Raw genomic sequence first — 62068 nt, forward strand, 5'->3', positions numbered from 1 at the left:
TATAAAACTCTTAGAAAGAAATACAAGCATGAATTTTTGTGGTCTTGGATTAAGCAATGGTTTCTTAGGAAACCAAATGCACAAGCAACTAAAGGGGGAAAAAAATCAATAAATAGGACTTTACTGAAATTAACAACTTTTGTGCTTCCAAGGAAACCATCAAAAAAAGTGAAAAGAACCCACAGAATGAGAGAAATTATTTGCAAATCATCTGTCTGATAAGGTTGCAGTTTTGGGAATGTTTATAAAGAACATGTAAAATTCAATAAAAAGACGACCCAATTTTAAAATGGCCAAATTATATGAAGAGATATTTCCCCAAAGAAGATATACTTTGGAGCATCAATAGGAACATGAAAAGATGCTCAACGTCATTAGTCACCAGGGAAATGCAAATCAAAACCATAATAAGATACCTCTTCATACCCACTGGGATGGCTATAATCAAGAAGACAGATAATAACAAGTATTGGCAAAGATGTGGAGAAATTGGAACCTTTATACATCGTTGGTGGGAATGTGAAATGGTACAGCCACTCTGGAAAACAGCCTGGCAGTTCCCCAGATGGTTACATCTAGAGTTACAATATGAGCCTGCAATTCCATTCCTGGGTGTACACCCAAGAGAATTGAAAACACATACTCACACGAAACTTGCACACAAATGTTCATAGCAGTGTGATCCTAACAGCCCCCAAATCGAAACAAACTAAATTTCCATCAACTCATGAATGGATAAACAAAATGTGGTAGGTATATCCATGCAACGGAACAGTATCAGTCATTAAAAAGAACAAAGTACTGGGGCACCTGGAAGGCTCAGTCGGTTGAGCATCCAACTTCGGCTCAGGTCATGATCTCAGGGTTCATGAGTTCAATCCCCGCATCAGGCTCATTGCTGTTAGTGCAGAGCCCACTTTAAATCCTCTGTTCCCCTCTCTGCCTCTCCCCTTCTTGCCACTCTCTCAAAAATAAATAAACATTTTAAAAAAAAGAGTCTAAAAAAAGAAGGAACAAAGTACTGATATATGCTACCCAAAGTTGAACTTTAAAAACATGCTAAAGGGGCACCTGGGTGGCTCAGTCGGTTGAGCGTCCGACTTCGGCTCAGGTCACCATCTCGCGGTCTGTGAGTTCAAGCCCCACGTCGGGCTCTGTGCTGAGGGCTCCGAGCCTGGAGCCTGCTTCGGATTCTGTGTCTCCCTCGCTCTCTGCCCCTCCCCCGCTCATGCTCCTTCTCTTTCTCTCTCTGTCAAAAACAAATAAACATTGACAACAAATTTTTTTTTCAAACACGCTAAATGGAAGAAACCAGTTGCAAAAGGCTACATGATCTCTGATTTCAGTTATACGAAATGTCCCAATAGGGAAACCTAGTAGTGATACCGTAGTGATTGCCTAGGGCTGAGGAGGTTGGAGGTAAATATGAGCGACCGCTAATGCATCCTGGATATCTTTTTGGGGTGAAAAAATGTTCCGACGTTAGACAGTGGTGATGATAGGTGAATGATTTTGTGACTATACTAAAAACCACTGAATCAGCTTTAAAGGGCTGAATTTTATGGTAAACTATTATATCTCAATAAAGCTGTTACACACAAAAAAGAGCAAGTTTTTCGAAAGGGTGTGAAAAAATTAGTTGAGGGTTTGTGTGTGTGTGTGTTTTTTTAGGGTATTCTAGAGGTGATAATTATCTAGCCATTCATGCGCACACACAACCACGTGCACACACACACACGTTTCATTTCAAAAGCCCCACGAAAGCAGTTTTGTGGGGTTTCTGAAATCAGGACAGGTGGCTATGATACCTTCCATGTGGGGAACGAAGACACGAAGACTCGGGAGCTCCCAAGAGGAAAATAATAAACCTCCATTAATTTCAATACGACCTTCCTAGGAGACAATTATTTGTTAAACACCTTATATGCTTCGCTCACAGGACTACTCAGTGAGGTAAAGGTGTTAATATGAATGAGGCCCAGAGAGTGTGACTACCTTGCCTGGGGTCACACAGTTGTTAATGGAAGAGCTCCTTCCTGCACTCCAGGCTGCCTGTCAAGATGAATTAAAAAACAGATGATACTTCCCTGTCTCTGCAATTTCAAAATTGAACCCTGGTGTCAACCTTATTTACTTCATTTCATTCCATATTCCAACCCAACCTTTGGCCAGAAAGATCTCCCTGTTCATCTCAGAACATCCCAGTATCTATCATCAAAAGCGAGATCAAGGAGGGATGCACGCTGTAATCACACACTTCGTTTTATACAGATGTAAACGAGTATCCCACCTTTTCTTTCCCCTGGAAAGTGCCTCCTTCCTTGACATAGGCAAAGCCATAGAACTTTCAAGGTTGAGCTCAGTCCCCTCCAACCCTGGGGACCGTCAAAGGTTCTTCTTCCTGAATTCTTGGACACTCACCACAAAATTGGTTCCATGTCATGCTCTGGCCCAACCTGACCACCAATCACAGTATTTGCTCCACTATGTAAGTTTGTTTGTTTCCATCTTTACTAAGCAACCGTTTGGCTCTCTCAGTAGTGAGGTGGTAGCTGTTTTCCTCTGGCTAAACACTTAATATCTTGTAGCTTCAATTTCCTTATTCGCAAAATGGGAATGATGGTAGGATATTTGGTGGTAGTCATGATTCTCTTTTCAATTCCATCTTGGATATGTTGCGGGTAGAGACAATGCTGCCTAGAGCAACAGTCCTCAAAGAGTGGTCCGGAATTTCGGGGGTCCCTGAGACCCCTTCCAAGGTTCTGTGAAGTTTCCTCTTTTTAAGTACATACTTGTAGGAGTCTGGGTTTCCTTCACAGACTTGAATCAAAATAATACATCACAACAGTTTGAGTACAGAAACAGATGTGAGGCTCCAGCTGACTTCTATGGAACACACATTAAAATGTTTGCCAAAAAGTAAAACAATGCCACGCTTCTCAGTGATGTCTTTTTGTTTCAGAAAATAGAATTTTTTAAATAAACATGTCATGTTAACATGTAATGACATTATTTTATAAACTAATGAACATTTAAAAAATTCTCAGTTTTAATTTCTAATATAGCAATTATAAACAGATATAATCCACACACACAAAAGCTCTTCAGGATCCTCAATAATTCTTAGGAATGTAAACTTTGAGACTGAAAAGTTTGAGAACCCCTAGAGGAAAGAATGGCGTCCCAAATCTAGATTTTTCAGGTACCTCGTGTTCTCAACCTTTCTCTGTGCTTCGGTTCCTTTCTCTCTAACATAATAATAATCCTTGCGACACGGAGAATTATTAATTTTTCTTTTGTTAATGTTTATATGTTGCATTATGTGTGTGTGTAAGGACTGTCTCTGGAAGGATTCACAAGTACACAGCTGGTACCAATGGTTTACCCGGGAAAGGGAAATTGGGAAACTGGGAGACAGTACTTAACCTTCCAGCTCTGATTTTTTTCCTAATACATAGTGCGGGCATTGCCTATATTTAATACGAAGCAATTAAAAGTAAACTTACACTTTTGTTTACGTGGCTAGAAAACAGAAGTTGGCTCAAGTAAAGTAGTGTTGACTGGCAATTTGAAACAAAACAAAACAACAACAACAACAAACAACACCTAAGTTTTCCGGGCCGACCTTCGAGCTGCTGCCAAACACTTCGCGCAGATTCCCACCCACTTGCGTCCGGCTCGCCTGTCTTCGGTCTCTCCTCGCCCTCGCCCCGCCCCCTCGCCCGCCCCGCCCCTCGCCGCCTCGCCCCGCCCCCCGCGACGTCACCTCCGCCGATCCGCTTCCCCGAACTCCCTCTGGCTCCCGCCTTCGCCCGCTTCCGGTCGTCGTCGTCGCCGCTGCTGCCGCTGCTGCTGCTGCTGAGGCTGCTGGCGGAGGCCGGAGGATCGGGCGGCGGCGGCGGCGGCGGCTGAGAGGGCGGCGGCGGGAGCGGAGCGGGACGAGGGAGCGAGAGGAAGCGAGCGAGGAGCTAGCGGAGCGCGCCCAGCCCCGCCCGCCCTTCCGCTCGCCGGAGCAGCCCGAGCAGCCCCGGCCCCCAGCCGCCGCCGCCGCCGCAGCCGCCTGCCCGCCCGCCCGCCGGACAAAGCCCGAGAGCCCGCGCCCAGAGCCATGTCCTCGTCCTCCGGCAGCGGCCACCAGCCCAGCCAGAGCCGCGCCATCCCCACCCGCACCGTGCCCATCAGCGACGCCGCGCAGCTACCTCATGACTATTGCACCACGCCCGGGGGACGCTCTTCTCCACCACGCCGGGAGGTGAGCGCCGGCCGCCCAGCCGCGGCCCCGAGCCTGCAGCCGGTTTCTTCCGCCGCTCTCCCGCCGCGGGCCTTTAACTCAGGGCGTGTCCACGCTGGGCCACCTCGGCCACCGCAGCTCTACCGGAGTCCCCCAACCCCCCCTCCCCCCGCCCCAGCTCCGCGGAAGCCCCCGGGAGACTGCTTTCGGGAACCTTAACTTCGCATTATCTCTTGGCTGCAACTCGATTCAGCGCCGCCGACTCTGAGAACGTGGCTCTCCCGTCGCTGGGGGCGGGGGGGGGGCGGTGAAAAAAGCCCTTGTTCCCGCTTCGTGGCAGCTTTACGCGCTCGACCCAGTTTTCTCCCCCCTCTCTGCCTCCTCCTGGGCAAACTCGTGTATAGTTGGCCTTGCTCTCACCCTGCATTGCCTCTGCTTCTTGCATATTGTGCATTTGTGCACACCAGGGCTTGGTTTTGGAGCTCTCTCCCGGGCTTTTTTAGAAAGGAAGTTGGGCAGAGTAATTCGCTCCTGGGACCCTGAGATGACTTGTTTTGCTGCTTTTAGAACAGCGGGAGGAGGCTGGAATGTAGTGTTTGGACGCCTCGCCCAGCGTTATCCTGCTTTGACAGCATTGTTTACTTGCTGGACGAGGCCCCGCGGAGGGGGGTGGGAGGGGAGTCCCCAGGCTAGGGGGGGAGAATGAGAGAATGCTAAAGAATAACTCAAGTAATAGCCAAGGGGGTAGTGGAGCACTGGCAGCCCTAACGGTAGGGTTTTGGCGGTGACGCTTTTGGGGGTAGACGAAGAGGGCATTGTCAGGAAGGGCATTCGGATCGATGGGATTGCTTGACCCTGGGCAAGGGCAGTGCAGGTAGAGTTTCCTGAGCATTGCTTTTCGAAGTATGACCAGGAACTGTTTACAAGGAAGAACACTGGGGTAGAGGTGAAGCATGTTGAATTGGTCACGGGAAAAGGGAGCTCAAAGGTTGTCTGTACCCTGACTGGGCTGTTCTCCAGAGGGAGGAGGAGACTAGAGAGCGATCTCGTGGGACCTTATTGAAGGGAATGGCGCTTCAGTTTAACTTCGGAACTTTGCCTTCTTTTGGTGATGGCGTGGCCTCTCGAGAGGGTTGAACTTTGCTGCAGCCCCTGCCCTAGGAGATTGCTAGCTTCGTTCCCGTGGGCCGGCTCACCAGCTGTACTACAACCAACCCGGTGCAGTTAGGCCTGGGCGATCCTTGGATTGGTTGCACAATAGCAAGGCCCATAGAGTAGGAAGACCTTCTTGCCAACAACAAGGGATAAAAATCTAGGAAGAGCGCTCTACTGAGGAATCCATCCAGGCCACTGTGGGGGGAGAGGGGGGCATGGAAGACTTTAAAATGACCCAAACAGGAGGAGTTCCTCAATATGTGTGGAGTAAAGAAGTCTTAACTTTGCAGGCCAGTCAGCTGACTTGGCGAGGCCACTTGCCTCATTGGAGAACCCTCTCTCCTGACCCGATGTGTTCAAGGCCAGCCCCTGGGCGTGCTGAGGTCTTGCTTTTTTGATCCTGAAAGATTTTTGCAGACCAGTTTCTGCTCCAGATAGAGTTGTCCTGAACTTGAACTGACAGCTTTTAAGAAATGGGTATTGTTTTCCAAGGTGATAGAGATATATGGCTTCTTGCAGAATTCTTTGTGCTATTTGTCAGTAAATGCCTGTGCCTTCAGCAGTTGAGAACATATGTCATGGTAACAACTGCACTCAGCTATTAGTTATGTGGGAGAGAAACTAAACTTTTAGCTATATATTAATCATTTTTCCCCTGAAGGAAGACTTACAGAGGGGGCACCCTTTGGGCGTATTTCAACCAACCAAGCTACCATGTTTTTAAAAATAAGGGCATAGTCCTTAAGAATTGCTTTAAAGATAGAAGCCTGTCTCATAGTCTGGATTAGTTCCTAAAATGCTTGGAAAGAGTCCGCCAGAAATACTGATTCATTTACCCTTCCTCCCAACTTACACAGCCACTACTGTTTTCTCGAATATCGCTTAGCCTGTCTCCAGATAGTTTCGATACCCACAGTTTTTTTTTTTTGTCTCATTTAAATACTTGTCATCTTGGCTTATTTATCATATTGAACTTGTATTCGTTGGTAGAGCAGGTTGTAATCTTTGGATGTTTGTTGTTTGTTTGTTTGTTTGTTTTTAATTTTTTTTTTAACGTTTATTTATTTTTGGGACAGAGAGAGACAGAGCATGAACGGGGGAGGGGCAGAGAGAGAGGGAGACACAGAATCGGAAGCAGGGTCCAGGTTCCAAGCCATCAGCCCAGAGCCTGACGCAGGGCTCGAACTCACGGACCGTGAGATCGTGACCTGAGCTGAAGTCGGATGCTTAACCGACTGAGCCACCCAGGCGCCCCTGTTGTTTGTTTTTTGAAGAGAACGCGTCTATAGGGGCAGAGGGAGAGAGAGAGAATCGTAAGCAGGCTTCTTGCCCAGCGAGGAGCCTGACTCGGGGGCTCAATCTGATGCCGTGAGATCATGACCTGAGACGAAATCAAGAGTCGGACACTTAACTGACTCAGCCATCCAGGCGCCCCTTCTTTGGATTTTTAACACAAAGACTTACATAATGTGTTTATAGGATATAGCACTGTTGGGATTGGATTTAATCACCTATTAACTCAGTGCTGTTTAGATGTACAGTACTTACTAATTAAATTTCCCCCCTTTGGAAATTTTCCCATCCTCTGAAGGTTTGTTCACCTCTCTTGTTACATTCCTCTCTCTCCCACCATGTAATTGAACCAGGGTAAGATAGTTGTTTATTTGGTCTCTTCCAGGCACCTGAATTAATGTGGTTAGGTATCTTAAATGAGTTTTGTGGGCTTAGTGCAGTGCTTTGCACAAAAGAGGACCACAGACAAAAGTAGGAAATGCAGTCCTTGCTCTGAATGATCATAAAATCTTGAAGGGGGTTGGGGAGTGATAAGATTTTTCGTTCTAGAACAAAAGATGTATAGAATCAAGTGCTAACATGTGAAAACATTGAGAAAAATGATAGTAGGTTTGTATTGGCGATCTCTATTTAGTGGGAAGGAAGGGGATTAGCCTGTCCTGTCTCAAACTTCTGGAGACCTTCTGGAGTGTCGTACACATGTTGGAGCATTCCAGGATAACAGTTGATGTGCTGAATGCCCTCAAAGATCAGACTGGGCAGGGACATTCACAACACGGTGAACTTACAATTTCTCCTTCTTTGAGAGTCCTTTATTCATTGGGAATCAGAGGATACAGCTTATCCTTGAAAAGGTTTCTCACAATTGCCTTCCTGTGGTTTGGGAAATGAGAGGTGGGTGGAAACACAACTTGCTCTGTGACCTTTGGGTTTCTCAAATTGCTGGAAGAGTACCTTTTCTCATTGTTAAGGAGGACAATTTTTAAGTAAATTCAAGGCCAAAACAAAAATGCCCTTGGATTTTATTTTGTTTTATCTGCCTGTGGAGGAGTGAGAATGATATTTGGTTCTTCCTTTGAGACACTACATCTAGCCCCAATGGAAGGGAAAGTTACCGTAGTTGTCTTCACTTTTATAACACTTTGCTTAGCTGGAAGGGAGCTAATGCTTTCGTAAGTTCTGAAATTTCTCCCTCTGGGAGTGTTGTGCTCTGGGAAATGAGCAGAAACATAGAGAACTCTTTTTAGCCTTTCTTTCTGCCTTTCTTTTCCTGCATAACATCCTCATCAGCTGTGGAAAAGTGCTGTTGCCATAACAAGAGCACCAGAGGGGAACTAACTGATGGTCTAAAATCTTGTTCGTGCTGCTGGGCTTCCTCTCTGCCAGCTGGAGAGTTGCTGTGATTGGTTCATTGAGGCAGAATTACCTGAAGGCCATTGGAAGGTCTGGAAATACAGGAGAAGGTAGGAAGAAGGGAAAATAATCCACTTGGCGTGAGCTATAATAAAATAAGAGTATTGGGTGGGAGTCCTAAGTTTTCATCTGGTTTGTTTCTTGGGAGACGAATGGAGTTGTGTGTAGATTTGGGGAAGGAAGGCCAGTATCTGACTGTCTGTGACCTTGGCTTGGGTTTATTCTAGGCCAAAAACTTCTAAACCAACAACTGTACTTACTTGGCTCTCTAGCTTCATTATTAACCAAAGAACTTCATTCTTACACTTGAGAAGCACATGAAAAACATAATGAAAGGCGTTCAGTCTCTCTGCCTTGTGTTTGAGGAAGATGGCATTTACTCATCTCAGAATAATGCTAATTATTAACATATTTGTCATTCTGTGGGCGATTCAGCTGTAGTCTCGTATTCATCAGCTGCCAAACCATATACTAAGGAAGATGTACTTCAGTTTTTATGTTGTGCATTTCGGCTCCCGCAGGACTGAATTCTGAGCCTGTGGGGGAGGCAGCAGTCTGCATCCTGAAGGCCTATAGCAATGTCTGTCCTAAGCCAGAAGCGGTCTGACCAGGGAGGATAGCTCTTAACAAGTTAATAGGGTAGCATGCACGAAGGCGCTGTGCACAGCTCCTTCAGTTCCGCTGAGGCCTGTTGTGGGCAGTAGGAAGAGGGCCAAGTGACGAATCTGTAAACCGGCACTAGCGGGGTTACTACAAAAGACTTGTAGGACTAGAGTCCTAAAGACAATTTTATAAGAGGGGTCTTGCATGGTTTGGCCACAGCGTTGGCTTGATCACGTGTCTGTGTGTGTGTGTGTGTGTGTGTGTGTGTGTGTGTGTGTGTGTGTAGATTTGCGGGTCAGACGTGGTACAGTTAACGTGCAGTAGGCTAGCCCATCTGGTTGGAGAGGAAGACAGCCTGAGCAGGAGAATAGTTTGTTGGTGAGTGGCAGACGTTTTTCTTGGCTTCCAAGTATTTGGATGAAAACACTAACATTTAAAAGATTTTCGCTACTTCAGTAATTTATAATAAAAGGCAGTTGAGAATTGCGGCCATTCAGCTTACTGAATAGGTAAGGCCTAGACTTCCATTTTCAGATTTGTTCATCATGGAACTTTGTTTTGTGAAGGTCCCTTAGAACCTGAGTTTTAACACCCGACAGCTGTCCATCCCAAGGGTGACTAGTATTTGAAGGGCCCCTTCACCTGTTCTCAGGCTGTAGCTTGAAGCCAAAAGCTCAGATATCTGAGTGTTTACATCTAAGTAAATAATCTTTCGTATCTTTAGGATGAATGCCCCGACAAACAGAAGCTCTTCATTTCATCGAGTAGTTTAAGAAAGTAAAAACCTTAGCGAGCAAGGACAGATTGACTGGAAAATACAATTCAGTTCTTGTAGATTACATGGGATTCTCTATAGACAAGCTCATGTCATCTGTAAATACTGATTCCTTGTCTATCTGGATGCCTTTTATTTTTTTCTTGCCTAATTGCTCTGGCTAGAACTTTCAGTACAATGTTGAACAGAAGTGGCAAGATAGTGCGGACACCCTTGACTTGTTCTCAGTGTTAGAAAACATCTAGTCTTTCACCATTAGATAAGAGGTTAGCTGTGGAGTTTCGTAGATACCCTTCATCAGATTGAGGAAGTTCCCTTTTATGCCTAGTCTGTTGACTATTCCTGTCACGAAAGGGGGTTGAATTTTGTCAAATGCATATTTTTTTTCACCTTTTGAGTTGATTGTGTGATTTTGTTTTTTATTCTGTTGACATGATGTATTATGTCAATTTTTGGATGTTAAACCAGCCTCGTATTCCTGGGATAAATCCCACTTGGTCATGGTATATAGCCCTTTCCGTATGTAGCTAAATTTATTGTGCTAATATGTGATTGAGGATTTTTGCATACTTGATGTACTTTATTTTGACCCGGATTTTCTGATGGTCAAGGCTAGACAGACTTAAAATCATTTGGCACTTATTTAAGATTAGCTTGTGGTTCGTATACCGTTTTGGACCTGTTACTAGCTAAAAAGATCATCTTTCCAACTCATGTTGCAGCTGAGACTCAAGAACACCAGAGTTGCTTAGCACGCTAGCTTATTTGTGTTGGTCTCCTGAGCCCTGTGTCACTGTGTGTCCTTTCACAAATACTTTTAACTTCTCTGGATATTAGTTGCTTCATGTCGAAAATGACAGGCTTTTGCCAGATGATCTCTAAGGCCTCTTGTAACACGAGGCCTTCAGGATAGGAGCATAGTCATTATCAACTTTCAGCCTTGGGCGTGTGTTCTGTGATGACCATGTCCTAAGTGATTGGGCCGGGAGCCATCCTTTGACAATATCTTGAAAATCTTTGCTCCCACTTATTGAGACTTGGAGTTAAAGGATAGTAGGATTGGCTTTTCACACATCTTAGATGCGTCCCATTAGCCATAATACTTTGGTCATACTAAGTTACAAGATCCTGAGGCTCCAGTTGTGCCTTCTGTTGATGTAAAAAATTGTCCCTCTCTTGATTTTATTATCCCTTTAGGGACTTGTTTGCACACACTGAATGTGGTTTGGCCATCATCAGCATACCTGGAGGATGCTGGCTTGAGCAGCTTTTAGTTTCCTCTGGGTTATCTGGCATAGAGCGTTTTAGGAGTCTGTCTTTTCATCCAGAGCCTCCCTGAAGAACAGAGGTTTAAACAGACATTTTTTTTTTTTTATAGAGTGGCAGTGTGCCAAGCCCCAGGACATGCACCATGGCTACCAGTCATGGCTTCCCCCAGTGTCTCGTCTGGTATGCATCTGACCCAGTTCTGGCCAAATGAGATGTAGGGGCAAATCTGCTAAGGGTTTGCTGAGAAAGATTTTCTCTTGGATGTAGAAAAAAATCCCCCGAGGGACACCCTGTTTGAGTCCTTGTCCCTTCCTCCTTGAGACACTGTTGTATGGAGGTGTATGTCCATCTCAGCCTTTGGAAGATTTTGTCACCAGCTTAGTCAAGCTATGCGATTTGGGCAAGTTACTTGATGTTTCTTGTTCTGAGTTGTCATTTTGCATGAGTGGATGCTTAATTCTAATACAGCAAGCAGCCTTAGTTGAACAGAATTTTATGATGGGGACTCTGTGAAAGTACAGTAACTACTACTCTGTCAGTTAATCGCATTACAATGGGCCTTCTCTAGGTGGTTTAATTTGAAGTTAATACAATTTCATGGATGTTTATAGCATAATGCCTGGATTAATTACTTAAACTAAGTTACTTGGTCTTGAAAGAGACCCTTAGACTTGAATGACCTTGTTTATGTACCTAACCATCTTGGCAAGTGTAATTTTGGGTCTCTTTCTTTGGCTTTCTTGTTCCTTGCCCCTTGAAAATCACTAGTTTTTAGATCAAAGGGTAGAAGTGCCCCCCCCCCCCCCCCGCCGCCTTTCTGTTCTCCGCCAAAGGAACTCTGCCGTTTTACTCTCATGTTTTCCTAGTAATGTCAGCATCTAGAAAGTAATGGGTCAAGGTATCAGATTTATCCTAGTAACTGGTCATCAAGGGATGAAGAAAATTTATAAATATCTAATGTTAACCTAGATCGAGAAGTTCCTGTTTGTTCTGAAGTACAAACATGAAGAACGAAGTATTATATGCATAGTTAAAAGATAAAACAGAAAAATAAAAATTAAAACAGAACCACCTAAAATCCAAAGTAAAATGCCAGTAGAAAACTACTTTCAACAGTTTCTGTGTATAGTGCTTCTGTTGGTTATCACTGTTGCCATACATATGTGTGCCAGTTTCTTGGTTAACCTTCGATAATACCTCTGACTCCCTGTTACGAAAGACGAACATTTTCATTACTTTCTACCTCTCATTTCCCCTCCTCTCCATCTACCAACTTTTGTAAATTGTATTATTGGTTCTGGTTCTTCTGGTAGCTGCCTTTATTTAAAGTGCAAAACAATGGAGTCCAAACTTCCGTGTCTCTATCTGTCAATTTAGCTCTCCACTATATGAAATTATACCATCCGTCCTGCCTCTCCTTCCCCTGATAGGTCAACTTTTCCATAATTTTTGCAATATCAGGGCCTGTAACATTTATATACTCTCCTGTGTTTATTTTGCTTCGCTTTTATTATAGTTTGATTATAATCATTGAAAGCTGTGTATACCGTATATGATATTTTGGTTCTTAAGTTTTCCATATAAAACCGAGGGGTGTGATTATTTTCATAGAAAAGGAAACGGAGAAAACTCACCAGAAGGAAAAACGTCCATGGTCAAGGTGAAATAGATACTTTTTTTTTTTTTTTTAACACTCCCATCAGTTGATCAGAATCATGCCCCATTTTAAAATGGTATATCCAAGGGGGATCTGGGTGGCTCCATCGGTTAGGCATCTAACTGGATTTTGGGCTCGGGTCGTGATCTTGCAGTTATGAGTTTGAGCCCTGCATCAGGCTCTGTGTTACAGTGTGGAGCCTGCTTGGAATTCTCTCTCTGCTCCTCCTTGCTCGTGCTCCCTGTCTTTCTCTCTCTTAAAAATAAACATTAAAAAAATGGTATACTCAAGGTCTGAATTTCTTGTGTGGTCTTTTGTTTTCCTTCTTCAGGAATTCAGGATTAACTCATTTCTAGTCACTTGTGGCCAGACTGGTTGACATTAAATTGGCCTGACATAAATGTGGCAGGTAGTTTGGGTGAAATGTGAATTACCAGGAATTTCTTGCTTCAGAAAACTGTATGCCTCTGCATGGGACACGTATGAGAGACCTTGAGTATTTTAGGTTTTTTAGTTTGTTTCTTGGGAAAAAAACGTGGTAAACACAATATGTGACAAAGGAAACAAAGGGGTTTTTTTTCTTGCCATTTTATTCATAATTGAGTCTTAATGTTTTTCTTTGAATAGTTTTGGTTTTTTGAATGATCAGGTGCTTTTAAATCACACCATAGATCCTTAGCTACCCACTGACAGCCTGATTCCTCATTTTTGCTCTATATCTGCTACAATTAAACTAGCCGCGATCTAAAATTCAAGCACTTAAAATTCTTTGCTTCTGTACTTCTATTTTCCCTGGTCATATTTGAGAATATTAATGGCATCACTTAAGACTCCTGTTCTTCAGGGTGTCGTCTCTTCTGAATTAATTTGCTTTGTTTGCATTCAAAATCAAATGCATTTTAGGAATCCACTAAACAACTAGATCCACTTAGAACTCATTGAGTTTAACAAGGTTACAGGCTATAAGATTGGTATACAGAAACCAGTGTATTTCCGTACCCTTTTGATGGACAATACAAAAATGAAAACAATTCCGTTTCTAACAACATAAAAATAAAATGTGTAGGATTTTAATTTAATGAAAAGACCACAACACTGACACTGTGGAAACTACAAAACATTCTTGAAAGAAATTAAAGAAGCCCTAAATAGATGGAAGGCCGTTTTACCTTCATGGATCAGAAGACAACATTGTTAAGATGACTGTGCTTCCCAAATTGATCTACACGTTCAGCACAATCCCATCACAATCCCAGCTGGCTTCTTCGCATAAGTTGACAAGCTGACCCAAAAGTTAATAGTTAAGAGACCTAAAATAGCCCAATTTCAAAAAAAGAAAAAGTTGGAAGACTCACATTTTGAAATTACTACAGATCAAGACAGTGTGACACTGCCATAGGGATAAACATAGATCAGTGGAATAGAATTGGGAGTCCAGAAATGAACTGTCACAATTAATGACCAATTGGTCTTTGACAAGGATGCCAAAACAATTAAATGGGGGAAAAATCGTCTTTTCAACAAATGTTACTGGGTACAATTGGATATCCACACACAAAAACTTGATCCCACAGCTGAAAGACCTAAATGTATTAAGAGCTAAAACTATAAAACGTTTAGAAAAAAACATAGGCACAAATCATTATGACCTAGATTAGCAAATAGTTTCTTCGGCGTGGCACCAAAAACACAACAGAATAAAAGGGTATAAATCAGACTTGCATCAAAGTTAAAAACTTTTGTGCTTCAAAGAATATCAAGGAAGTGAAAAGGCAATGCACGGAATAGGAGAAAATATTTGCAAATCATAGATCGATATGGGACTTGTATTCATGGATATAAAAAACTCTTAATAGTGAACAGACAACCCACTAAAAAATGGGCAAAGGATCTGAGTAGATATTGTACATCAGAATGGCCGAGAGGCATATGAAAAGGTGCTCAACACCATTATCCATCAGGGAAATGTAAATAAAATCAAACCACAGTGAAATTTAAGAAAGAAAACAAATGAGCAAAGGCGGGGGTGGGGTGGGGAGGCAAATCAAGAAACAGACTCTTAACTATGGAGAACTGATGGCTGCTGCAGAGAAGGTTGGTGGGGGGATGGGTGAAATAGGTGATGGAGATCGAGGACACTTGGGATGAGCACAGGATGATGTATGGAAGTATTGGCTCACTGCATTGTACGCCTGAAGCTAATTTTACACTGCATCTTAATTGGAATTTAAATAAAAACTTAAAAAAAAACCACAATGAGATACCACTTCATACCCAAAAGATAGCTATAATAAAAAAGATAGCAAGCGTTGCCTGCAGTGTGTACACATTGGAACCCTCGCTCACTGCTGGTGGGAATGTAAAAATGGTAGAGCCACTTTGGAACAGTCTGATGGTTCCTAAAAGATTAAACAGTTAACCACATGATCCAGCAATTCTACTCTTAGGTATATACCCGAGACAAATTAAAACACGTCCACACGAAGACATGTAGGTGTATGCTTATGGCAGCATTATTCAAAGTCGAAGCAACCCAGTTGCCCAGCAACTGATTCCTGGACAAAGTGTGATATATACATGTAATGGAGTATTGTTTGGCTATAGAAAGAAGTGAAGTGTTGATAAATGCTAAACAAGGACGGACCTTGAAAACATACGCAACTAGAAGAAGCAGTCACAGAAGATCACACACTGTCTAATTCCATTTATACGAAAAGTCCGGAATGGGCAAATCTGGAGAGACAGAAAACAGCGGTTGCCTAGGGCTGTAGAGGTCAGAGGACAATGGGGAAGGATTACTACATGTGTCTACGGGTTATCTTGCTGGGATGATTGCAGTCTTCTAAAATTGTGGTGATGGTTGCACAATTCTGTGAATACACTAAAAACTTATATACTTGAAATGCATTGTATGTGAATTATAGCTCAGTAAAGCTGCAAAAAAATGTATTTTCTCATCTCTGCAAGGTCTTAGAAGTTCTTCAAAGTTTATCTTAGAATCTCTACTACTTATTTCCTCGTTGGTCCAATTACAGTTCTTTAAAGCATGGGTTATTGCCAGTATATAATTTAGAAATATAAAGCTTGCTTTTATCCTGTGCTTTTTTTTTTTTTACCATCTCCTCCCCAGAGTTTCCAAGCTTGGCGTACTACAGAAATAAGAATAATCTTGTTCCAACTTGCAAGTTGACTGTTAGTCGAAGAACATCTCACAGTGAAATCTCACTCTTTGGAAACCTAGCTGTGAACAAAAGTGGAGGTGACACAGCAAATGTGTAAAGTCCATCCACTAAAGCTCCGTCCCTTTCATTGGAAAGCCATCGGGCCCCCCTCAGCCTGTTTGCTTTTATTTTACATAGCCTTCTAGTAAGCATATCGCTGATTTCAAAGGCCCTACAAGGTTAGAAGCATCGAGTTAGGATGGGTATAGAGGGTGTGCCCCCTTTTCCAAGTTCATATGTTGACGTCCTAACCTCCAGGTGATGATATTTGCAGATGGGGCCAAGGGAAGTAATTAGGTTTAGATAAGGTCGCAAGGCCCTCGTGATGGGATCAGTGCCCATGTAAGAAGAGGCCCCAGGGAGCTTGCTCCCCCACCCTGCCCCATCTGAGGGCACAATGAAAATGTGGTTGTCCACACACCCAGGGGAGAGCTCTCAGCAGAAACAGACCTTGGCTGGCATGTTGATCTTGGACTTCTCAAGAAGTGCGAAAATGACTCTCTGTTTAAGCCGCCCAGTCTGTGGTATTTTGTTGTGCAGCCTGAGCTGACTGAGATTTGGAGGGAAAAAGGCAGTTCAGAGGCCTAACAGTGAGGGAGGGACTACAGATGAGGGAAGGGGCGCTGGTGTGGCTGTGCAGTGGAAGGCAGATAAGGCGCATGAGCCCAGAGACTTCGTGGGCCACAGCGCAGTTTATGAAGTGATCTTCACGCCCACGACCCCACTTCACCAAGAAAGGCTTGGATTGATTTCTGTTTAAGGTGGTAAAAAGTTTTAAATCTGTACACAGAAAATTGCCATCTAAAATAATTCACATTATTCACTTGTTGAAAGTTGAGCTAAGTGTTCTGCCATCCAGAATGACTCCTCATCATTTCCAGATGCCTTTTTAAGGTGTTACTATAGTTCTTATTTTTTTCAAAGCAAAGAGGGTTGAAGGTAAATTTTTGCTGTCCTTGTCCTGAATTTATATTTGAGATGGGACGTAAGACATGTGTCTTCGTTAAACCAGGAACCAGGGATTTCCAACTTTTCCGGGTATTCTTCCAAGGTTGGAGCGAGGCGTATGCAAAGCTGCTCTGCTGGGTTTGGGTTTGTGGTGGGATTCCTGCCGCGCTTGGGCTGCGGGCCTTTGTGTCTCAGTCATCCTGTGAGTAAAAATAGGAGGTTGATTCTAGCCCCCTCTAGGACTCGGAGACTTCCTTTTTGAAGTTTGCAGCCTTTGCTGATCTCGTGGAGCCTTAAAAATGAAAGAACCGGGGCGCCTAGGTGGCTCAGTCGGTTGAGCGTCCGACTTCAGCTCAGGTCACGATCTCGCAGTCCGTGAGTTCGAGCCCCGCGTCGGGCTCTGGGCTGATGGCTCAGAGCCTGGAGCCTGTTTCCGATTCTGTCTCTCCCTCTCTCTCTGCCCCTCCCCCGTTCATGCTGTCTCTCTCTGTCCCAAAAATAAATAAACGTTAAAAAAAAAAAAATTAAAAAAAAAAAAATGAAAGAACCAGGGGCGCCTGGGTGGCTCGGTCAGTTAAGCCTCTTGAGTCTTGATTTTTGGCTCAGGTCATGATCTCATGGTTTGTAAGTTTGAGCCCCCGAGTCAGGCTCTGCACGGACAGTGTGGAGCCTGCTTGGGCTTCTCTCTTTCCCTCTGTCTCTGCCTCTCCGCTGCTCGCTCGCTGTCAAAGATAAGTGAGTAAACTAAAAACAAAAAAACAAAACAAAAAAAGCACTTAGGGTAATTAGAGCTGTTGACCTGGGTTGTGCCTTGCCGTCCTTCAGAGGTTATCCTCTCCAGCACCTCCTTTATTACAGTAGTCTGCAAGTCCCTGTTTACTATTCTGAAATAGACTTCTTAGACTATGGGACCTTCAAAACTGTTTATTTCTGTTATGTACACAAAACCGGATTAACTAATTTATCAAATAACGTAAGTACTCAGGCCTTGGCAAACTAGAAGACCAAAAAGAAAACCCAGAAGCCACCTCTGCCCATCTCTGTCACACTCCTGAGGGGGCAGTAACCCCCCCCTCCCCGGCATCCCACTCTTCCCTCTGGAAAAGCCGTGCTTAGGGCAGGCGGGGTGGGGTCTGCTGTGTAAACTCGCACCATCTACTGTCGCCCTGTTGTCTATAGGGAAGCAGCAGTTACCTTCCCACTGCTTTCGCTTCAGACGGTGTGGCCCCCACTCTGGGCGGCCCAGAGACTGGGGCCGAGCGGCAAGAGGGCTGCCCTGGGAGTCTGGAGACCATGGGCTCAGTTCCAGTTTTGCCTCTGGTTTGCTGTGAACTCCATTAAGTCACTCTCTGGGTCTCGGCTTCACCTGTCGGGGTGACCTCGATAGGCCCTTTCATCATTCTCCTCCTAATTCCTCGTACTTCTTTAGTATTTCATCTATTCTCGGATCACTGTTACTAGGCTCTTGGTGGAAGGTTGAAGATGGGTTCTTTTTTTTTTTTTTTTTTTTTTAAGGATTATTTATTTATTTTTATTTTTGAGAGAGAGTGAGAGCACCAGTGAGGGCGGAGCAGAGAGAGAGGGAGACACGGAATCCAAAGCAGCTCCAGGCTCTGAGCTGGCAGCACAGAGCCCGACGTGGGGGCTCGAACCCACAAACTGTGAGATCTTGACCTGAACTGAAGTCAGATGCTAACCGACTGAGCCACCCAGGTGTCCCTAGGATTTTAGTTTAAAAGTAATCTCTACACCTAATAGAGGGCTTGAACTCACAACCCCAAGACCAAGAGTTTCATCCTCCACTGACTGAGCCAGCCAGGTGCCCCTGAAGCCGTGTTCTTCACTTTAGTGAACAGAAGAATGGCCTGGGGAACTTAAAAATACAGATTTCCAGGGGCACCTGGGTGGCTCAGTCGGTTAAGCGTCTGACTTTGGCTCTGGTCATGATCCGGCAATTTGTGAGTTTGAGCCCGGCATCAGACTCTGTGCTGACAGCTCAGAGCCAGGAGCCTGCTTGGAATTCTGGGTCTCCTTCTCTCTCTGCCCCTCTCCCGCTCACGCTGTCTCTCTCTCAAAAAAAAATAAACATTTAAACAATTTTAAAAAATACAGATTTCCAGATTCTAATCCCTAAGAATTCCGATTCAGATAGAATCTTTTTTAACAAGCTTGCCAGAAGATTCCGATGCAGTTACTTGCAAAAAAGACTGTCCTAATAGGTTCCAAATATGGCACGGCATTTTTCTGAGTACTTTATCAGGTAGAGGCTGGGAGCTAGATACTTTATTTTCGCCTCTTATAAGCTGTAGATATGATTATTTGTGCAGTGTAGTTTTAACGGAACTAGGTAGTAAAAACAAAATTGATACCCTTTGGAGTTGGTTTGAAAGCCTTAAACGTTTTGTTTTAAGATGCCTACATGTGCTGATGGGTGCCCATCAGAGAACATTTCCATCCTGAGACACCTAGTCATTCTTTCCTGTGACAGGTGTTATAGTATTATGGAGAGGAGAATATGTTTATTAGCACTTGATTCTGGTTGTAAAAGGAAGGATAGGGGGGCAAATTGCAGGTAGAGTCTCTCCTGGCCACTTTCTCACCTCGAAGCCATTTAGTGTGACTCTTATTTTCCATCCAGTTGAAAAGAAATGACTTCCTGGCATTTGCATGAAAGTGTTGTCGTGGCACTACCACAGATTTGAATCCCAGGAAAACCACTGAGTTTGCAATTCCTTTTCCAGCCCTTTAGCGTAATGTTGGTATCATTTCTTTAGATTAAATGTTCGTCTCCTTCCTTCTTTGGAAACACTGTCCAGAGTTTCCGTTCCTCTTGCAATAAATGCCTTGCTTTTTCCTACCTGCTTCCTCACATTTCAGGTAGATGTGTTAGCTGTTTTATTTGTTCTTCTGTTTCCTGGGACGTAGCTGTCACGTGTTGTTTGAGGAAATCTGCCTGAATCAGACTCTCATTATTATGACGGGAGTATTTGCACTTGAGAATTTAAAAGCATTGAGCAGCAGGTAGTGTTTACATTCTACCTCTTTAAATGGATGACTGGGTACACAATCTCATTTTCATATAATATTGCTTTTAATGTAGATGCCCGAACCGTTTTCTTCTCTGGATTTAAGCCTGGTGTGAGCAAGATGCCTTCACTTCCCTTTGTTCCGTAGGCAGGGGTGGCGGGTGCGCGTGGCTGCCATCCCCCCCTTCTCCCCTCCCGCCTTCAGCAGACATCGCTAAATGGTGGCCAAGTTCTTTATCACTGAGCCAGCTGTACTCAGAGTCAGCAGCAGAGCCCCAGGCATCCACTACCTTAAGCCAACATCAGGCTCCTCTAAGTTGTTGTTTACTTTTATTTTATTTTATTATTATTTCTTAATGTTTATTTATTTTTGAGAGAGAGAGAGAGAGAGAGAGTGAGAGAGACCACCAGCGGGGAAGGGGCAGAGAGAGGGAGACAGAATCGGCAGCAGGCTCCAGGCTCTGAGCTGTCAGCACAGAGCCTGACGTGGGGCTCCGACTCACGAACCGTAAGATCATGACCTGAACTGAAGTCGGACACTCAACCAGCTGAGCCACCCAGGTGCCCCTGTTGCTTAGCTTTAGATCTTATTTCTGGCCATTAGTACCTTGGGAAGACCATGACAGAAGAAACAGCAGCAGCAGGTTTTCTTAACTGTTCATCAGGTCAAATGCACTCCTCGGAACTGTTGTGAAACACTCTGGTGGCACTTGGTACGCAGATTGTTTTGTAAGGTAGAGACGGGCTGCCCCTTCTAGCTTCTACCATAGCTCAGTCTGGGAAGAATGTTGGCCTCAGTGCCTTTAGAAAGCCTTTAACTTACAGGCAGCTATCTATCTGTTGGTGATTTTTTTTTTTCACATACTTATTTATTACTTCATTTGAAACTTTCTAGGGGGCGCCTGTGTGGCTCAGTTGGTTAAGTGTCTGACTCTTGATTTCGGCTCAGGTCACGATCTCACAGTTCGTGTGTTCGAGCCCTGCGTCGGGCTCTGCGCTGACAGCAGGGAGCCTGCTTGGGATTCTGTCTCCTTCTCACTCTGCCCCTCCCCAGCTGTCTCTCTGTATCTTTCTCAAAATAAATAAAAGTAAGCTAAAAAAAAACTCTTCGTGGCAGGACCTAGGTCAGATAGAAATAAGACTTAGCCCTGGCTTAAGGAAGTCCCAGTCTTTACAGAGGCAAATCGATAAACTGGACATTTATGATAGGTGATATGTATTGAGTAGGTTGGGGGCAGAATGTTTTTTTTCAAGGTTTTTTTTTTGTAAAGGTAGCAATGTTGGGGCTGAGCCTTGAAAGATGAGTGGCAAAGGAGCCTGGGCCCAGGCAGGGAGGGGAGAACTTAGCCTGTTTGCTTGAACTGTGAACCCTCAAGGCCTAGGTTTGGATGGAATTTAAAATAAATTCCTGGGGAATATTATCTGTTGAGAACCCCTTAATTCGTTTCAGACTCTTCAACCTTGTTTTCCAGGAACACGAATCATTTATGATCGAAAGTTTCTGTTGGATCGTCGCAATTCTCCCATGGCTCAGACCCCGCCCTGCCATCTGCCCAATATCCCAGGGGTCACCAGCCCTGGCACCTTAATCGAAGACTCCAAAGTAGAAGTAAACAATTTGAACAACTTGAACAATCATGACAGGAAGCAGGCAGTTGGTAAGAGAGTGCTGGTTTTGGGGGACCAAGAGGGTACGCTTGGGAACTCAAATGTCATTCGGCTGTGGGTTGAACAGTTGTCGAGGCCTCAGTTACAATTGACATTCATTCGTGTGTCTCTCAGGTTCTCCGCTCCCATCAGCAAGGCTCATTGAAATGTTCTGGAAATCCTGTGTTCTAAATCATAAGCAAATCTAACCCGAGGGCAGCGGGAAATCCAAAACCAGGGAATAGTAAATCCTTAAGATGAGTCATGAAACCAGGTCTCAAGTACTTCCTAGCCTGGGCTGTATTGGACTGGGAGTAACACACAGAAAACAGAATCGAATAGGTTCCTTTTCTATTGCCTCCCAGAAATAGACCCGTTGCTTACAAGAAGAATGTCCTTTTTGTGGTGCCAGGGGAAACAATATGGTTTGTTTCCCCCATTTTCTAGGACTGCCACTTGCAGACGGAGGCAGATTTTCACTTGGATTTTTTTTCCCCAGATGCTCCTCCTTGTGGGTGGTTCGACTGCCAGTCTTTTTTTGTTGTTTTTTCAGTTTTAAGTATTTTGAGAGAGACCACGGAAGAGAGCAGGCGCGTGGTGGAGGGGCAGAGAAAGAGGGAGAGAGAGAATCCAAGCGAGCTCCGTGCTGTCAGCCATCAGCCTGACTCAGGGCTCGATCCCACGAACCGTGAGATCATGACCTAAGGGGAAACCAGGAGTCGGATGCTTAACTGCTACCCAGGGGCCCCGACTGCCACTTTTCCCCCTCCCAGATTAAAATGCCCAGCCAAAGCAAACAAATAATTGTTTTAAGGCAGCAGAGAATGGGAGCGTTTGGATTATTTTTTGACCCACGTGCAGAGAAAAGACAGAGCTGCCTGGCTTTTCCTTTTTGTGCTAAACTTTGTCTTGATTCTAACTAGGGGATGACGCTCAGTTTGAGATGGACATCTGAGTGCCCTGCAGGATCGGAAGAAAAGCGGCAGCACCGAGGCTGTGTCACCGGATGGGGCCCAGAGGACCAACAACCAGCAGACAGGAGGGGCGGTGTCGGCAAGCGTCACAGCCCCCGCGTCCCCCTCTTCCTTCCTCTGGGTGCCAAATGATGCAAAGATGAGCTTCATCTGACTATTTCCTCTCCGTTTCCCGTCCCCCTTCCCAGGTAGTCAAGTTTGCTCCAAGGTCCTTGGCATATTTCCCTAGACCTAAGCAGCCCACAGAGGAAAGCAGTTCAACTCTGGCTTCCGTGGTCATTTTACTGTTGAGAAAACCTCTCCTCCCTCCCCCAGCCCCCTCTTTCTTCTTTTAATCCCAAATCAAGTATCAGCCTACCAACAATTGCCTGCCTGGGAAGACTGGGGAAGTGATAGGTTTGCTGGGCTCAGCATTATGCATGTTCTAACCCTCTATCTGCCCTCCGTGTCTCCCATCTGTGGTTCAGAGCTGCAAGAATCTGGGTTTTCGGTCTTCACAGCCACCAGAGGGAAATGATAAACGAGAAGGGCGCGCTCTCCCTTTTACCTTGAGGTGTTTGTCCTTAGGGGCAGAGCACAGCCTGTGCGTTCTGGTAGCATCCCTGTGTGGTGCCGTTTGGAGGCCCGCTTCCCCACCTTCCTCTGGCAGGAGTGTCTTGTGTCTTTGAGAGTCGAGTTCAGCTTCCCAGGCCTTCGCTTAGCACATTGGTGCAGAAAGGTTTGAGCTCTACCTGAGAAGGGCGTCCTCGGTGAGCAGCGGGGCTCTCCTCCTGTCCTGCCTCCCTGCTGGCATTCCCCTTGCCCACGGTCCTCTTGTCTCTGAGCCGCCCGAGTGGTTCTGTCGCTCCTGGAACAGGCCTGTCCAAGTGACACGGGCGCTCTGGGGAAGGCCTGGTCATGGTGTTCCACTGGGTGACACCGAAGAATGACCTTGGGAGCGTGGAGAACCCCGGGGGTGCTTGGTCTCAGTTGTCCTTGCTTTTCAGTCCACTGAGCGTTGTGATGTTTGCTGTCTCTGATTGCAGTTTCTTATGTTTTGAGTTTAAAAGGTGACTTTCAGAATGCTCTTAGAAAAGAACGAAACTGTTTTTCTCTGTGGACCTGCTTAGGCTGCTGGGATAGATGAGCATGGGCTTAAAAGTGTGTCCCCACCCCCACCCCCTCCCCGGTTCTCTTGCCTTCCCCATCGTACTCGGAACCGTCCCTCTCTTTCCCCGCTTCCTGCCCTCCCTCCCACCTTGTTCTCTGCCAGGCCATTTTTCAGATATACATCAAAGATACCTCAAGTGTTGGTATCTGATAAGATCTCACTCCTCTTATCTGAGGAGGGGTCTTTTATTTTTAAGATGACTACAGACCTATTTTTAGATATGTTTTCAATACAGTTTTGAACAGCAACTTTTTAATTACACATCTTCCAGTGTTAGGAAGGTGAGAGATGTCCACAGGCGAGTCTGCTGTTCCGTGTCACCCTCCTCTGTCTACCCCAGTTCCTGACGAGCTCTTTGCTTCTCCCTCTAGTTTTGGGTGTGCATGTTTGCAGTTTGTAGTGGGTGGTTTGTAAAACTGGACCATTCTCCTTGCCGTGGGTTGTTAATGAAAGCCTCATTCTTTTCCCTCACCCTTTGCTTTTTCATTCCCTGTCCTCCCTGTCCCGCTCTCCTCACTATTGACTGGCATGGTGATCCCGGGAGAGTGACCCCCTCGTAGAAAGACTAACGCCTCCGTCCCCTCAAAGAACCACCAGGAAAGTAGCCACTGGTGTCCTGGGAACTTCTGGTTACGTGTGGTATCCTGAGCCCTCTGAAGAGATCACATCCCAGAGTGAGAATAACAGGCCAATTGCCTAAGAAAGAAAGCTGTTTGTTTTCCTTTCGAACTATGAAAAGACCCTGTTAACAAACACATTTTAGACAGAAGAGAGGAAGGATGTCTGAGGAACTTTGTTCTGGTTTTTTACTACAAAATGTGAATAGTTCAAAGAGTGAACCTTTTGCGATGGTTGATGTCTCTCAGGAATAAGCTGGATCTCCAAAATTGGGGGGGATGCTTCTCAGTCTCAAAAATTGATGATCAGAAAAGTATTTTTTGTTTGTTTGTTTGTTTGTTTAATGTATCCCTGTTCTGATTTTAATTAAACTCCAAATTTCACTTTACCTACTCTTGGAAAAACTTCAGTTGCACTGCAGTTTGCATGGGAAGTTTGCTCAGGACCCCTTTGTCCCCTAGGAGCATGATTCCTTGGGAATGAGGCTTCCCATTCTTCATAGCTGACTTTGGCATCCGTGGAACCTGGCTCCAGCTCCCGCTAGGCTGGTTGGACCACGAGCAGAAGAGCGCCCCCTTCTTGGTCTTTATTGCTGCACATAAAAACCGGGCCTCCTTGCTGAGCAGCGGGGAGTGCCTTGACAACATGCCAGCTTGGGTAATATCAAGGTGCCATTTTCCCCTTTTTGGCCATTCTGGGGAATCTCTGCGCATAGCTCCCTAATCGAAGGCCATTTTCCTAGCAGCTGTATAATAGAGCAGCGGCCCAGTCCTTTAGTCCCTCTCTGCAAGGAGTTCCTTACTGCTTGGTGCAATTCTCTCCTGGAGGCCACTACTAGGAGAGATACCTTAACCTCCGTGAGTCTGCATTTTAAAGATAATTTCACAAGGCAACAGAGTAACTTGTAACAGATGGCGCCTTTGTGCCGTGCCTCATAGAATGATTTTCAGGGCAAGCTAGGTCCAGAAGAATGAATAATCTGTCCCTCGGGGAGGGAGTCCCCTGAGGGTACCATTTGAATGAGATGGTTCTTAAAATCTTGGTGATCATTTGTTGCCCTTATGAGGAAACCGTGTTTCTGTGCTTTGGGGACAGTCCATCTTAATGAGAAATGACCTTGTTCCTCCAGATTCCAGCAGGAGACGCCCATTGTCTTGGTCTGGCTTCCTTCTGGTACGGTTTGCCGAGATCCCCACTCACTCACATTCTCAAGAGCACATTGTAGAGCAGTGGCCTTCGTGTTTGTCCTTCCACCTGTCTTCATTCTCTGTTGCCGTATAACAGATTATTCCCAAACTGTGAGTCTAGAGAGCAAACATTACCTGTCAGCTTCTGGAGTTAGGAATTGGGAAGCGGCTGAGCGGGACGGTTCCGGCACAGGGTCTCAGGAAGTTGCAGGCAAGATGTTGGTAGGGTCTGCAGTCATCTGGGGCCGGAGAGGCCACTGCTCCGCTCTCTTTGTGGCTGTTGGTAGGAAGCCTGGGTTCCCTCCACAGGGGTGTCTCAGTAGGGCAGCGTGCGTGTCCTCGCACCACAGGGGCTGGCTTCCCCTGAGCAGGGGGTCCCAGGGAGAGGGTAAGTCTCCCAGGGAGGGAGTCTGCAGTGCCTTTCGTGACGTCTCTGAAAGTACACACCAGCACCTCTTCCTAATTCTGTTCCTTAGAAGCAGGCTCCGAAGTCCGGCTTGCATTCAAGGGGCCGGGAATTACACCCCACCTAGGAATGGGGCAGTAGCGAAGAATTTGAGGATGTACCTTAAAACCACCTTACCCCCGACAGAGGATAAAATCAGTCCGACGGGGGGCGTTGGTTAAACTAGGTAACACACCAAGAGCGATGCTGCTACTATGTCTCCTGGCTAGAAGGTGGACACTCTCTCTTTCCCCAAAGCCACCTGCTGGCTTTAGGAGTGACAAGAAATGACATCTCCCGGGAGAATAAAGAGCCATACATTTGCCTAATGACCAGCAGCGTGACAATGCATCATGACGAGTCCCAGGCTCGGTGACTCTGAGACTCCATACCACTTCCTGGTATCTCCCGTAGCCAGGAACTGCCAAAGGGAATTGGATCCTCCTAGCGGAGCCCCTAAAGCTGACTTCATTGGAGTCAGGGTTGGTAAGCAAGAGGAGGAAATGGGAGTCAGATGTTGGGTTACCGGGCTGGGTAAAAAGCTTAACGGTTCAGATTCAGGGTGAAATAGATGATAGCATCTGGAAGCCAGGTCCCTGTGAGAGTCTGTGCCTGGCACCCGGTCTTTGCAGCCGTACCAGCTGGAACAGGTTGGGGTTGGCTCTCTCACCCAAGAAGCCACTTCTCCAGTGAAGTCAGAACATCTGGGAATTAGAGATGTCTGGCGGTGCTTGATTGCTCCGCTCAAATCCGGTTTTCTCTGACATGTGCGCCCACCTCGTCCTGGGCTTCCTGAGGGGAATGTGTTCTTAAAGAGAACTGACCCTGTCTTCACCTGTGAGAGAAGCTTAGACGAGGCTAGTCAGTTGAACACATTCTTAGTGAATGTCTGCTGTGTTTCTGGCACCCGCGTCCAGCCACGCTGTAGAGATTTCAGACCTCTTCGAGATGCACATTCCTGTCCGGCTTTAGGCCCCGCCTCTTCCCCGGCGTTTTCTTTAGCCCTGCTTGGTTTTAGCGTGAACTTGAACCAGAGGCACTGCTGCCGAGGCGGCTGTCAGAAAAAGGGTACTTCCTCCCCAAGTAAGGAACTCCTCTTCACAGCACTTTCAGATGAGTTGTGTTTTTCCTTCTGATTTTGAGGTGGATTCAGAATAGATGGTCTTTTATTCTTTGTTGTTCGGGTTACCGGCTCTTTGGGACGCTCCGACCTCAGGTCAGACGTTCCCATTAGCCTGCAGCCTGCTGCATGAGTGGGATTCACCCCCAGAGTCCCATGGTTCAGCCAGCACACGCTGAGTGCCTCTGTTGGGTCAAGCCAGCTGGTACGAGGGGCTCATCATGTTGGCAGTCGTGTCCCAGAACCAGACTCTCTACCCATTCTCCCCTTCTTGGATATTTGGTGGGGTGTCAGGCGTCTTGGCTGCTGGAAGCCAGGACCCTTGGCCCTTTGCATTCTCCTGGAGAGAGGAGGTCCACTGCGTCTCCGTCTGGGTCAGAAATTTCCCCTCTAGGCAGGTTTCTGGACTACGGGCACAACAGCTGTTGACTAATCTGCGAAAACCCAATCACCTACCCACCCATGACATCTGGGACAGGGTAATACTCATTTTAAAAAAGCATTGTTTCTTTGGAAGGGCAATTGCTGTCTAGACTTTGAAGGGGGTGTGGTTACCACACACACACACACACACACACACACACACACACACACTCTCTCTCTCTCTCTCTCTCTCTCTCCCTCTCTCTCTCTCTCTCTCTCTCTCTCTCACACACACATACACACACACACACACCCATCCCCGTTCCTTTAGCTCTGGGCTTTTAATAAAGGACAAAATCAGATCTTGAGGCAATTGGGTCAGAATTCTTTTGAATGCTTATACCCCAGGGGCGTTTCCTGTTCTAGTAAGGATTTTCCAGTTGAGCTCTGAAGTTTCCTTGAGGCTAGCTCAGAGAAATTTCTTACCGGCTACTCGAGGGAGATGGATACAAACTTATTTTTTCAAAAAATCATTCACGTCACCTTGCCCATCCTCTGGAATTTAAATTTCTGTCTCTGGGCCGGTCCTGAAGTTCATACCTTTTGGCAAAGGTAGATTTAGGAAGTCTCAAGTCCCTGTTCAGATGGTCTTTGGTTTCTCTTTGCTTACCCTCTGCCCGCAGCTCTGGCATACCATCATACTGAATGGAGGGCCAGGGCGAAGCATTGCCGAGATGAAACACAGTTCCTGGGGGCCTTGAGTTCTTAACTCTGCTACCTTTCTAAGAGCGGGAAGCTGACAGTTGCTGCAATGCTTGATAATCATGTGGCCGCGCTGAAATTCCAAAGGGAGCTCTTGCCGGTGCTTAAACCCCAAATTCCTGGACACTCCCGAGACAATTCCCTGAATCTAGCACAGGATACCCATTCTTGCACCCAGGGTACCCCACCCCTCCTCTCCATCTAAATCTTTAAAAGCAAAACAGAAAAACGCAAACCCGAGCCGAGGGTAACTTTTACTTGAAACCAGGAGGGTGGGGGAGGATCACTCGAGATAAGGATGAGTTGTACCTGTTAGCCATCCTGCCCCTGGTGGCTGTGTCCGAGTCCCTGAGTACTGTGAGCCAGTGCCTTTCCTTCCCCTGGAGACGGAGCCCACCTCTTCCCGCCTGGGTGCCCAGGGGACAGACCTCAAAGGACGTGTCTTGGAGAGCCCAGAGGACACTCAGTATCCAAGTGTCCATTTTAAGCATCTTTAAGAGATTTTATATATAAAACAAATGCCCTTTCCCGTCTTAGTGCCACCAGTGGCCCATTTCCATGGGCTCTGAGTGGAAAAGTGGAGAGTGCCAGTACTTTCCTCGGTCTTCCCTTCGTCTCCTTTGATGTGATTGTCCCTCCACTCCTCCCATCCATTTCACGGCTGTGGATGGATAGCAGAGGGCACCATGCAGTCTGGAGGCAGCCCTGTGTGAATCCGTGGTCAGTTTTTTGTTGTTGTTTTTTTTTTTGTTTTTTGTTTTTTGTTTTTTTTTGGTAACTGTCCTAAACCAGCAGGTGTTTGGAAATTAGGGAAAAAATTAAATTCTCACCAATGGTTGCTGTTACAGTTAAATCAATAAAGATCTTGAGTATCGCCTTGCGTTTTATTTGAGTTTGTAAAATTTCAGGTGACCTCCCATTTGGAGGGCCTTGACTGGTGAGGTAGGTGGACCCAGACGGTCCGTCACTTCGCGTGTCCGTTCTCAGCATTCGTGGAGCACTTTCTTTGTCTATCTGGCCTTGTATATACAGCGAGGTGACGTGTCCCTTTCCTCAGCAGCTTGGTGGTGAACAGGTGCTTGTGGAGCCGGACACGCCAGGGAAGGCCCTGTCCAGGAACCAGCCTCGCAGAAGCCCAAACAAGGGCTTTTCCTCTTTCTGAAGAGGGCTGCCTGTGCCCCCAGGCTGCCTGTGCTCCCTTTTCGTTGTCCTTCCTTTTCTCCACTCCCACGTGCCACTGGGTCCACCCGCTTCCCCAGCCAAGGAGAGCGAGGCATCCCATTTTCCCCACTCAGCTACCGGCTTAGCACTACTCCAAGTACGGTAGGCCTTTGGCTGGAGAGCAAGTTCAAATCCCTGTTCCGTAAAGCCCCTTCCTGGCCCCCAGGTTAGGGCTCCGTTCTTAGAGACGGTATTTCCTCCGGTTCAAAGCCTTACTGCAGGGCCCAGAGCATGAAGCAGTGTTTCTAGGCTTGACTCCAAGTGCCTCTGGCCAGGCAGCAGGGTGACCTACTGCAGACAGGCCCAGTGCTGAGCTCCCAGCAGGGGTCAGCAAAACATAGTCCACTCCTCTGCCTCCATCTACGCGCCTTGTCCGTGAGGTTTGTTCGGAGTCCGTAAAGCTGCTAACTAAACACTCCCACAAGCTGTGGCCACAAATAGCTTGAACTTTTGCTCTCCGGGCCCTAGCCGTAGAAGAAATGTTGGGGACCTATCTAGTGAGGAAGATGCTCTAAAGCCTTAGGATGGGATTTTTCCCTCCCAAGAACTTCAGTCTGGTAGCGAAATTGGGTCCAAACATTTGGTTCCAAAGTCCAGGCCTTGACCTAAAGGTAGGGGAGCAAAAACCTCGCGATTCAGGACAGTGTCCCTGGGGCGGCTCCGGAGACCAGAGCGGAGTTCTTGACGCAGCCACTCCTAGCTGTGGTCAGGCCTCTAGGCCGCCGCGGTCTCTCGCTTAGGAAAGCATTGGGATGAAAGCTGGCCTCGCGAGGCCTCCCCACCTCTAATGCTTTCCGAGTAGAATCCAATGCGGAATCCTACTGTGATTCGGAATTGTGGTGAGGGCTGGTCTATTTCCACTCCAAGGAATGCACAGCTCAATCAGCTTTGTTGCTGAAACAGGGCTTCGAGGTTTCTCAAGCCCAGGCCTGGCTTCAGCTTAGCCAGCCGATGCTTAGGCCAGGATTACTACCTTGACTCCAAGGCTGTGGCTGAGTCACGTCTTAAGTCAGGAGGGATTCCCACGCGGTGGGGATCATTCTGGAGCACGGGGACGGGCTTCTTGGGAAAGAGCAGCAGAACTATTGTAAACTCCCATCCCCAGTAAAACGCCCCCCCCCCCCCCCCCCCCGATCCCTGCCAAGCAAACAAAAATAGTCCGTTTTGGCAATGCTTAATGAGTCAACTAAAAGAAAAACAGAATCGCTGCCTTTGGGGTCTTTTTATCCAAGAGGCAAAGACACGCTCTGTTGTTTTTGTGGGAGAGCTTCCTATGAGAAAGCTTGGGTTCTTTCTGCTGTGCTGCTAGGCGGAGCCTGAAATTAAGCCAGACTTAGAACCCTGGGCTGATAAAGGTTGGATAAAGGGGGTAGAGCAGGCCTCACACGTTGTAGAGGGGGATGGGGATGAGGCCCAGAGGACAGTCCAGGACCTCAGGTCTGTGGCGCTTCTGCACCCACTAACAGACGTTTTACAGGAGTGCATTAGGATCCATCCGCTTTGATTTCACAGGAAGAGGTTGGGCAAGGAATTACTCGCCTGAGGTCACACGGCTTCTCAGTGGCTGAGCTGTGTGACCATAAGCCAAGTTCACCCGAGTCTTCGGCTACTTCACCCCTGCCGGATGGGAAGCTCCGGGGCCTCATTAACAGCACACAATGAGAGACCAAAGTGAATTGTCACCAACTTTAATAGACTCGGATTGTGTCTGCCCGAGCAGGCTGACGGGGATGACTGAGGGCTCCGCCACTATAGTCCAGTGTGGCCAGTTCAGAGTTCCTGCCTCTTCCTTCAAAGGCACCAGCTGGCCTAGGAGGATTTCACAATGGCTTTATTGTTTGTGCAACTCATTAGCAGAGACCCACTCCAGGGAGCCTCTGGACAAGGCCGACAGATTGCCACTGGCCAGCCTGAAAGATGCGGGGGCTCCCCTCAACCAGCCGGAGGCAATAAGCGCCACCTCTTTATTATTGTCTTTTAATTAATTTATTTTTTTATTTTTGAAGTAGGCTTCACGCCCAGCGTGGAGCCCAAAGCCGGGCTTGAACTCACAACCCTGAGATTTAAGACCTGAGCTGAGATCAAGAGTAGGGCGCTTAGCCAAACCAACTTGAGCCACCCAGGCGCCCCTTGAGCCAACTGTTTTTAATTTAACACAGTGAACTCAATCTTGGCAGGGGTGGTCCAAGACCACTTTTGAGAATACATCAAAGTTATAGATAATCTGTCCCACCTCAAAAATGAATGCACGTATGCCCCAACGTTTGCATATAATTTCTGGGGGTTCACAGGTTAAAAAGTCAAAGAACCCTTTCGCTAGTGCTTTTATTCACCACTGTCTCTTCAGTAAAGAGAAAACCCAACAAGGCTGCTTCCACAGGCTTGCCCTCTCTCCTGACGGCAGGAACCTTCCTTTACAGAGTGGGCGCCTTCCTCCTCACATCTGGCAGGCAGAGCAAACTTCCCCCCACTCTCCTCATTGGGTTAGACGGCTATCGTGTCTTCTAGGACCTTCCCGAACCTTCTAGAACCTTCCCAGGGTACAGGCAAATCCAGCTCCCACCAGGATCTCCTCAGAGGCACCCACATTCTTCCACAATCATGTCTTTGTGATGGTCTAGAAGGACCCTGCCATTGTCCACGTACAGCATGCTCAATGGCTTGGTCTTCACTGGGGCACAGCACGTAGAAGGGACTCGGTGGGGCTGGTATCGTTTCAGCAGGCTCTGGCGGGGGGAAATAAGTTAAAGTCAGTTTCTGGGTACAAAAACAGAAGAAAATGGTTTTCATAAAGGAATCAGCCTGCTAACACATCATAAAGTCTGACATGCAAAGTCTAACTTTACAGGCTGTTTAAAAAAAAAAAAAAAAGGAGCTAAACAGAAGATTCTAAAAGCCGTCTCTGGGTAAAGCAGCAGCAAACTTACATGTCCTTCTATTGTTCTAGCCTAGCGTGCATACCAATTCCAAGAAACTCCTGGTTTAATTCCAGAAACATGAAGCAAAAGCGAGTCATGTGGAAATTCTTGTGGGATTTGTTTTGTTGCCCAGAGAAGGGCGAATGGAGTCAATAGGAGAAAAGGTAACAATCCCTTGGCACTCTGAAACTGGGCCCTGTCCCTGTGGTCCAGCGAAGTCTTTTCAGATCCGAGTGTTACCCGCGAGTTGCCAGTTGGGACTATCTGGGTCTCTGCAGGCCCCCTTAATCATGTAGGTAGGTTAGTGGCGAGAAGTCCCGGGAGAGGCTCAGGCCTCCGCCCAGGGAAGGTCCCACAGAGCTCTGGCCCCACCGGTGCTTCCCTTGCATGAGCTCAGCTCACCTACTCCCCAGAGGCTCTGAATCCAAATATTAGGGTCACGATGTTAGGCCCGCTTCTCTGTTTTCTGCCTCTCATTCTCCCTTTGCTTTCCTCCACCACCTTCTAGACCTTAGGCTGATGAGTGTGGCACCTGGGGGTAGGCTCGGGCCTTCTCTACTGCAAAAAAACCCTCCTCTTTCAGGCAGCAAAAGTACAGTGGTGGAAACAGTATTATGCCAACCATGGCCCCATAAATGTGGCCCCCGTTTCATCAGCGAATCACAGACTTCTAGTAATGATAATAAACATCACACGTGCTGGTTATCTGCCCACAGATGTACATGGGTATACGTATCGTCTCCTTGAACCCTACGACATTCCTGTGAAACACGGCATTGCCGTCCCCATTTCACAGGTGGTAAAACTGAGGCTCAAAGAGACCAAGCAATTTGGTCAATATCACACAGCTAATCTGTAGGAATCAAATCCAGGTGTATTCCCAAAATCCAGATTCTGAACTCCCTTTCCTAGAAATCAGGGCCGAGGGGAAGCTGAGACCTTCTAGTCTATACCCCGCCACCCCTAATTTTACGAAAAGACAAGGAAGAAGTCCTAAGGGAAGGAGGTGTTCGAGGTTACCCGGTGGGGCATGACTCCTCGTAGGCCCCTCTGAGGCTGGTGCCACAGGCCATCCCTATATCCCAGCACAGCAGCTGGCACACTGTTGGTGCTCGGATAAGTGAATGAATGGACAGCAATGGGATGGCAGAGCTCGAGTCCTGTCCCCCGATCCGGCAGTATGGCCACTTCTCCCACAGAGCCCGCCGCCTCCCCTCCCTTGGCAGGGCTCCGCACCTGGATGTATGCGTGGTTGGTGGGATGGAACTCCTCCCCCACAGGGTTAGGACACTCGCCCTCACAACGGTAGGCGTTGTACTGCTTGGGGTAGATGATCCAGGAGCCCCATCCGATGAGGTTGAAGTCCACCTGGAACTTGACCTTCCGACACAGCTGGCTTCTGTCCGGCAAGTGGTGCCGGCGGTGCCTCCGGCCCCTCTCCTGGGAGAGCTGTCCCTCTCGGGCCCGCCAGGAGCTCTCCGCCTCCCACAGCAAGGTGGAGCCACCCAGCCGCCTCTGCTCCGGGGAGAGGTTGGAGTAGAGCACGAGGAGCGCACTGGCGACCGGCGGCACGGGAGGCCCCTGCGGACACTCTCTGGCCAAACTGGACGCCTGCTCCGCCAGCTCCCCAGGGTGCTTCAGCCACTTGGAGAGAGGCCTGGTCACCTCCAGGACCATGCTGCCTGAGGAAAAGGTCATCTGGGACAGAGGAACAGTGAACGAGTCCATCCGAAGACGCTCCCGGCAGTCGGCTGGGTCCTGCTCCGCATCCGGCTTTAGCTGGTGCAAAATCTCGATGGAGGGCAGCACGCCAGGGGGAAGGTCCACAGGGCCGGCCAGCTGCAGCCGGAGCTCGGCCCACACCAGATCCTCCGCTTGGCTCAGGAAGGAGAAGTCAAAAGCAAAGGTCCAGTTCTGCCCATCGGCGTGCACATCTGGGTGGGGAGAAACCAGGAAGGAAGCAGGGTGAGTGGGGGCCCCCTGTATGCTCCCCAGAGCTCATGTTGCAGCCTTCACCTGACAGGGACCCTCTCAATCCTCACCCCAACCCTACGAGTTGGGAATGTGGAGTCCATTTTAGTCCCATTCAAATCGAGGCTCAGAGAGGTTAAATTACCTGCACGAGGTGGCGGGGCCAAGAATTGACCCAGATTTGCCCAACCGCAAAGCCCACACTCCAAATCCCGGTTCTGCTGTTCCCGCTAAGACACCCCGCAGCCAGAGAACAGCTGGTAGACGCTGGATGCGTTCTCCCTGCTCTTTGGCCAAACCCTGAGCTTTCTGACCTAAACCCTGGGCTTCCCCTCACCCTGTGACCCTGAGCTCCCCAGACTCCGTTTTCTCATTGGAAACGGTGGCCTGATTCACGGGCACGTGGAAAGGCCCCGAACCTTCTTGGGAGGCCCAGGCAACAGAAGCCCAAGGCCGGCCACCCTCTCCTCCACCTATTCCTAAAGATGGAGGCAGAAACTTCCGGGGTTTTTGACAGCCTCACACATAGGGTTCTGTAGGCATTCTAAGCATGACTTTGCACTGACCTGGCAGTTTTCCAACCAGTGGGCTTTCCCATCTACCTGCAAGGTGCTCATCACCGCCCCCTGTCAGGTCATTCACACACCTGGGGCAGACACAGCCTGCACACACACAGCCCCCAGCCTGGTCCCAGCCCCCTCCCCAAGATGACAAAACCCAAAATGGATGAAACAGAATGGGGAAGCGTGTTCCGTTCATCTTAGTCCCGGACTAATTTGGCCCAATATCTGGGAATAGCATGTATGTGCGCATGCTAAAAGTGACCTTGAACTTGTTTCGAGCCCAGTTTCCTCTCCTTTGCAATGGGAATGGTCATGCCCTGCCCATCGCGGCCTCATCACAAGCTTTCGTGGAAATAAAGAGGGTTGACCGTCTGTTGCTAAATAAAAGTCAGGGATTATTCATTCCTTAGAATAAAAACACTAACCCTGTTGCGAACAGATCTCAAGGGTAGTGACGATCTCTGATTTGGGTCCACTCTGGGCAGACCGCACGACAGTGTCCTTTTTTTATTGCCTTCTAGAGCATCTTTGGTGACATGATGTAAGTGAATTTCCCTGAGAAATCCAGCCTGCATTATTATAAGGAAGCAGTTTCCAGCTTCAGCCTCCTGGCAGCTTCTCCGAGCCCATCCCCAGAGGCTCTTCACTTAATTTCCACTTCCCTCCTCATTAGCACCTGTAGGGGGCAATAACCCGCCCCTGGCTAGCAACTCTCCCTGGAGGTGTGGGGAGGAGGCCTGCATTACCCATTGCCCACTGCAGCACCCCCTAGCCACCTGGGGATTCCGTGGGACGTGTAACAACTCCTGGCCACCTGCACCAGGAGTTAAAGACTTTTCATCTCCAGTATCCACAAACGGCCTTTTAGAGGAAGACATTCCAGCTCAGTGATCAAGAGCAGGGGCTCTCGTGCCTCCTGTGATGGTTCAAATCCTGCCACTTGCTGTTTAACACTGGGCAGGCTAGTTTCCTTCTCTGGGCCTCAGTTTCCTGCTTTGCAAAAGGGAGCCAGTGACAGTAGCACCTCACAGAAGTGTTAGGATTCGCTGAGATAATGTGCAGAAAGTGTTTGGCCCAGCACAACCAACGTGCAATAGGTGTCAGCTGTCATCAACCACTTCCTTATTATTGCGGACGTCCAAGGTTAGAAACCAAGGTGTCCAGATAGGTAGTGAAAGACCCGGACAGAAGAGCAAAGTCAGCCATTACCAGGATGGACAATGTGTATGGAGCGCTCCTTCCCAGTGGGGCGGAGTCTCTGACTCCATGACCCCAGCCCCAGCCAAGGGGTCCGTGGGACACAGTGCTGATAGGTTCTCTTAGATCGGTCTCCGGTTCTTGTTAGGATAGGGGTGCCTAATCTTTTGGGGGTCACCGATGCTTGCTACAAGCCAAGAATGCTCTCCCCAGGAAAGAAAGCATCTCCCACTTCTACAGCAAATGTGACTTGTTGGTATCAGGTATCAGGAAAGGGTTCGTGGACACCCTGAAACCTATCCACGCAACTCAACAGAATCGGCCACACAGGCCCCAGGGATATTCTTGACCCGCGTCCAATTCTAAAGAAGAAAGTGGTTGGGCCCATGCCCTGGGGGTTCCCTCACCCTCAAACAGGATGCTGAGGCCGAGTTAGGATTCCGGGCTCCGTAGGAAAGGAGGGTGTGGGTATGACGCTAAGTGTCTACTCTACATTATTACAAACTAGCAGTTAATTGCCACTCATTGCCTCCCGGGCCAAGCATTGTCTCTTTGAATCCTCCCCACCATTATCACGGTTTCGCAGATGAGAGAAAACTGAAGGTCCACAGCCACAGACGAAGATGCAAACGCAATTTGGTTAGACTCCAACACCCCGTTTCCCGCTTACAGGTGCGGCATGACAGATAAACCCAAGAGGGAAAGGAGCAGTTAGACCATCCCTTCTCCACCCGTGTCCCTCCAGGCAGGCTCCTCTGGCTGTTTTCAAAAACTGAAACCAGTTCACAACACTGCGAACGTGCTTAAAGTCACTGTACATTTTAAAAACAGTAAAATGGTAGGTTTTGTCATGTATATTTTGCCGCATTCACACACAAATGAGGCAGAAGGAAAGCCAGCCCCCGGTTTTACAAAAGGGGAAACTGGTTCTGCAAGGGATACACCAGGAATTGGGAAGCAGGGTTTGAGGGAACTGAACCCAGTTTTCCAGTCTCCCAGACTCTCAAACCACCACGAACCTTCCAGAACTCTCCAGAAGGAGAGAGTGAACTGAAGAAGGGCACTCTCTGCCCCTTTGCCCAGCCTCCTCCCCACACCAACTTACCTGTAGAGGGACTGAGCAGAGCCCTCCAGTAATTTTCAAGCCCCTCGGGTTAGCCCCTCGGGTGTCCCTAAATCTGGCTGATCCCCAGATGACCCTTCAAGAGGGGTCATCGGCTGTCTGACCCCAGACGTGGCAGGCCAGGGAGCTAAGAGCCCCCACCCCCGCACCCGACCAAAGGGCTGGCGGGTGGCCAATTAGGTCAGATGATCGGATGTGGATTGCGCCCCAGCGTGGGGGAGGGCCGTCTGGCCCCAGCCGGCAGAGGGAGGCACAGGCCGGTGCAGGGCGGCAGGGGTCTGCCCCCGACCCCAGGAGTCAGGATGTGGATTGCATGGGACAAGGGGACCCCCGCGGAAAGGGTCCCTCCACTCAGCACCCACCTGTCCGTCGCGCCCGATGCCCAGAACGCCCTGCCCCGACTCCGAGGGTGAAACACCCGCGTCACCACGGTCGCTGAGCGTTTCCCCAAACCAAATCTAGGCCCCGAACCCGGTACTACTCGGGACACTGGCACCTTCCCAGCCTGGACTCGAGTCCCCAAGCCTGCCTCAGTTCCCGACTTCGGGACACTCCGCCTCTAGTGCCGTATCTCTGAACTATAATCCCGGATGTTTGTTACGCGCTCGGTGCTGGGTTTCGAAGTTCGTGGTCAGCCTCCGGCATCCATTCACCCTGACGCGCGAAAAGAAATTCGACAGAACGTATGTAGCAATAATAACGACCACTTATTACCATGCCTGGTTTTGTGCTAAGCGTTTTATGTGCTTTGTCACCTGGCGCTCGCCACACTTTTATAAGGGAGGGACTGCTGTCCCCATTTCACGGAAGCGCAAACCGAGGCGCCCGGAGGTTACGTAGTTGAACAAGACCGCATCGTCGACTGGCGTAATCGGGCTCCCACCCTCCAGCGCTGCGCTCTACCCACCCTAAACCAAGGCCCAGAACGCAGGGGTCTCCGCCCCGGGGCCCTTCCCGATGCCAGAATCCCCTCCACCCGCCGACCCTGCGCGCCGAGCCAGTGCCGACGCCGGTGCCACCCCAGACCTGGACCCCCGATGCTCCTCCCTCCCAGCGCAGAGCGCCCTCAGCGGCGGGGTCCCCAGCCCGGAGCCACCCTCCCGCAGCATTTCCCAGCGCCCTTCCGGAGTCCCAAGGCGCCCCCGGGGCTCGGCGGGGCTGCGCAGCCTACCTTGCGCCTGCAGGCTGCGGATGATGTCCGCCCGGGGCAGCGGGTCACGGTAGAGGCTCAGCATGTACGCTAGAGGGGACGGCGACGAGGGCTGCCCCCGCGTACGGAGGGGCGACGGGGCCACGGTCGCGGCGCCCGCCTGGAGCAGGGCCCACCAGGCGTGCAGGAAGAACCAGGGCAGACGGGGGGCTTGCATGGTGGGCTGGCTGGGCCCGGACGGCGCCTCCGCCCCCTTTTATCCTGGGCCTTCGCTGCCGCCCCGCCCTCTCCCTCCTTCCCTGGGGGAAGCCTTGGGATCCTGTACCTCCCCCCCCCCACCCCATCCAGGGGGTGGCCCCCAGAGGGACCACCTGCTGCGGGAGGGCCAGACCTGAGCCTGGGAAGGAGGAGACCCGCTGAGCTAGAGGAGCCCTTAGGTCCCGCGACCCTCTAGTTTGCCGCGTTTGAGGACCCTGGCACTCTGCTACTTTAGATACTCCAGGCCATGTTTCTGAGGCCCTGGTAAACTCCTCACCCTCAAACTGGCAGGTCACAATTGTGGCTTCCTTGCTCTGCCTTAACCTCGGATCCCTGCCCTTTCCTGTTTCTCCAAGCTCCAAATGGATGTCTGGCTCAACAGCAGCAGGTAGGGAATGACAGTGCATCCTGGAGGCTCTCAGGCCAGGTGAGGCCCCAGGCTGACCTGCGATGCTCCCTCCCCCCCCCCCCCCCCCCCCCAGCCTGGCCAGGTGCCAGCCTTCCGGGCCTTCACCCAGATGGCCTCCTGGAGCACTCCTGGCCTTAACTGGCAAGGCCTGTCTGGATGGCTCTGGGAAACCAGGGGTGACGGTACTGGGAGTTGCTGGAACCAAGAAGGTGAGCTCCGGAGGAAGGCCCCTGGGGACCTGCCTCAGACAGGGATGGAAGTGTTCTCTAGAAGGCAAAGGGCACAAGTGACCAGGATGAAGGACAGACTTCTCCATCAGAAAGGGGAAGTGTTTCAGCAGAAGCCAGAGCCCGGGGCATAGCTAACAGGGTGATCCCGGCCCCTGAGAGTGGAGCGCGTGTGGTGGGCGTCATCCCAGTGATTTCAGGAGAAAGGTGTGTCCTGTGTTGTCCATGGCCTGCAGTCCCTGTCTGGCCTGGCAGTTGCCCCCCGGGGGACCTGGGTTTCAGCTCAGGGCCTCTCATTTCCCTTTCTCTGGGCCCTGCTTTCCTCAGCTGCTTGGGAGTGATCCTCATGCGGCCTCCCTTCCGGGTGCCGTCACATCAGAGCTGGAACTACCTGTAAAGAAATATAAATCCCTGCCCCTTGTCAGGCCCCAGCTGTTTCCCTCAGCACAGGAGGGCTCCTCCTCCCCACGTCCTTTCTTAGCCTGGGCGACATTTACTGAAATGCTCTGTGCTGGGCCCACGTCCAGGCCTTTCACAGGACGCTCCAGCTCCAAAGAACCACAGGCTCGGCCCGGAGCAGGTACAGACAGTGGGAGGAGGCCCAGCAGGTTCAGCTGGGAGCTCCAAACTTGGGGGGTGGAGGGGGGGCAGGTAGCTGAGGTGGAGCTGGTCCACCCAGCAGGAAGGAACCTCACTGTCACCGGGAAGAGAGTGGGGGAGGGGTGGGGACAGCGAGGGGGAGCCGCAAACCATGGGACCCGGACAGTCTGCTCTACCAGCAGCTTTTAGTTCTGTAAAGCTAAGGACCGCCTTGTTTGTTGTGTTTTCACCATTGTACACATTATAGTTGGGATCCCAAAAATCTTTGCTAAATGAGTAAATCAGGGAATGGCACTGTGTCCGGACTTGCCCAAAGACAAGTGTCACCCGGGGTGTTTGTTAAACTATTGACTCCTGACCTCTAGAATTAGAATTTGGGGAGAGGGCTTGGCCATCTACATATTTAACAAGCACCCCATGATCCTTACCAGACAACCTTGAGAACCTGGGTGGCCTGGAGTTCTCGTCACAGTTTGGACCCCTGCTCCCGGCATTCAGGTTCCTCATCTATAAAACATTACTGGAGATCCTCCTTCCATATGGATTAAATGAAACCATTGTGAAAGTGCCTTGCGGACTCCAAACCCTGGTGTATTTGTGAGTCCTTATGTGTGTGGATGTTATTATGCTCCATGGCTGTCATTCAAATTTCCCAGCGTGGGAGCTTGCCGGTTCTGGATTGTTCGTCCCAGCCCTCGCATCAGACCCTTCCCCAGAGGCAGAAGGCAACCCTCCTGCGGGTTGTGAATATACAGATAAAAAAACAATGACAGATTGTGGTTAGTGCAAGGGAAACCCCTGACAAGGACATGGGAACCAAGAATGGCAACACAGGGGAGTGCCTATAGCTAGACAGAGGTACAGGAATCCGCCTCCCCCAAATCCAGAGCTCCCCAGTCCCCACGTGACCTAGAATCCAAGTGGTCCCTGTTTCAACGGGGACATTCAGCAGTCTTTACCCACCAAGGTTGGGAAAGGAACAACAAAGAAGATACATCTACTTCTCGTAGTGGAGCAGGAGCTCCTTGAAATTAAGGAGAACGCTTTATTCATCCTGTGTCCCTTGCACTACGTGACACATGGGAGGTCCTCGATAAACCTTTTAGCTAAAGTGAATGATGATGGCAACAGCTAACATTTATTGAGTGCTCAAAGCAGTTGGCACGCTGCTAATCACTGAGCTGACTTTATCATCACCCCTACTTCAGAGATGAGAAAACAGAGGCTCAGAAGAAACATGGTAATTGGCTCAAGGCCACAAATTTACAGGTGGGAACAGCCAGTACGTGAAGGGCAGGTCTCTGCTTATCACCTCTGCTTTGAGCCTTACTGCTTCCCCGTAGATGAGAGGGTGAACGTGTGCCTTGTACTAGGACTTAAAAAACTCTCAGTCTTACCTTTCCCAGGGTCCAGGAGCGGCAGACAGAGCTCCTTCCTGATGTGTATTGGCCCAGAGCCACGTAGGGGCCTGGAATCGCTCTCTGACCAGCAAGAGCCACTCTGTCAAAGCCCATCCGTCACGGATCTTTCTGCAGCTCTGGCACCCCAGAAGAAACCGAAACTGTCACCCCTTCGGGACAAAGGCTAACGGTCCTCCTTCTCATTTTTAAAGGGTATTTGTCCGTCCAGGATCTGTTTCCTGCAGGAAGGACCAGAACTGCCCTCTTCCCAGGCGGGGAGTGACACCTTCTCGCTTCCCCTGCCCCAGACGGGCTGGCCGACGGATTACCTGACCTGGGAGATAACCTCTCAGGGTCGTTCCAGCTGCCTGGAGGAGGGAGAGCAAAGTCCCTCGCGGTTCTTGAATGCTTTCCATCAGGCTGTTCCACACCCTTCCTCTACATGAGTAACATATGTGGCATGGTTAAGTGCTGGGGCCGTGAGGTCAGGCTGCCAGGAGGCAGAGTCGCATCTGGCAGTTTCTGGATTCATTCGTTGAACAAACCTGCTTTTCTTCCAGTGAGTCTACAGCAGGTTAACTGCAAAAGCTAGATTTTCTCGGGGGGCTAGGCAAGAAGGCATTTCAGTGCTGCACATATTTAATGAGCATTTTTTTTTAATGTTTATTTATTTTTGAGACAGAGAGAGACAGAGCATGAATGGGGGAGGGTCAGAGAGAGGGAGACACAGAATCTGAAACAGGCTCCAGGCTCTGAGCTGTCAGCACAGAGCCCGACGCGGGGCTCGAACTCACGGACCACGAGATCATGACCTGAGCCGAAGTCGGACGCTTAACTGACTGAGCCACCCAGGCGCCCCTTAATGAGCATTTTCTACGTGCCAGTGTGACATTGGCTATCTTACTTTCCCAGCACACCTCTGCATTTCACGTGCCCCTTTTTCTGCATGCATGTTTCCATCGTATCCCCCTGGTGAACTGCTTAATTACCAACACACCTCTTAAAACTCCCTTCCTCGGGGTGTCTGGGTGGCTCAGTCGGTTAAGCATCTGACCTTGGCTTAGGTCATGATCTCACAGTTCTTGGGTTCAAGCCCTGCGTCGGGCTCTGTGCTGATAGCTCAGAGCCTGGAGCCTGCTTCGGATTCTGTTTCCTCTCTCTCTTTGTCTCTCACGCTTTGTCTCTCTCTCCAAAATAAATAGCAAACAATTAAAAAAATTTTTTTTCAAAAGTCCCTTCCTCTGTAGACCTCTCACCAACTCCCCAGCAATTGAGCAGAGGACACTTCTAAGTATGACACTGATAGATCGGTTGCCCAAATTCTCTTCAGTGGCTGCCACTGGACTGTGAATTCCCAAGAAGCAGGGATGGCTCCTGACTCACTTCTCCTGAGGCGCTAGCCGCTGGTTCATGGCTGAACTTTGCTTGCTGTGATTTGCGGCATAGATGAATGAATCCAATAATGGAAATGGTGGCTCTAAACACAGGCTCTTGGCTTCCACTGTGGCTGTCTGTGATCTGGAGTTAGAGACCCCGCCCTCCCCGCCCCCACAATGCCCTTGTTCCCCAAATGCACTCCAGCCCCATGGAAATACCGACCCTTCCCCCAAAGTACAAAGCCATTCTTCCTCAGTCCAGAGTAATTTTGCCCCTTCTTCATTCACACAAGACACTCCTGTTTATCCCAGTGTCCAGCTTAACGGTTTCCCCTTCCACAAGGGCCTTCTTACGTGGTCTCTCGCCCCCTGCAGGCTCTGATCGGAGCCATTCTCTGTTGAAGGTTGAGGTCCTCGAGCCCTTAGGAGTTTTCCACCAGGGAGCCTGCTGCCTGGCTCACTTTGCATTCTTCCTCCTTAGCAAAGGGTTTGGCGCTAAGTGGACGTTACAAACCATGCCTGTGGCCAGCCTTGGCTTATAGCACTCTTTTGTCTACTCCCAACAATGTTTTGCAACGTTTTTATTTAAATCGCCAACACAAAAAAATGCTTTCGATTTTGAATAAAATAGTTTTGCCTCTTTTTAAAGTAATCTGTACACCCAACGTGGGGCTCAAACTCACACCCCTGAGATCAAGAGTCCCATGCTCTACCGACCAAGCCAGCCAGGTGCCCCTGAATAAAATAGTTTTATTTCATCATTTGAGAACTGGAAAGGTCTTGACCCTCATTTCAACGTGGCAAGTGTTCCCTAAAGCTGAATAGTAGCTGCTTTCTTTAGGCAGGGTCCGTTCTCTACACGCCACAGTCCCCAGCTCTCCTTAACGTACTACACCCATCTGCCCGGCCCCCAGGACATATGAGTTTGAGACCCCTGCTGTAGGTTGGATGAGAAAAAGACACTCTGGAATCAGTTAGGAGACACGGACTCGGGAGTTTTCTCCACAGGGACTAAGCCACAGACTGTGGGTACCCGGCCCAGGCTGGATAAGCTAGAAATAATCTATTATTTAGTAAGTGCTTGCCATAATGTGCTTGCATTATCTAATTTACCCTTCCTATCCCTGTGAAACAGACTGGATATTTACTCCCATTTCACAGGTGAAGAAACTGGCATGGAGCTTGCTCAGGACCGAACGCCTAGCAAGTGGTAAAGCTATGCTGGACCCTAAGTTATTCTGATCCTGGAAGTGATACTGGACACGACCACACCCAACACAGTCATTTCCTAGCCCCCTTGCACAGAGAGGCCTCTCCGGGCTTACCCCATCTCAGCTGACCTCCTGCACTCTGTCATATCACCATGTTCCTTTCTTCCGTGCTCAGAAATTGATTTGTTCGGTGCTGTTCATTTTTGTCTGTTCCCTCCCGCTCTGGGCGTTAAGCCAGATCCACTGTCTGTTCAGTTCACCACTGAACCCCCCGGGCTTGGCACAGTTCTGACACATGGAAGTGCTCAGTACATATTTATTGAGTGAATACGTGGAAGCCGGTCCCTGGACTGGGGGGCACAGAGGTAAGATAGCAAGGATGGGGAGATGCTGCTTGATCCGGTGGCCACAGGTAAGCCCCACAGGTCACCAGCTTCCTCTGGTTCCAAGTTCGTCCATCTCACTGTCCTCAGCACGTGGTGGTGGTGGGGGATCATAGTAGATGTTCAATAAGTGCTCAGTATCCCTCTCTGAGCATGCTGATGTTTTACATCAGCAACAGAATGCCTCCTTAGTGCTCCTGGCTCCTTAGGGCCACGATTCACGTTAAGGAGTCCTGTATGCCACCCTCTCACTTCCATTCTGGCTCCGGATCCTTTCACGAGCTGCGTGATCTGAGCAAGGCTGGCATCACCCTCGTAGAGGGGGACCAGCCTGACGTAGTACAGCTGGTAGGGGCTAGGCCTGTCTGACTCGGGGTCTCATGCTCCCTCCAGCCCCGGCTCTCCTTCCCAACCCCTCCTGGGTAGAGCCCAGACTCAACTTGTGCTTCCCACAGGGTCAGGAGGTGAAGGCTCAGCCCGCCCTGGGAAACAAACAAAGAGACCACCAGGAGGATCCCTCTCCTCCCACTGGGAAGCTTCTCAGAGATTCCCACAGCCCAGCCAGCCACCCCTGCCTCCTGCCTCCTGCCTCCCACCTCCCTATGTCCTCCCACTGAGACTCACTGGTGCTGAAATTGGGCTGGAGTTGGATGACACAACCTAGTCTGGGGCTGGAGAGCCTGTGCGAGTGTGTGTGTGTGTGTGTGTGTGTGTGTGTGTGTGTGTGTGTAGGGCAAGGAAAAGAATCAGAACTAAGGGCAAGCAGTCAAGGGAGCACATACTGTGGGAATAAGGAGTGCTTAGGGAGTGCCCCCCAGGTGCCAAGCATGGGCTATGCTGAGAGATCTATGTGCACTACGACTTGGGGTCTCCCTAAACTGATCGCAGTAATCCCCTGGAGCGCTTAGAAAAGATAAAGGGACCCCCAAGAGTCAGGGTGCACTTTTAGTGCTCTTTGAAATGTTAACCCCGTCAAAAGTATAAATGATAGAAACTTACAAAAACCATCCTTTGATAAGTGTAATTATTTAAATTCCTCTTGTACTTATTTGGTTTCGTGAATTTTTAATAAGGCATTTTAAATTTAATTTGGTCGTTTCAGTCAACATTTGCTATCTCCCAAAAAACACAACATGAAAATTTCATTACTTGAAATTGAAAACAACCCAAATGTCCATCGGTGGGTGACTGGATAAACAGATTGTAGCGTATCTGTACATCGGAATGCTACTTGACAATTAACTTGAAACAGGCAATGAGGATGGCTCTCAAAATAATGATGCTGACTTAAAGAAGCCAGACAAAAGATAGTGTATACTGTTTGATTCCATTTCTGTCCCATTAAAAAAACATTTTTTTAACGTTTATTTATTTTTGAGACAGAGAGAGACAGAGCATGAATGGGGGAGGGTCAGAGAGAGAGGGAGACACAGAATCCGAAACAGGCTCCGGGCTCTGAGCTGTCAGCACAGAGCCCGACGCGGGGCTCGAACTCACGGACCGCGAGATCATGACCCGAGCCGAAGTCGGCCGCTTAACGGACTGAGCCACCCAGGCGCCCCATTTCTGTCCCATTTTAGAAAATGCAAACTAGTGATTGCAGAGAAGCGGTGCAGAATGTGGCTCAGGGGTTGTCTAGGAGGAGAGGAGAGACGGAGAAATTACAAAGGGGCACAAGGGAACGTGAGGGCGTGATAAATACATTCAGTGTCTTGGTTGTAGGGATGACTGTGCAGTATGTCAAAGCTTACCGAAATGCACACTTCAAATATTCGCAGCTGTTGTGTATCAATCATACCTTACTACAGTTGTAACAACGGGGGCAGCTGGCTGGTTCAGTCACCAGAGCATGTGACTCTCGAGCTCCGGGTTGTAAGTTCGAGCTCCACGTCGGGTGTAGGGATTACTTCAGAAAATATTTTAAAAAAGGAAAATACGGTTGTGACGATGGATGCAAACATAAGAAATCTTCGAAATATGAACATTATTATTCAAAATCCGTAAGACTAACTACACGTAAAAGAAAATTAAGCTGCAATGTTCTTTGTAAAGTTGTAGCATTTATGGTTCTGGAATAGAAGTGTATGTAACAGACTATACTTCCGCTAAAGCTTCAAAGGGCACTAAGACTTTTGGAACATCAAAGTCCGCCAGCTCTATAGATTCACTTGGCGAGTCTTAATAAGTGAGACGGAAAACAGCACCATTTATTTCATTGTCTTTTTTTTTTTTTTCTTTCTCTCTCTTGTCTTTCCACAAACCCACAAGTGTGGCGCTGTTGTCGGCTTTCTCTACAATTGAGGGGTCTGAGGCTCAGAGGGGCTGGGTGCATTGTCGTTAAAAGCAGCGCTGGGATCCCAGTCCCGGGAAGTCTGACGTCAAACCCTGCACTTGGGGTAACTCAGGCAGGGTGGGGGGACTTGTATTTCCAAACTCCACCAAGCCCTGTGCCCCGTTAGCTGCTGACCACAAGGCTGGCCAAATCCCAGGCTGGTGCCTCCCCCACTCACATCAAAGGGCCCCAGACTTCAAAGGCAAGTTGAGGGGAGATGCACATACCTGGCTTGCCCAGGAGAGCCCAGGAGAGCTAATATGATTAACCAGAGACCCAATGGGGCAGGAAGAGTCTTCACGGAGCAGATAATTCAATGGAAGGAACTCGAAAACATTCTCACCCACCACCCACCCTCAGCATCTTTCATTCTGTGGCTACTAACACTCTAGACACCTGGGAATTAGGGGTGAGGTGGGGTCTATACCAAATGTGTGTCCATTCCATAGACGGAAAAACATGCTGGAAAGCAATTGTTTACCAATTTTGTGCCAGGCATAGTGCTAAGTGTTTTGGACACATGCCTCACATTGTATTCTGTAAGTGTAATTATTCCCAATTTACTGATGGAAAAACTGAGGCTTGGATGGCTTAAACACTTGCCTGAGTTCAAGTCGGTACTAAGCAGCTGAGCTGGTATTGGAGCCCAGGTCCGTTTTGATGCTAACCCTCATTCTCTATCCTATCATTTGGAAGAGGACAAAGAGCTAAGACCCCAGGGTGCTCTTCAGGTCTTTCCTTCACTCCGGTGCGAGGGCGACAGACACAGGAGGTGGCACTGTGCCTGGCTGCCCACTTACCACATTCGCATCTTTGGGGGACAGGGACTGGGTAATCGTCCCCACGATTTGAGATGTTATAAATCTATAAGACCCCTCACATCCCCACCCCATCCCTTGGCTCCCCTTGTCCGTCCTCCCTGTGGACTGCACCCTCAGAACCATGTTCTTTCCCTACTGGGAAGATTTAAGATCCCAGGACCCTGTTTCTGCCTGTACCTGCCTCAGGTGCTGAGCTGCCCTAGCAGGGCTGAAGGGACTGGTAAGTAAGACCTACAGGGCCCTGCCCTGGGCGGCATCCCTCCAAGAAACTCACGACCTTCAGGGGGCCTGCACGGGGAGAAGGTTTTGGTTTAAATTAGTACCAATTACACTTGTGGTAGTTTGCGGGGAGGGGAAGGGAGTTGGGACACCTAAGATCTCTCAGCTCAACCCAGACCGACATGTGGCCTTGGCCAGGGCACATGGCCTCATGGAGCCTGTTTCTGCATTTGGCCTGGTTCCAGGGCCCTTACATCATGCCCCCTGTTACGCACCTCCTCTTAGCCTATGAGCTGCCAGGGGACAGAAGTCTCCTTTGACCCTGTGCCCAGTGCCCTGTGTACAACGGGTGCTAATAAATGAGGCCACAAAGGGCACTTTCCTTGTCAGAGAGCTTGCTTTCCGCACGAAGGTTGGTTGGTTGTTGTCATAGGGAGGTGGCCCAGGCAAAGGAAAGGAGCCCCCGCTTTGGAGGAGTCAAACCTGTGCCCGTTAGCCTGAGTGCCTGCCTCTGGTTCACTTCTGTGTTTGTGGAGAGGGTCTTAAAGGGATGTGAGGGGGAGGTCGGCCTCGCACATCTGGCACTGTGTGGGTACAGCTGACATGCCCAGACGTCACGGCGAAGGCCAGGGAGTGATGAGCGCGGGCGCCCTGCGGGACCCGCTCCCGGGGCAGGGGAGGGGGGGAGCATGCCAAGGACCACCCCAGTGACTCTGCCAGCAGGCCCAGCTGCTGCAGCATGCCAGGGGACAGGAGGCCAGAGGCAGTGGTGAGTATCCCCCCGGGGCCATTCTAGCGGGGAACGCTCCCTCCCCAAGTCCCAACCTGAGCCCGCTGGAAGCCGTGGCTGCCCTGTGGGTTCCGCCCCGAACTCGGTGCCCCCCTGGGGCATCTCCCCGGCCCTGCGGGTCCCGGGAGCCCCACCAAACGGGGGCAATCCGAGGTGAGCCACCGCTTGGGCAGCAGGGGGGTCAGGGCTGTGGGGGCAGCTGGATGTGTGCCCCTCCCACCGCCCCATCCCCACCCTGGGCCTCTGTCCAGTAGCCTAATTCTCCTGCTGCTGGCCTGGAAGCGTGGCATGTACCTGCTCTGTGAAACGGGACCGGCAGGATGAAGTCCTAGTTCAGGGCCATGTGCAGAGCCCCCACTTGGTGCCAGGCTGGCTCTGGAGTGGGGGCAGGACAGTCAGGGTGGGTCACACACCCCCCACCCCCCTTTTGTCCTCTTCAGTGCTTCCTACCCCAGAAGCTGCTGCCACCCCTGGGCTCAGGGAGAGCAGGGGCCCTCCCCACTGCGCTCCAGCCACAGGGGAGCCCAGGCGACAATAGCAGGTGCCGCACCGTGCCCCAGCGCACCAGAGGCTGACCCAGCGACAACGCGGGGTTGTCTCCGCTGGTGCTCACAGCTCTACAGGATGGGCCCTGAGAGGTCAGGCCCCTTGCTTGAGGTTATGGAGTTAACCTGAGGCCAGTGAAGTGTAAGTTTCAGACCCTTCTGAGGCTCCCCCTACCCTCTTTTGTATTTGTACTTTTGTATTCTTTCTCTTAAAGCCTCCCTCCCCCAACAGTATGAGGCTCAGGCCCCTGCAACAAGTGATCTCTCTTGGGTACCTCCTCGGTCCGCTGGCCACCGTCACGCTGCCCAGGGTGCATGGGGGTCAGGGACTAATGGAGATGGGGAGCCTGACAAGGAGGGAAGGGCACCCAGACCCGGTCAAGGGGCTTACATGACCTCGCCATGATTCTGGGCTTCCCGTGACTCCAAACATCCTGCCACTGCCTCCCCCCCTCCCCCGCCCCCTTTGCCCGCTGTGGAAGGAGCCAGCTTGGGCAGAGCCCTCGTGTTTTCCTCATCAGAGGGAGGGGAGGGCATGACAGGGGTGGCTGCGGAAACCAGGGTGAAACGGGGTGGAGCAGAAGAAAGAGGTTCTGGAAAGCTGCTGGGTCCCGCAGCCCTGCCAACGTCGGCCCCTCATCCCATCAGCGCCCTGACACCCCATCTTCACAGCTGCCCCCCACCCCCTTCCAGATGCTTCTTCTCCTCACAGCCAACTCGTTGATGGGTGCTGCCTCCCCACAACCCCTGCCTCCCGGTCACTCCCTCACCCCCAAGAGTGCCTCCCCCCATCACCCCCACCCACCGCGGAACCTGCCAAGCCTGGGCCGTGGGGCACGGTGTAGCCAAATTGGTTCTAGGTCATGATCTCCCTCCCAGTTTGTGAGTTCGAGCCCTGCGTCAGTAGGACTCTGCTGTCAGTGCAGAGGCTGCTTGGGATCCTCTCTCTCTCTTTCTCTCTGCCCCTCCCCGGCGCATGCGCTCTCTCTCTCTCAAAATAAATAAACTTAAAGAAATGACCTCCGTAGAGAGGCCTCTCCCCACCACCCTGTCCAAAGATGACTCCCCCCGACACTCCCTCAGATCCCCCTGTATTTTTCCTTCAGAGCCGCTGAGGCTACATCTTGACTCGGGGAGCTATTGGTTTATGTCTGCCTCCTCCCCCAGACTGTAAGTCCACCAGGCCTGGTGGGTTTACTGTCTGTGTTGTTCTGCATCTGTACACTTAACACGATGTTGAGTTCACAGTGGGCACCCAAGAAACACCCGTTGTGAGGGAGGAGAGGAGAGGCTGGCTGCTGAGGCTGTACCTCCGCTGTCTGTCCAGCAGGTGGCCTCCCAGGACAGAACATCATCAGCCCTCGCATTCCAGGATGCTCCCTCGGGGCCCAGGGCCCCCCAGGGGGAGATGTAAAAGGCAGGTGTGGGAGCCAGCCTGCTCTCTGTCCTTCTTGGACACTTGTGGCTCTGCATCGTGGTTATTTTTACCCACATCTCCTGCAGGGGGCTGGTGGCAGCTTAAGCCAGAGACCAGATCTAACCCATTTTTTTTGCCTTGGTGACCATGCAGAGCTCGGTAAACCAACGACAAGTGGGAAAAGGAGGTGACTCGGTCCTGTGGAGAGGCTCTCCTCCCGATGGTTAACGTTAAGGCATTGGAGCCCAATTGCCTGGGTTTTAATCCTGGCTCTGTTGCTTACTAGCTGTGAGATTTGGGGCAAGCTCATTAACCAATCTGTGCCTCCTTTTCTGCAAAAGTGAGACTTGAACTTGCCACAGAGGGTCATTATGAGACCAGAATGAGGAAATGCGTAGAAAGTATTTAGAATGGTACCCGGCGTGGAATCAATGCTCAGTGAATGACAGCTTTTATTATTATTTTTTTTTAATTTTTTTTTTTTTACATTTATTTATTTTTGAGAGGCAGAGAGAGACAGAGCGTGAGCAGGGGAGGGGCAGAGAGAGAGGGAGACACAGAATGTGAAGCAAGCTCCAGGCTCCGAGCTGTCAGCACAGAGCCTGACGCTTGGGCACGGCATACACCCACACCCACCTACCCACACACACACACACACACACATACACACACACAGGAAAAAATGCAGGAACAGCACTCAGCTCTTCCAGCCACAGTTCAGACAGGCCAAGGTGCCTCCCTTGCCAGGACAGGGGAGCCCAGCAGATGCCCTGTCACCTTCCTGGCACTGTGCCCCCTGCTCTCAGTGCCACTGGCTTGACAGGACAGGTTGCCATGGCAGCGGGTGGTGGGCCTGCAGGGGCACACTGGCTGGCCTTGGTTGAGCTCTCTGGCTTTTTAGAAGGGGCTGGCTTCTTGCCAGAGCACAGGCCTTCCAGCCACCCAGACATTCATTCAGCTGGCTTGGGCAGCCATGGCCACACCCAGAGCCCATCACGTTTCCCTGCCCTGGGAACTGGGAGGCTGAGCCAGCCGCTCACTCTGGGTGTTTCCCCGGCCCTGGGCGCGGGCCCCTTTTGCCCATCCCTCACACTCTATTAGAAATGTCTGGCACGGGCCTCCTTTCTCTTGTGCTCCATGGTGAGCCCCTCGAGAGTTCAGGTTGTGCCCGGCACATAGAGGCCTGTCTTACAGGTTTGTAGGATGACTGAAAAAGCAAAAAATGAATTCCCTCTCAGCACCTTGAAGAGAGTAAAGTTGCAGGACGTAATCTGACCTGCTCCAGAGATGGCCTGTTCGTGCCACAAATATTTATTAAGTGACGACTGCTGTCTGCCAGCCATTGCTGTGGGTGGAGTTAAGATATGAATCCAGATGGGCATGTTTGTGCTCTCAGGGAGCTGACATCCTAGTAGGGTGGGGGAAACATACACAAACAAGCAAACCGAGAAAGGGAAGCATCCGATGGTGATGGGTGCCGTGCTGGGGACTATCCCAGGGTGCACGGCAGCAGGGAGGGAATGAGTGGCTGCTCCAGGTGGAGGCCTCAAGGAGGCCATGTTTGACCCAAGGCCTAAACAGAAGGAAGGAAGTTCTGGAGGAAGAGCATTCTAGAAAGAGGGACCAGCAAGTGCAAAGACCCTGAGGGGGACCTGCGTTGGCCCCTTTGAGGAACTAAAACAAGTTAGGCTGGAACTCAAGGGGTGAACAAAAGAACACAGTACAACAGATCTTACAGTCCCAAGCTGACGGGTTTTCACGGATGTGTACGTCCCTGTAACTGCGACCTAGATCAACACATAGAACATGCCCAGTGCCCCCAGAAAGCTCCCTCAGGTCCCGTCCCGGTCAGTGTCACCCCTCACCCAAAGGTGACTACTCCCTGACCTTGACCATCACAGGCTAGTTTTGCCTGTCCTAGGACTTCAGTTCCATGGAGGAAATCTGCTATGTTCTCACCTCTACCTGGCTTCTCTCCCTCATGGGGCGTCCGGGATTCATCCAGGGTATTGCATGTATGGCTAGTTCATTCATTTTAGTTGCTGGGGAGCTTTCCATTCCGAGATGACACCACGATGTGTTTATCCACTCTCCTCTTGATGGATATTTGAGTTGTTCCCAGGACCTTCTTGGTACAGGCTGGGTCTCCTAGCCTTCATTGGCCTGACAGGTGCCCCGTGCTCCGGGACTGCTACCAGGGAGGAGGAAGGGGAGAAGGGGCTTTGGGATTTTAGGGTCTTTGCCTCCCACACACTGGTCTTCCTGCTCAGAGCTTGGGGAGGCTTTTTGTGTGTGGGAGTGGGGTGTGTGTGATTTGTGATTATTTTCTTCATTCTGTGGGTTGTCTTTTTTAATTTTTATTTATTTTATTTTATTATTTTGTTTTTTGAGAGAGAGAAAGAGACAGAAAGGGACAGAACATGAGTGGGGCAGGGGCAGAGAGAGAGAGAGGGAGACACAGAATCCGAAGCAGGCTCCAGGCTCCAGGCTCCAGGCTCCGAGCTGTCAGTACAGAGAGCCTGATGCGGGGCTCGAACCCACGAACTGCGAGATCATGACCTGAGCCGAAGTCAGACGCTTAGCCGTCTGAGCCACCCAGGCTCCTGGGTTGTCTTTTTTTAAAGTTGTGGTAAAATATACATAATGTAAAATTGATCATTTTAACTAACCACTTTTAAGTATACAGTATAGAGGCAGTAAGGTTATTCGCATCGCACAACCGTCACCGCCATCCATCTCCAGAACTTTCTCATTATCCTCAGGTGGAATTCTCTACCCATTAAACACTAACTTGCAGAGGCTTTCGGGATAGTGGTTTTCAGAGGGGCGGTGGGGGGTGGTCGTCCCCGAGTAACTTGGGGGAAGCCGAGAGGAAATGACAGCATGGGACAAGGGGTTTGTGGGGAAACCCGGGCCCCCGAGTGGGACACTCACTCAACATGCCCACCTCCAAGACCCTGCTGGGGCTTTCCTGACCCCCTGCGCTGGGCTCTTTATTTCCTTCCTGCCTCATCCTGGCTGCTCCCTCTCTGCCCCTACAGAACGGAGGACATTTTAACAGTTGCATTGTCTCCTGCCAATGGCAGGTCAGCAGTGCACCCCCGCAGGCCAGGAGGTGGCCGGTGGGCCCAGAAGGAGACTTGTCTACAGGTCTCTAAATGTCAAATGTCAGCCAGGTGTGAAGTCAGAGCTAGGAGACCAGCTTCCTGGGGGGTAGGAAGCCTGCTGAGTGGCGAGAGAAAGAACAGCTTCATTCTCTTCTTGCCCCCGCTTAGAAAGGAGCCTCCCGGGGCCTCTGGAGGTACAATAACACTTAAGGTCTCTCCTGGTTCTGGAGGTTCCCACGGGCTTTTGAAAGCCCCAGGGGTGTTAAGCCGAAGACATCTGGGGCTGGGAGGCATGAGATGGGTATTTCTCAAATATTTGAAAGAAAGAGGTACTTAATGAAATGTGATCCCATTTGTGAATCTGGTGGTTCCAAGGTGCGGGGGAGCAGGACCAGTGAGGACCCAGGGGAGTGACTGGGAAGTAAGCGTCAGCTTCACGTTAGGAGAAAGAAGAAGGACGTCCTGTACCTGTCACAGTTCTGCAGGGAAGGCTCCCTAGGGAGCAAGCCCCCTGTCCCTGGGAGGATTGCAGCCAGGGAGCAGTTTGCTGGCTGGGCACAGAACTCTGGAGTCAGAGGGGGCTGGGGGCCATTGCGTGAGTTCTTCAGTGTCTCTGTGCCTCTGTTTCTTCCGAAAATAAGGATAGTAATGGGATATCCTTTTCAAAAGTGAGTAACGGGGTTGTGGGTACGAAGTCTAACACAGTGCTGAGCGTGTAGAATGCACCCAGTGAAGGGCCCGGATGTCCTGGGGAGCATTCCGAGGTGAGGTGAGGCGTTTGGTGACATCCTCACCAGTGGTCCTCCAGCCCTGAGGTTCCATGGAAGGGGAACCAGGGGGCTCATTCTGAGCGTTCAGAGTTACCTGGACTTTGTCCCCTGCCACCAAATGCACAGTCTGTCCACCTACCCAGCACAGACCCGGTGTGAGCAGAGAGGGCTTTGTGTTTACATCTAAGACAAGAATTATTTACTCCACTTTACAGATGAGGCCAGAGAGGTCCCTGGACTTGCCCAGTGTGGACGTGGTGAGGCAGGAGCTAGGTTAGGGGCTCGGGTCTCCGCAAGCCTGCTCAGGAGCCTGAACACCCAACCTGTCTGGTCATGGCCCCCATCAAGCCCGCCCCTTGGTTTTCTGCTTGGTTAGAGGGGCTTGCCAGGGTGAGGGGCACCCGGCAAGGTTTTTAAGGAAGCTTCCTTTCTTTAGGTCTCAAGCGTGGATTTCCCTGTCTTTGTCCCAGGAGGAGCCCCTGCCCGGGAGCACGGCAGAGTCTGGCGTCAGGAGAGCCACCTCGGATGAGAGTCATCACCACCTGAGCCTCTATGCTTCGGGAGGTGGGAGTGGCACCTACCCCTCAGGTGGGTTGAGCGCAACCAACATGAGAAACTCGAGAAAGCCCTTTGTAACCCCAAAGGCATTTTACAGGCCTTGGCTCCAAGCTTGGCCTATAGTAAGTACATCCAGACTTGATTTTCTTTCTTGTTTCCTCTGCCAGGATCACAGTGGAAGCGCTGCTCTGCTGATCGCAGGCTTATACGCCGATTATGAAGCTCCTAGTCTAGGCCATGCCTCGGGCTGGGACGCAGAGATGAACAGAGCTCGCGCCCCTGCCCTCGGGGAGGTCCCTGCCCAGGGGTGGGGGGGACAGGCAGGCCGTGGCCGCTGGGTCAGGCCACGGGCGCCAGCCTTGAGGTGTGCCGCTCGGAGCTCCCTTCCAGAGAACTCGCTGCAGGACGCAGTAAGCTGACTGCCCCCGGCCGCCACACCTTCAGGATCCACAGCCACATTCACACGGAGGCCACCGTCTCCCTGGGCCGCTCCCGGCCGGTGGCTGAGCCCAGCTGAGGCACCAGCGTGGGCCACGTTTGCCAGATGCAGGACCGCTTTCCTGGGCAGTCTTTGCTCCGGCCGTCCCTCGGCCTGGCCGCGATGCGCGGTGCGCGACGCGCTCGGGGCCTGTGACGGGTCTTGGGCTCTTCCTCCCCCCCCTCCTTCCTGCGCCTCCTTTCATAGATGGCAGGCCTGCCCTGCACTCTGAACACGCTCCCTCTTACTCCTGCCCGTCTTTCCCACGCTTTCCCCCCCCGGTGAGCTCTTGCATGGCTGACCTGTCCTTGCTGTCTGCTTTCCGGTGGGTCATTTCTGACGCACAGTATAAAATGGCACATTCTCTTCTGGTAGCAGGCCACGGGGGACATCAGATGTCTCACTCGGTTGCTGGGTCGCGGGGGCCGCCAAGTGTTGTGGTGGGGAAAGGCGAGCTTTGAAGCCAGGCTGCCCGGTGAGAAGCCCACTCCGCCCCTTTCCCAGCAGTGTGCCCTAGCCAGCGTAGTTCACCTCCCCGAGCCTCAGTTTCCTCATCTGCCAAAGGAGGCTACTCCTGCCTCCTGGGACGGAGGCAAGCTTTCAGTGAGTTAATATACGTGCTGCCGAGGCGAAGCGAGTTAATGCACACGAACAGTGGCACAGGGTGAACGGTTAGTGTCTATCCTTCCCGGTGGGAGGGAAGACCGTGCGGAGGAGGGGGCAAGAGGCCGTCTCTGAATCTGCTGCCTCTAGTTCCAGAAAGCACCGTGGATTTGGGGGGCCGTATGTGCTCCTCTGAGCCTCGGCCGGCACACTCGTAAGGGGAGTTGCCATCACCTGCTGCCCTGTCAGCTGCAGGTGGGAATGTTGCATCCGTGCTAATGGGTGGGGGAAGGCCAAAATCTTCGTTCAAGGGCAGGCGGCTAAGAGTTGGAAGGGACTATTGGAGCTGGAAGAGTGCCTCGGAGTTTATTGGCCCAGCGGTTCCCAAACACCAGGCTCGACTGCGGCCTTAAAACCAGCCAGGGGGCTTTCCCAGTTGCCAGCCCTGGAAATCCTGGCTTCGGAGGACTGGAGGGGAGCCTAGGGGTCTGAGGTTGGATCTTTCTTGCTGGCGATTCCAACGCGCACACAGGCAGGCTGGGGAACAACTGTCCAGTCCTGGCCCAAGATTTACCCCTGACTGCCAGGGCAGTGAATGCCTGTGTCACATGGCCTGGGCCCCGGGGGCGGTGGTGGTGATGGTGGAGGGGTGCCTGTCCGGGCCTTCCAAGCCAGCTGAGCTGCAGTGGCCTCCAGTTTCTGTGAATATACACGGTGTGCTTTTATGCTTCTGAGTTTGTTTTGGAGAGGAACAGCCTCTAAGGAGCTGGCCTGTTTCCCTGTGGCTTTGAGCTGCCCATGCCCACTGCCGGGTGCCTCCAAGACAGCAAGGGGACAGTGGGGTGGTGTCTGTCCCTTCTGCGAGGCCAAGTTCTAGGCCATTATGGACGCAGAAGGAGACTGGGGCAGGTAGTGAGTTCCTGGTCTCTGGGAGCAGTCAAGCAGAGGCAGGGACCACTGCCTTTGGGGATTTCATACAGGGAGTCCTTCCGCATCCGGCAGGGTGCACTGCTTCACCTCTCAGCCTTTGTTTCTTTAAACCGCATTTATTACATCCATTGTATTCTGACGCGGGTAGGGAGGAAACCGTGTGATATGGAGGGGTTGCTTTAAGATCTGCCAACAAGAACACCAAAAGAAAAAAAGAGACCAACAGTAGAGGAAGCAAAATCCTGATAGTTGTCTATCTGAATGATGGGTACATAAAATCGAGTATACTAGTCTCCATCTTTGTTCGTATAGAAAATGTTCAAAATAAAAATTAAAGATGATTTAACTATTAGACTATGTCATAGACGGGGCGCCTAGGTGGCTCAGCCGGTGAAGCGTCTGACTTCAGCTCAGGTCACGATCTCACGGTTCGTGGGTTCGGACCCTGCGTCAGGCTCTGCGCTGACCGCTCGGAGCCTGGAGCCTGCTTCAGATTCTGTGTCTCCCTGTCTCTCTGCCCTCCCCGGCTCACACTGTCTCTCTCTCTCAAAAATAAATAAACATTTAAAAAAAAAAAAAAAAGAACATGTCATAGGTGCATGGGCTGAAAACATCCGCTGTACCAAAGGCTAATGAGTGGAAGGTGAGTGGGCTTCCCATTCTGAGGCCCCAATTCCCCTGCGAGGGCTAAGCTCTCTCCCTGGAATCTACCATAGCCTGTCAGAGACTGAGCATGTGTATACAAATCTATGAGGTCATTTAAAAAATTATTTTAAAATAGCACACACACACACACACACACACACACACACACACATTCATACCCTTTTTGCAGCTCCTAAGTTCTAGAATATTAGACATTCTGTCCTACAGTTTCTTCTCCTGGCTCCCTCCCTCTTGCCTCCCCTCCTTCCTCCTTAACTCAGCCGCAGAGTTGAGTAAATAATTTTCCTGAACCCTCAGCACCTCATCATGATCGCCGTAGGCAAAGCTTTTCTCTTGTGGGGTTCTCTTTGTTTTATTTTCCCTTTGTGTCATCCTTTTCCTCATAGGCACCCGTGGTAGAGTGTTTGATAAATGTTTTCGTGTAATGTACATATCCTCGCTTAGAGAGGCTACGGTATTTTTCTGTGTAGAAGCGTTGTTACTTTCCATGGAGGGTATTTTGCGGCCTGTTGAGCTCTGCTGATGAGTTTGCCCCGGAACGCTGCATTTTCACGCTCGCTCCGCATTTCTGCGTGTCCACGTGGATTGTTGGGTGGAACTGTTGTGCAGGATTCCGTGGTTGGAATCCCCGTGGCTTATCCATTCCTCTCGAGACGGGCCCTGCACCGTCACAGACAACACTGCCCTGACCGTCCGTGTCCACGTCCACGTCTGGACTTGGCTCCCAGCTCTCGAGATCCTTTCCCATCGGCCCGCATACCTCTGCCTTGTGTTTTAAAACAGCTGCGTGGTATTTTCCGCTTCCGGATGCTCCGTAGTTTATCTAGCGGATCCTCTCTCTGTCCACAGGCTTTTTGGTTGTTCCCAATCTTTCACCACTGCCAAGTGTGAATACCCTTGCACAGTTGTCAGTTGGCGCGTGTGTACAAATGTGGGTGAATTTCCCGGAAACGGAGTTGCTGTGGCAGAGTTTGTACATATTGTCCGACAGTGTGACAGTGCCCCTCTCCTGACCCGCCACGGAAGCTGTCTTCTAGCCCGACGGTTCTTTGGGGCTCGGAGAGGGTGATGACGGGGCTGGGATGACACAGCTGGTGAGTGTTGACACTGAGACTGGAACCCTGGAGGCTGAGTCTCGGCTAGTGATCTTTCCAAGGCATTTATTTGGCTGGCTCCTGTGTGTCCCAAACTGTCCCTGTGTGTCCCAAGGACCTTCCCTGTAAGTCTGGGGGCTTCAGCCCCTCCTGGAACGTGTCTGGTAAGCAAGTGCTGCCCACTGCTCTGGTGAGGGGTCTGCCCAGGCGCTTGCCACATGAAGGCTTCGGGAAGATGCCGTGTCGGGCCTCTCAACCCCAGCCCTGCCCCCACCTCTCAACCCCCGCCCTGCCCCCACCTCCCCTGCAGCATCTTCATAAATGGTTCTGTCAGACTGAGGCATCCTTGGGAGCCTGAGTGGTGTTGCTTGGAGACAACTGGGCAACAGATCTGGGTTATTTAAAGGAGAGAGAGGGAGGGAGGGAAGGGGTGACAGCCTGTTTATTCAGGAATGCATGATCTCCCTGCTGCAGGGTTTGGCAGACCCCCTCTCAGCCTCCCCCTACCTCCTGCCTCATTATTCCCAGTGTGCAGGGCCTGGGATTCTTCAGTGAGACCCAGCAGAAGGCCACTTGGAGCTCCTTTCTGATAGCAGTGGGGGCAGGCGATTCTCTGTGTGTTCTGGGGAGGCACTATGCAGGTGCCGACTAGGGAAGGCAGAGGAGGGAGGAAGTGAAGGCAGACAGACGAGGTCTCAGAGGGAAACTTCTGATGATAACAGTAGCCACAACGACTGTTATGTATTGGGCTTCCTCTCAGCTAAGTTTTGAGAGCTCTAAAAACCCCGTCAAGGTAGATGTGACTGTCCCTATTTTATACATGTAGAAACAGAGGCTCAGAGGTGCTCAGAGACTTGCCTGAGGTCGCACAGCTAACAAGTGGCAGAAATTGAATTCAAATTTGGGTTTGTCTGATGCCGAGGCCGGGGCAAATCACCTCACGCTGCCAGAGTTGGCAGGGCCCTTGCGGGGCCCCCGCTTTCATCCTGAGCTGAGCTGGGAGGTCATGCTGAGTCCCCCCCATCCCCGCTCCCCCAGCATCCTGGTCCCACCTCCCCGTTGCAGGAAACACCTCACTCTGAAACGATCAAAGTACCTGTCTGCCTCACCCTCGGTCTCTGAGCACCTAGGGTGGGGTAGGATCTTGCTTATCTCTGTGCCCTGAACCCAGGGTCAGGCATATCGTAGGTACTTAGAGAACATTGTCATATGGAGCTTGGATGCCTGAGCTCTGAGACAGGGGACAGCTCTCCTTGAGACAGGGTCCTCGCCATCACCCTGACACCACTGCAGGGACCGGAGCACAGGGACCTCCCCCCACCCAGCTTTCTCTGCCCGCGTTGGACAGATCTGGGCTCTTCAGGATCTGCCTGGGGCTGGGTTTCAGATCTGCAGCCCCTCGCTGTCTTGCTGGGATCCAGCCCCTATGTTCTTGGGCCTGCGTGGTCTCATCAGCTGGGAGCCCTGTGAAGCACAGGGTCGGGTGGTGAAGGCTGCTGGGCGTGGGAGCCTGGGGCATCTGGCCCTATGTGGTCTGGGCCACCCCCCTAGAAAGAAGTTAACTCTTCAGTGCCCTAGCTTTTAGAGAAAGCACAGCTCCAACTGGGCTGTGGTGAGTAGGGAGGTGGGGGCAGAATGGAGAGGGACAAGGCAGGCAGGCTGTGCAGAGGGACGAGTGAATACGCGCGTGAGTCCTGGGCTTGTGCCGTAGCTGGCGTTGACCCCTCAACCTCCTCTGAACCCCAGTGTGATGCTTTGGGGGACTTCTCGCGGCCCGCCTTCAAATCAGGCCGTAGTTTTCCATCTCACAACGATGGTGAGAAAGGCCACTCTGTGACAAGGTGGTGCTGTATACTTTGACTTCCTCACCCTGCTTACGTCCAATAACCACCTGCTCAGGTAAGTGTCCTCATCACCCTTTTACAGATAAGGTACTAGAGGCTTTCAGAGACCCCCGTCATTTCTAAAGTAGCCCTACCCGTACAGTCTTCGATAACATTCTCTTGTATTATTTTCTCCATAGCATGAATCCCTCTGAAATGATCTTGCTTCCGGTTTTGTTTGCTTGTTTATCGCACCCTTCACCCCCACCTTACTAAAATGTCAGCCCCCCGAAGGCAAGATCTCGTCTGTCTCATTCACTGCTCGTGGCCTAGAACGGGGCTTGGCATCCAGAAGGGGCTCTGTAAATGTTTGTTGACTGACTGACTGAATGAATGAATGAATGGAATATTTGTTGAATGAATGAGCCAGGATTTCTTCTCCCTTTTCTCTTTTCTTCTGATGGAGAACTCTCTCTGTCGTCCTTGAGGAATGTTCTGGAAACAGAACCACCCTCCTCTCATATGTCCTGGGCAGTCTTCAGTTAGGCACTGGGTGGCACCGGGGGAGGGAGGGGAGGTCCCCCTGCCCTCAGGGGCAGAATTTTCAAACTGTAGGTCACAGGTAAAATCAGTTTTGTGTACTGCAATCAGCAAGAACAAAAACAGGACAGAATGCATGAGAAAGTGTCAGAATGCACCACACACAGGAGGCTATGCAGGTTTTGGTGAAACACACACATTTTCAAGTCTCTGTAGAGCTGGTGGTCCCAGCACAAAACATAGTTCTTTCTTTGAGTATCAGTCAAAAAAGTCAGAACCCAGTGTATGAATTTCAATCGGGAGAGATGTCATCGTTGAACCTAGACCCAAAAGAGGGTACAAGCAATAAAATGAATGACCTTGCTGATAACTACGATGCCAGCTATTGAACATATATTCTGTGCCAGGTAGGGGTGCTCAGGTCCAGGGCCCTGCACAGAGGTGAGGGGCAAAGAGTCCTGAGCAGACAGAGATCCTGTCAGCGGGGAACGCTGCCTGGAGGAGGCAGAACTCAGTCTTGAAGAAGCCTTCTGCCCTGGCAGGTTCAGGGCTGGGTCAGAGCACGAGTACAGGTGACAGTAATGGTAACAATGGCAATAGTTGACATCAGTGAGCTCTGGCTGAATGCCAGACACCCCTTCAATCCTCCAGACGTTCCTGGGAAGCAGGAACCACTCCTATCATTTTACAAATGAGGAAAATGCGACTCCAAAAACGTGGGAACTTTTAGGTGGTAAAGCTGCCGAGGCTAGACCCAGGGCAAGCGTGCTCTGCCCCAAGCCCATGTCCGTAAGCCCTGGGTCGTGCTCAGAAGGGGCTTGAACGGATGAGGGGTGGGTGCTGGGTCCTGGAGAGGGGGCAGTGGGTCTGGAAGGCCAGGCAGCCACAGCAGGACCCCAGGCAGCCAGGCAGCGGGAAGGGGTCTGTGCTGGGTCTCAGCAGCAGATGCGTGGTGCTGGAGGCTCAGAGACCGCCTGGCTCAGGGGGAAGGACCGCAGGCTCCAAGACGCCCAGCGATGCTGGTGGGCCCGTGTGAATCCCAGATCACGACCGTAACAGTGCCACGGGGAGCAAGGCGAGGCGGCTCCCTGCCCTGACTCTGTCTATTCCCCGGGCCCGGCGTCCCGTGGCCTGCAGTGGGCTTGGCAGGGAGTGAGGAGCAGAGGAGAGCAGGAGGGTCTGTTTCTTGTCTTTCGTCAAGTCTCATCTCTGCTGGTTTGAACTCAGCTCCCCTACCTTCCGGCGAGTCATTTGTGCCTGTCAGGAAATAACTCTTGGCCTGAGTGTTCCCATGGGGGACCCGGGGCGTCCACAGCTTATGTTTCTGTGCAGGGACTGAACGTGGGAGTTCTCTTCCAAGAGCAGCGACACCTCGCTCGCTTGGGCAGAGGGGGAGGCCACGGGCGGTTCTGGAAGTGTGAGTAGTGGGGTTCTTGGCTGTTCTTTGTAGCTTTGGGCTGTGGTAGGTTGGTTTGTGTGTGTGCTACACATATTGGCATGTGGACCCATGC

At 50.3% G+C, this 62068-nt stretch overlaps 2 protein-coding genes across 2 annotated transcripts; one reads left to right on the top strand and one right to left on the bottom strand.

Moving 5' to 3' along the window:
* Positions 1–3922: 3922 nt before the first annotated feature.
* EIF4EBP2 (eukaryotic translation initiation factor 4E binding protein 2) lies at positions 3923–28086 on the top strand. Its single transcript, XM_042960173.1, is given in 4 exon segments — positions 3923–4226; positions 4229–4252; positions 21064–21249; positions 22162–28086. Coding segments are annotated over 4 exon segments (360 nt in total). The 5' UTR covers positions 3923–4108; the 3' UTR covers positions 22194–28086.
* A 3145-nt stretch (positions 28087–31231) lies between these two features.
* Positions 31232–38217, bottom strand: NODAL (nodal growth differentiation factor). The gene is made up of 3 exons (XM_042960810.1): positions 38022–38217; positions 33233–33930; positions 31232–31804 (listed from the first exon to the last, which is right to left on the bottom strand). Exons 1-3 carry the CDS (start codon positions 38215–38217, stop codon positions 31652–31654), a joined length of 1047 nt encoding a protein of 348 aa, XP_042816744.1. The 3' UTR covers positions 31232–31651.
* Between the last annotated feature and the right edge of the window lie 23851 nt (positions 38218–62068).

The sequence above is a fragment of the Panthera tigris genome, chromosome D2 (genome assembly GCF_018350195.1).
Source record: "Panthera tigris isolate Pti1 chromosome D2, P.tigris_Pti1_mat1.1, whole genome shotgun sequence".
Taxonomy (NCBI): Eukaryota; Metazoa; Chordata; class Mammalia; order Carnivora; family Felidae; genus Panthera; species Panthera tigris.

Coding starts and splice junctions, on each gene's coding strand:
- NODAL (XM_042960810.1), bottom strand. CDS start 38,217: ATGCAAGCCCCCCGTCTGCCCTGGTTCTTCCTGCACGCCTGGTGGGCC. Junction 33,931..38,021: donor CCGCAGCCTGCAGGCGCAAG/GTAGGCTGCGCA, acceptor CTCCCCACCCAG/ATGTGCACGCCGATGGGCAG. Junction 31,805..33,232: donor CCAACCACGCATACATCCAG/GTGCGGAGCCCT, acceptor TCCCCCCGCCAG/AGCCTGCTGAAACGATACCA.